The 72,089-nt window shown below is 31.4% G+C and overlaps 1 protein-coding gene and 2 long non-coding RNA genes across 3 annotated transcripts; 1 reads left to right on the top strand and 2 right to left on the bottom strand.

Moving 5' to 3' along the window:
- Positions 1-11,299: 11,299 nt before the first annotated feature.
- Positions 11,300-17,277, top strand: LOC139485448 (uncharacterized). Its single transcript, XR_011655323.1, has 3 exons — positions 11,300-11,501; positions 13,942-14,000; positions 16,996-17,277. It is a non-coding gene; the product is annotated as an uncharacterized lncRNA (long non-coding RNA).
- Positions 17,278-19,868: 2,591 nt separating this feature from the next.
- Positions 19,869-25,884, bottom strand: LOC139485447 (uncharacterized). Its single transcript, XR_011655322.1, has 3 exons — positions 25,781-25,884; positions 21,134-21,210; positions 19,869-20,032 (listed from the first exon to the last, which is right to left on the bottom strand). It is a non-coding gene; the product is annotated as an uncharacterized lncRNA (long non-coding RNA).
- A 5,763-nt stretch (positions 25,885-31,647) lies between these two features.
- On the bottom strand, positions 31,648-64,903 carry LOC139484058 (uncharacterized). The gene is made up of 4 exons (XM_071267781.1): positions 64,888-64,903; positions 63,740-64,246; positions 34,719-35,225; positions 31,648-31,658 (listed from the first exon to the last, which is right to left on the bottom strand). Exons 1-4 carry the CDS (start codon positions 64,901-64,903, stop codon positions 31,648-31,650), a joined length of 1,041 nt encoding a protein of 346 aa, XP_071123882.1.
- Positions 64,904-72,089: the final 7,186 nt, after the last annotated feature.

The following is a 72,089-nucleotide window of genomic DNA, read 5'->3' as shown; positions in this document are numbered from 1 at the left end:
TCATGTCAACACAGAAATGTTGACTACGGGTCAGTGATACACTTGGGGAATAAAAACTCCATCAGCAGTGTCACCGACCGAGTGGTTGTAAATAAACTCAAAATATAAACCAGGATTGAAATTTTATATTTGCGCCAGACACTTTTTTTTTATTTGCTAAAGACTCATCAGTGACGCTCGAAACAAAACAGTTAACAATATCACATAAAGTACAAAGTTGAAGTTGATGTTATTTTTATAGGTGTTTGCTGATTTTGGTCATAAGTTGAAATGCAAAACAATACAGAAACAGGTCCGCAATGAATGGTGCACAATTAGTCCCCTTGTATTAGATAACATGATGACATACAGAATCACCGAAGCAAAAACAAATGTTATCAAGAAAAAAATCGTGGTGAGTTATCGTATCAAAGCAGGTCCAAGTGACATATTTCTTTTGTTTGTTATTACTAAAACATTACCTAAAAGAGTTCGAACATATATATTTGCATTCAGATGTTTAAATGCGCATTAAGTTTAGTGTGTGATTTTTGTCTTAAATTCATATGAAACGAGTGACTGGTGATAAATAGTTTTATCTAATTCTTGAACCAATTGAATGCATGCATATTTAATAACTTGGTCTTCTATAAACGATTTTATTTTTTTTACGCATTCATATCATGTTATCATCAAAAAGTTTTTCTCTCAGTCTGTTTATTTATGATGTGGAAATATGACAGCTAATCGATTGTTGTATTTTGAGGCCGTAGCTTACCTAGTGTCATCTAGGTAAACAATCAACAAAGACTCGTGGATATTGAGCACGAGAATTACATGTACAATCAAATAATAGTTTATTTCTATGCCAGTCCATGCGTATTTCGATCACCGAATTTTATTGAAAAAAGTCACGCTGAGTGCAATGCATACGGAAAACATTTCGGCGAATTGTTTACTGGAAGCAAACAATTAAAAAAAGGTAAATTTCTTCTTAATGTGGACAAATTATAAAATTTTCTTCAGAAAAAAATTAATGAACGTACGTTTAATAATAAAAACTAGCCATTCAGTCATAAAAAAACATATGCATATTTTTTCAAAATTGATATTGATTCACTCATTAGGTCTTTGAATCGAAATACACATATGCATCATAGGACTTGGTGTTGGCTTGATTTGTTATCTGTTCTATCTGGAATAGATCATCTACTCAATTAATTAGTTATGTGTGTTTGTATAATTCCACACTATCCAAAGATATAGTGGAGAGTTTAAGTTTCATAAAACATATCTAACCCCGCCGCATGTTTGTTTTGCGCCTCTTCAAAGCCAGGAACGTCTAGCATTTTTAGTTTTGAATAAAGTTGAGAATAGAAATGGGCAACATGTCAAAGACAACAACCTGATCACCAAAAGGTAGATAACAGCCGAAGGCCCCCAATGGGTCTTTAATACAGCGAGAAAATCAGGCACCCACAGGTGGACCGCAGCTGGGCCCTAAAAAAATGTGTACTGAAAATAGACGTTATACTAAACTCCAACATATATAAATGAACTAACATATAAAACAACCCAACAGACAGCTCTAGCACAGGTCAGAGGCTCCTGACTTAGAACCGGTGCAAAATGCAGCTAGAAGAAACATGTTTTGTGAAATCTCTTCCCTCCCCTTTACCTCTAGTCAGTGTATATTAAAGAAACACAAAGCTATACGAACAATAAAACTCAGTTTTAATAGTCCGAATACGTTGTTTTTAATATTTGGTTTAATTGTAATTTTTTGTAGTTTAGTGTTGTGTCCATTTCGCAAACCTAACAAACATACTTTTTAAGGGCTATCTGAAACCCGGTTTCTGTGCAGGAATGTGTCATTCCTTTGAAGACCAAATGGTCGCCTTGTGATGTTTTCTGCTCTTTTGTCGGGTTGTTGTCTCTATTCTATGTTAAATTTTCATTAATCATTTCCTTTATTTTTTATTAAAAATATATAAAGCTGCTGGCCGCAATACCGATGCGACCTTGTTAAGAAATATCGTACCTTTGTAGGTCCTTTAAAAAAAGTGTTATCATGTTTATGAAATCCAATCAAATCAACAGCTAGGAAATTGTTCTTGGGAATTTTTAAATATTGACAATTAAAGCTAACACAGATTGATTGTCTCTTAATGACCATTGAAAATATCATGTAAATCTATCCCTGTATTTGCTTTAGTTTAAATTGTCTCTCTACTTTATAACGAATTGAGGTTCAAAATACATAATCATGCCATAAACGGGACACAATATGAAAAGTTAGTGTTCAACAAACAAATGGAAGTTTTTAACGACCTTGACTGACTAAACAGCACGGTCGGTAAATAAGTGTTCGCTCTATAGAAATGACTTATATAAGCCAATTTTAATGTTCTTCAAATTAAAATCTTTAAGACATGATCATTTCTAACAAGAAATGGAGCAAATCAAAGATTAGGGAGGTATGTGTTAGAGACAGTAACTATAACATGTATAATCAGCAAACAACTGTTTAAAATGTACCAAACACTTTAAAAACAAACATAATCAATGAAATGGAATCTGGACTTAAGTATGAGGAAGATATATATTCTTTAATTCAAAATGATTGATTGTCTCTTATTGACCATTTAAATAGTTATCATGTAAATCTAGCTCTATATTTGCTTCAGTTTAAAGAGCCTCTCTACTTTATAACAAATTGAGGTTCAAAATACATAATCGTGCTATAAATGGGACATAACATGAAAATTAAGTGTTCAACAAACAAATGACGACCTTGACTGGCTATACAGCCCTTGAATGGTCGGTAAGTAAGTGTTTGCTCTATAGAGATGACTTATATAAGCCAATTTGAATGTTCTTCAAATTTAAATCTTTTAGACATGATCATTTCTAACAAGAAATAGAGCAAATCAAAGATTAGGGAGGTATGTGTTAGAGACAGTAACTATAGTCACTAAACAACTGGTATCCTAATAATTTTACCAAACACTTTAAGAATGAATAGCCAATGAATTGGAATCCGATGAGGGAGATACACCAGAAAGCGCCCTTTTTCGAGGAAGCTTACCAGTAGATGTCATGCTCAAACTTGCTTCATCAGCAATGTTATCATCACTTGATTCACTCACCATTGTTTCTGGTTCTAACTCAATGGTTTGTTCATTGGTGTCTGCTAAATCAGGACCATTATTTTTCAGTGTTTGTTTCAGTAATAACGTCCGTCTCTGATATTGTTTTGTCAGTTTCAATTCAGTGTCCTTATTATGATCTGTCTTGGTCAAAGGTCTTCGCTATCAGTATTATTGGATACAGAACTTGCTTCAAATATTTTTTTACGTCTTCTTCTGTTTGAATACCAGGTGAGAATACCGAATGTTTATTGACTTCAGTGTATTTTAAAAACCTTTAAGGTACATTTACTAAGTAATCACAAAAACTATTAAACTGGTCATTGACTTTATCAAAAAAGTATCACGCTAACATGAATGGACAATAACAAAAAATGATGAAAATGTTATTGAGGTTAATGGCATGTGTTGTGATAATAGAAACATATTTTCATTTTCAAATATTGTACAAGTTAAAACCATTTTTAAACAATATTTTGTACATGTAATAACATGTATGAGGTACTTTTGTACATTTTATAACTTGTACTTTTGCATTGTACAAATTATAACATTTAAAAACAAGAATGTGTCCCCAGTACACAAATGCCCCACTCGCACTATCACTTTCTATGTTCAGTGGACCGTGAAATTGGGGTAAACCCTCTAATTTGGCATTAAAATTAAAAAGATCATATCATAGCGAACATGTATACTAAGTTTGAAGTTGATTGGACTTCAACATCATCAAAAACTACCTTGACCAAAAACTTTAACCTGAAGCGGGACAGACGGACGGACGGACGGACGGACGAACGAACGGACGGACGAACGAACGGACGCACAGACCAGAAAGCATAATGCCCCTCTACTATCGTAGGTGGGGCATAAAAATTTTGTACATGTAATAACATGTATGAGGTACTTTTGTACATTTTATAACTTGTACTTTTGCATTGTACAAATTATTACATGTAAAAAAAATTGGTACATGTTATAACCTGTACAAAATCGTTACTTGTACACGACATATACATTGCTCAATTCAATAACACAATACACGTTGTTTTCATGTAAAAACAGAAAAAAACTGCAAAAAAATTAGTTATAACATTACCAGTACAAACGTTCTGCACCAGATGCGCATTTCGCAGTGTCTCAACTTACAAACACTAAACACTCTTGAGTCAGCAAATGACAAACAGGTCTGATTTTCATCTGAAAGTTATAGTTACATTGCAAATTTTACAATATCTTAACAACAATTCTGTGAAAGCGGAATATTGGATGACAAGAATACAGACATTTTCTTTCTTTCTTTCTTTCTTTCTTTCTTTCTTTCGTTCATGAATAAATAAATAAATAAAGTAATGAATAATGTTTCATTTATTTCATATATATACAACTTCACGTATCAACCAAATAGCAACATTTCAGACGCCACTTTCAACAGAGTATAAAAGAACTGTTCTACTGGATGACTACCTTATAGTCCATCACGGTAGCTTTTACGAACAGTATTGTAATATAAACAAAAGAATAAAGTGCAACGAGAATGCAACACATAATTATTCTATTTACATAGCATTAATAACCTTAACTCATTATTTTTTTCAAATGTCTGGTTGTGCGAATTGTATTGTATTCTAATTATGTAATTACATATGTTATATATGTATATTGATATGTAAACACACGTATAATGATCAAATCATTTATATGAATATTAAGCCCTATAAATGCAAACATAAAAGTGAAGTGTCAAAACATGTAAAAGACAGCATTTAATTATTGACATGAAGTTATTCAGAACCATAGTACTTGTTGTGTCGTTGATTTTGGCCTCAATCACAACTCCAGTTGGTAAGTAGAAAACACAACTATTGTTAAATTGCTACGTTTTCTATTTTCTCGATGTATTGGTAATTTTCGACATTTAGATTTTCACAGATATAATAACTTTCAAATGTATACTTTTCAGGCAAAATATCATGTTATTAAACAGTCCAATATCATACTCAAATATTTAAATTATTGTTATCACAATCCCGTTGTTTTTAATGTGCCACTGAGTTTGACGTCGCAGATATTGTTCTTTAAATGCAAAATACGACGGATGCCACACATGGAGCAAACTCTGCTTATTTTTCAGATTATCTTATATCATTCCCAGCTTTTGTCTGGTCCTGTTGTTTATTTTTTATTTTTTCTATGTTGTTTTTTGTTGACCGTTTAGTATTTATTTCGTTAATGTCTTCGCCTTTCTTTTACATCTACAGCTCATAAATTGTTCCATCTAGTTACCTATGGAACTCTTTTCAGCTCATATGTGTTTTTAACGTAATATTTGAAAGATTTTGGTCGCAGGTTTAGCTTGGCTTTTTTTTTGTCAATTTGTTGTAAAATGCTGTTTGTTTGCTGACCCACCCCCTTTTTGTGGAAAAGTGTTATATACCTATCGACGTATGATTGTGTAGTTCTTCTCCTTTTCTAAAATGTACAAATTTGACAAATTCATTTTTGTTCCTTAATAAAACAACCGTAGCGCGTGTTTAGTCAATGAACACAAAGCTGGGATAATAATATCTAGTGTGTGTCTGACATCAGAACATATTAAATCAAACAAGTAATTAGAAATTCAATAGTAAAGCAAGAATGTCTTTTTTTTAAATTTCAGTTAATTTATATATTTGTTTTGAAGTTAAGTATGACGTCCATTTTCACTGAACTATACTAGTACACATGTTTGTTTAGGGGCCAGCTCAAGCCTGCTACTTTGTGAAAGAATCTCCCGATGCGTTGAAGACACATTGGTGGCCTTGGGCTGGTGTCTGTTCTTAAGACGGGTTGTTAACGATGTCTCTTTTATGCGTTCCCAATTTCCCTTCTCATTTTTAAACATAAATGGTCAAACATATATTTTTTTTTTGACAAAATAAATTATAATTTTTCGTTGTTTAAACTTGTTTGATGTACTTAAGCATTATTATGTGCCCAAAATTTTTTCAAATGCATTTTTTTAATATAGTAAATGTATTTCCAAAAAACTCAACAACTGGACTTATTGATTCCCCTTTCGACAACATATCTTACTGTCATGAAAATAATTATTTGAGCAAATGCACAATGTCCCCTTTGTTAATATTAAATTAAATTGAACTCAAAAAGCAAGCGATGGAGTTATCGTATAGTAACAAAAGTTATCAACCAGGAATTTAACTTAATACGCCAGACGCACGTTTTGTCTTCATAAGACTCACCGGTGACGCTCAGATCCAAAATGTTATAAAGCCAAACAAGTACAAAATTGAAGAGCATTGAGGACCCTAAACTCCAAAAAGTTGATCAGAAAATTCTTAGTTTTTCGAAAAATTTTGGCAAACACAAATTTATTAAAATAACTATATGATTAATATTCATGTCATTGGAAGTGCTGACTACTAGACTGGTGATACCTTCGGGGACAAAACATCCACCTGGATGATTAAATTAGACTCATTTATCAATATGATGTTACTTACAGAAGCCAATGCAGGATTTCCCTTTAGAAGAGGATATATAAAGGCAACAGTAGTATACCGCTGTAAATCCATGGATAAATACACATAGTGACTAAAAGATCTTATGGCAGAGGGGTAAGTATGCTTTGTTTGTATCTTTAAGGTCAGGATTGAAGAAAACTGTTCTTTCGTGTTAATTAATTTTGTATATATATCAGCTTATTTAGACAGGAAATTGCCTTTTCTGTTAAGAGACACAAGCATTTAACATAATCTTAATTTTTAGAAAGAACTAATATCTTGTTGGAAATATTAAAACAATATTAAAAAGCTGGTGAAATATAACAAGTGACAGACCAAAACTATTATTCTTGAAAACAAACCGAACCTGTTCTGTGTTCTCATGTTATTAATTGCATTGGATTAGTTATTAAGATAAGACTTTTCCAACAAAGTAATTACGACATAATGTAAAAGTAAAATATTTGTTTGTATATCATATTGATACAGTTAATATAGGAGATATGTTTTTTTTTTAGAACGGTACATTAATTTTATATCGAAATCGTAAAAATAATTAGAAATAGACTAATAACTGATGTTAAGTTTCAGAGTGGTCATATATTATTTTTAGAAACAATTAAAGATACATAACAAACATTATCATTCTGCAAGTATATTCACAGGAAATATATTCTTACATGAAAAGGCTATCATAAACATATTCATTTAAAAGTTTGTTATATAGTAATGTATCGCTACAAGGCTATTTCAATACAAAATGTACGTCAAGTAATTTAACAACATTGTATTTAGAGGAGGCAACAGGAGAATCTCTTTATATAAATCTTCTACATAAAGGTGTAAACGTGAATCGATGATAGCCTCAGCCAATCAAATTGATCTTAAAAATATTTCTTTTTATTTCGACCAATCAATAATAACCCTTACGTTATTACTAGAATAACGAAAAGTATGTATGAGCTTAATCATCTAATTATGGTATCTCAAAAAGTCGATAAATGTGGCTTCAAGGTTAGGCATCATACATTAGTATTTGCCTGATTAAAGAAGGGTTGGCTAAACATAGAATTGTAGATACATAGAAATTTAATTTCCTGAAATAGACAATGGGAAATTGTCGAATAGAAACTTGAAATAAATATGACCGAATGAAACTTGTAAAATGTATAACTAAAATACATAAATAACTTTATAAGACATTTAAAAATGATCAATTCATCTATTTCAATCAATAGACATTTCTACAAACAACTTTTATTTATTTTTTTCAGGGTAAAAATTACGGTTATCTTGAAGGAGGTTACGTAGGTAGATCTGGATGATATTTAGAAAACATGGAACAATTTCTGAAATATTTGAAATAAATAAACTAATTTAGTTACTGAATTCATATACACAGCTTATATTTGGTAGATTTGCATTATGAAAAAAAAAAGGTTTTTGGTTACTTAAAACAGGCTTAGAGTTGAAAAGAAAAAGTTTTTAGCAATAATATTTCTTAAAATACAACAAAAGATCTCTTTTTTATCCCAAATATTTCTACTGTCGAAAATACAATATTTAAATTATAAGTTTTAATGACTTGAAAACCTAAATAAATTAGAAAATCATTCTTCCGATGCAATGGACATACTAAGATGTGGTATGAGTTCCAATAAGGCAAATCTGCATCCATTGCACAATTTGTAAAAGTAAACCATTATAGGTCAAATTATGGTCGTTAACACGTAGCATTGGCACACACCAAACAGCAAGCTATAAAGGGTCCCAAAAATGGCTAGTGTATAACCATTCAAACATGACAACTAAAGATTCTATTCCATACAAAAAAACATAGAAACACTTATGAACCGCAACAACAAAAAAATATCTCAAACAGGGATAAAATCAATAAAAATAATCACCGTTACAATTATCATGTAAATAGATGATAAACTTTTGTATGTTCATTACATAGAGTACATTTCTTTCTAACCAAAATTTTGTAAACGTTGTGTGGCGTCTGTTGTTGTTTTCTAAACGCTACACAAGTAAAAACAAATACATCATTGTTTACTGACCCTGTTTGAACTTTCAATAATGCATGCACCTGTTGTTGGTTAACAGGCTTTTTGCAAACGTTGAAACAAATGCATTGTTTAATCAGGTTGAAGTTAAAGACAATGAAGCATTTGTATTACTAAACGATGAACGACAAACTCTAGACGCATTTTTAGCGAGTGCATAGTTTGTCAAAGTTTATGTTAGAAACAAATAATCAAAACATGTGCGCGCTTAGTCGTTTGCATCGTAGGTGTTAGAAAGAAATGCATTCTAATTCATTGTTGCATAGGTTACATGTTTCTATCTGCAGGTTTCATTTACAAGTTATCATCCATGTTATGTGTGATTCACTGCCCCAGATTGACAATTATATTTTCACTTAAAATTACCCAAATTATACTTTCGCTTACCTACACATAATTGTTAACATGTGGTTGGTTAAGTTATTAAGTTGAATTCAGTTTGACGTCACATACTCTTGCAATATAAGGAAGTTCATTGGTTAATTGATAGAACAAAAAGACTTGATATTAAGAACACTTTTATTTTCTTAAAATAAAATATGATTAAAAAATGAAACGGTAAAAGTCTTTCATTTTAAGTTATAATTACAAAACGCTATGTGCACGGTAAAAACAAAATGCATCCACGGACTCAAGACGTCAACAAAATGTTTGCCTTTATAGGTGATGTAGGTGAAAACTACTCAAAAATGTTCTGAAGGCAAATCTCAGCAACATTGGTACCAAAATATAAATAAATAGTCGTAAAAATCTAAGAACGATTTCCATCATTGCCTGCATACGGAGTGTTATATATCTCCAAATAGATACGATATTCACAAACCTGTATTTCCGACCATTATGTCCTTTATAGAAGGTTGCTGCTCACAACAGTGCTATTAAACCAAGAGTTTTAAACGGTGATGTTGAGATAATTCCTTTACTTTAATGGATGCCATCGAGAGTTTGTTGACGTTAGATATTTCGATAATGCATAATTAATTGGTTGAGACAATCCCACGTGTCATATTCCCCTCTTTAATGGCGGGACAAAATAGTGCGACATTACCAATGGCTAATTTATATAACGTTTAGGGCGTCACTAGTAGGTCTTGTGTGGACCAAATGCACTTCTGGCGTATTAAAATTCTAAACATGTTGCCTTTTGTTAGCTATTATTCGTGTGTTTCCTTGTCAATTGTGTTCTCCTATTTATTTATATTGTAGTCCTGTAATGTTGTGTTGTCATTTTAATGTTATATTTCACATGGCCATATAAGAGGGAGGTTTGACATGCCACAAAACCAGGTTCAACCCACCATTTTTTCCTTTAAAAATGTCCTGTACCAAGTCAGGAATATGGCCATTGATATATTATAGTTCTTTTCTGTATGTGTTACAATTTAACGTTGTGTCGTTTGTTTTCTCTTATTTTTGAGTGTGAATTCACATTACTATAAGACGTGTCACGGTACTTATCTATCCAAAATTCATGTATTTGGTTATGATGTTATATTTATTATTCTCATAGGATTTTGTTTAATGCTTAGTCCGTTTCTGTGTGTGTTACATTTAAATGTTGTGTCGTTGTTCTCCTCTTATATTTAATGCGTTTCCCTCGATTTTGGTTTGTTGCCCCGATTTTGTTTTTTGTCCATGGATTTATGAGTTTTTAACAGCGATATACTACTGTTGCCTTTATTTGAATTTCATAAATAGCGATAGCAGAAAAACTATTATCGTGTTCAAATCTATTTCAGACTTTGAAGCAAAAAGACTAAAAGTTAACTTTTGATTCGTTCTGTTTATCAATGTGTATGTTATGTTTTGTTTATAAACCATGTGGATTAGAAAAAAACGTATGCAAACTAATATTTTATGTACAGGTAGTAAACACAGCATATGTCGATGGAATAAAAAAAATCATTTCCCTTGGCTTCGGGAGATATGAAGATTTTCTCACCCGGGAAAAATCATATTTTCCTCTTTCAGAGCCCTCGTGAAATATAAATTTTTCTTGAGTGAACAAATCGTCCTATCTCCTTCAGGCACGGGACATTAATGTATAATGTTTCTGATATTTTAATGCCATTTACAAAGTCTTAATAGATATAGGAAGATGTGGTGTGAGTACCAATGAGGCAACTCTCCATCCAAATAAAAATTTAAAAAAGTAAACCATTATAGGTCAATGTGCAGCCTTGCCGATCCTTGGCTCACACCGAACAACAAGCTATAAAGGGCCATAAAATTACTAGTGTAAAACCATCCAAACGGGAAAAGCAACGGTCTAATCTATATAAAAAAAACGAGAAACGAGAAACATGTTTAACCAAAATGGAAACATCACATAAGCAACTATCAACAGAGTATCATGAATTGGGGTACTGAAATACTACCTATTATAAAACAAAAGTTCATTTGCATACTTTACTTAAACCTGTATTGAATTGCCCAACGAATGATATATAGAATACAAGCAGATGTGGAAAAGCAATAACAATGTGACAAACTATTATAACTTGTCTATTCACGTAGCATAAAATGCATTTAACGTATTGTTTATAAATGTAAGATTGCGTGAATAGGAAATAATTAAATGTATAATGTGTAGTGACAAATGTTACATAATTAATTAACATTTATAAGTAAACTAACATATGAGGAACTAAATCTGTATTATAACATAAATATAAAGTTTAGACTCGACAAGTATACATGAAATAGTGAAGTGAAAATAAAAAGACGACATACAGATATGAAGTTATTCGGAATTATAGTCCTTGTTGCTCTGTTGATTTTTTCATCAGTTACAATACCAGCCGGTAAGTAAATAAAGCACCTAAATTGATAAAAATGCTAAGCTTCGATTTTTCGTGATTTGTTTTTTATCATTTTAGTTTCTTTTGTCATTTATTAACTATTACATCATTTATGTATCAAGTGTATACTTGTCAGAAAAATAACCACGATTAAACATCAGTTTCACAGATGAAAGGGATATTTTCTTATAGTCGATTATGAAATTGTCAAATTAGACGTATCAATGAATTGTTTGCGTAAATTAACAATAACACGGAAGCCACAGCTGGAGCAGGTTTTGTTTTCCTACCGGAACACATAAAATCTTCCCTGGCTCTTAAAAGCCACAGCTGGAGCAGGTTTTGTTTACCTACCGGAGCATATAAAATCTACCCTGGCTCTTGGAAGCCACAGCTGGAGCAGGTTTTGTTTACCTATCGGAACACATAAAATCTTCCATGGCTCTTGGAAGCCACAGCTGAAGCAGGTTTTGTTTACCTACCGGAGCACATAAAATCTTCCCTGGCTTTTGGAAGTCACAGCTGGAGCAGGTTTTTTTTACCTACTGGAGCACATAAAATCTTCACTGGCTCTTGGACGCCACAGCTGGAGCAGGTTTTGTTTACCTACCGGAGCACATAAAATCTTTCCTGGCTCTTGGAAGCCACAGCTGGAGCAGGTTTTGTTTACCTACCGGAGCACATAAAACCTTCCCTGATTTTTGGGAGCCACAGCTGGAGCAGGTTTTGTTTACCTACCGGAGCACATAAAATCTTCCATGGCTCTTGGAAGTCACAGCTGGAGCAAGTTTTGTTTACCTACCGGAGCACCTGAAATCTTCCCTGTCTCTTGGAAGCCACAGCTGGAGCAGGTTTTGTTTACCTACCGGAGCACATAAAATCTACACTGGCTCTTGGAAGCCACAGCTGGAGCAAGTTTTGTTTATCTACCGGAGCACATAAAATCTTCCCTGGCACTTGGAAGCCACAGCTGGAGCAGGTTTTGTTAACCTACCGGAGCACATAAAATCTTCCCTGGTTCTTGGGAGCCACAGCTGGAGCAGGTTTTGTTTACCTACTGGAACACATAAAATCTTCCATGGCTCTTGGAAGCCACAGCTGGAGAAGGTTTTGTTTACCTACAGGAGCACATAAAATCTTCCCTGGCTCTTAAAAGCCACAGCTGGAGCAGGTTTTGTTTACCTACCGGAGCACATAAAATCTTCCCTGGCTCTTGGAAGCCACAGCTGGAGCAGGTTTTGTTTACCTACCGGAGCACATAAAATCTTCCCTGGCTCTTGGAAGCCACAGCTGGAGCAGGTTTTGTTTACCTACCGGAGCACATAAAATCTTTCCTGGCTCTTGGAAGCCACAGCTGGAGTAGGTTTTGTTTACCTACCGGAGCACATAAAACCTTCCCTGATTCTTGGGAGCCACAGCTGGAGCAGGTTTTGTTTACCTACCGGAGGACATAAAATCTTCCCTGGCTCTTGGAAGCCACAGCTGGAGCAGGTTTTGTTTACCTACCGGAGGACATAAAATCTTCCCTAGCTCATGGAAGCCACAGGTGGAACAGGTTTTGTTTACCTACCGGAGCACATAAAATCTTCCCTAGCTCATGGAAGCCACAGGTGGAACAGGTTTTGTTTACCTACCGGAGCACATAAAATCTTCCCTGGCTCTTGGAAGCCACAGCTGGAGCAGGTTTTGTTTACCTACCGGAGGACATAAAATCGTCCCTAGCTCATGGAAGCCACAGGTGGAACAGGTTTTGTTTACCTATCGGAGCACATAAAATCTTCCCTAGCTCTCGGTCAGGTTAGTATTTCTCACATTCATCAAGTTACTTATAGTATTTGTAGTAAACGATACTCTCTTTAGATTCATATGAGTTATTGTAGTAATGTTATATAGATTTTGGTTACAGTTTTATGTTTTTTTTTCGATTTGCTCAATATGTTGTTAAATATGTTATATTTTATAGACCAATTTTTGTGAGTTCACTGTCCTTCTTTCTGTAAAAGTTTTATCTTTCCACCATTCACGTATAATTTTGTAATTGATGAAATGTAAATATATTTGAATTTGTTCGTTTTGTTCATTAATATAAATTGAACAAAATAGTAACCAGCGATGTCTTTACAAAAGTGCGTTCCTTGTTAGTCAGTATAAAAATACAAAACTGGGAAAATATTATCCAATGCAAGTCTGAAATAAGAACACATAAAATAAAACAAGCAATTGGACATTCAATACTACAGTAGGTTTTCATATTGTAAAACCCCCTCCCACCCCTCCCACCCCTCCCCCTGTAATAAATAAAGCAAATTTTCAGAAAATAAATGTTTTTACTGTTTGGGCTAAATGGAATTGGACTCAAAAATAGAATGTTTATTTTTTCTTTATTGCATCGACTTTGATGATAAATATATATATTCATTGATTAATTTAATGACAATTACAGCTGCTTATGGAAGATATAACCAAGGACATACGGGGTATAGAAGACATTCGGTTAGAAGGGTGAGTGGAAAGATTTTCTTATTCTCCTGGTATAAACCACCCATCAATGTAGCCATAAAACCAATACTTGCACCAAATAACCAAGTATAATCAATACTTGTACCAAATATCCAAGTATAGCCAATACTTGTACCAAATATCCAGGTATACATATACACTCTGAATATACATGCCATAAAAGGCTATAATAAATACCAAAGACTTTGTAAAGTGGATAGTCGCACGACAACGCCGATGCTCTATATTTAATAAGAAATAAACACAATTCATACATATATATCTACATATAAAATATATAATTCAAACATCAGTAGCAAACAAAAAACTCTCCAAATAAAAAGCTTAATAAATTTTAACCAGAATTAAAATTTACCAAGAAAATTCGACTGCTCAGATTGACGATGTCGTGCTCAATGATTACATAGGCAATAAAATTCCGCGAGAATAATTTTTAAGCGGAAAAACATTACGCCCTCTATGCTACATATGATGAAACACCCAGGAGAAATTAATTTCATTCTAATGCACTGCCCGTTTAAACGAATGAAATTATAATTATCTTAATTGGTTCAGGTTTAAAGAAAATAGTGGAGTTTGTTTAAAATTGTAATGGATTGTTTGTTGTACGTCCATTACTCATATTCAGTCGTAATATATGACTGAATACATTACCAATATATTTGAAACTAAATAAATATTATTTGATATAATCAGGTTTCATGTTTTCAAGATGAGCTTTTCATTACTCAATATATGTACTGATTTATATTCGTGCTTATGACAGCAGTAAAACGACAAACGTGTACGGCACACTCTCCAATTGTTTATACTACTAGTATTTCGCCTTCTAAATCTCGAAAAATTGTCAACAGACTAAATATATTCATACAGATATCTTTAAATGAACATGAATCAAACATTAATACATATTCAATAAACAAAAACAACAGTAACCCTGAATTTTACAAATTCTTGTTTTTATTAACGTATCAATAAAATCCAAATATTCTTGTTATAAAGTGCTGAAAGACTGGTTAACAAATAGAGTACATGACAATTCGGCTTTGTTATGATTCTTTTGACCTCAATGTAAACAAAAAGTCATATCATCATATTTTGAATTCATGATCATATTGCTTTAATATAAGTAAATTTGGAATTTGATATCATATTAAGTCCGGAAAATGATGTTTCTAATAAGACACACAAGCCTATTACAGAATCATAATTTGTGTCAGAATGCATTAGTTTATTGCTTAACATATAAGTTTTTTTTTGGAAAAAAAGTGGGTAAAATATTAAAAAAAACCTACAAATCAAACATTTTGTTATTTTTGTTGAATCGACAAAGATAAAACGAACTCATCCAGTGTTTATTTGCAAAAATGCAAATACCTGTGGCTTCAGATACGTTTAACATGATAAATATTTTTTTTAAATTAATAACATTGGCTAAATATTTTAAGATCAGATCTTACAAATAATTAGAATAAATATGTGTTTTTAGAACGAGACATTGAATAAAGAAAAAGACAGACAAATGAACAACAAGTTTTCAATGTTTCGTTTCACAGTTGTCATTTATGTCTTTTTAAATTAAAGACAATTAAAGTGACATAACACAATTTATCGTTATGACATAATCTACGCAGTAAATATTTTTAAAAGGTAAACAAGGATAAATAAGCATAAACAAAATTAGTTTAAGGAAGTACTCGACACCTTCCCCAAAATTAATTTGGCTCGTTTAATTTTCATAAAATTTTGACAAAGTATTTACTTTGACCCTTTGACAAAAATATAAAAAAAATCAAAGAATTTGAACCAACCATTTTATCAGAAAAATTACACTGATTATATAACAGTTTGACAAACACTAATTTTGATCATTGAGAAGCTTCATATTCCCTTAAAAATGCAACGTGATTAAAACGTTTAGCTGATTTTTCAGAGTTATCTCCCTGTAGTGTTAGGTACCACCTTAAGAATTCGTTATGTTTAGCTAAAAGAGCAATAACTATAAACACAAAATATACTAGTAGTTAAACTATTCGAAGTAAGAAACAATTGAAGTGTCCTTATATAAAAGAGGGGCGAAAATACCAGAGGGATTTAAACTCATTGATCGAAAATAAACTGACAACGCCATGGCTTAAAAGAAAAATACAAACAGTACACAAAGCACAACTTAGAAAACTAAAGACTATATAAATTCGTGTCCTGAAAGGAGCAAAGGTTTCTGAACAGTTACTAAATCCAATCTAAGTTACTGACTTTTCGTAAAAATGACTAGTTTAAAAAACAATCAAAAGTTTAAGCGTCGAAAATGGACAATAATTGCCTCCTGATTAAAACCGTAATGTTTTAACATAAAATACCAGTTACATAGCGAATTCATTTTTCAAATAACAGAAACCTCATTCCGACTTATACATATAGATTCCTGCACTGCAACAAGTGTATTACGCTATTTCTCCACTCGAGACAGTTAAATTTTATTATTTAAAGCGCGAGGCTTGCCGCGCATTTTAAAAATAATTAAATTTAACTGTCGAGAGTGGAGAAATATCGTGATACATGCGTTATAGTGTCGTAATCTGTTTCTCTGATGACTTCAATCATTCTTTTCTAAAGATTTTCAGAAACTTGTGTTCTTCATATGCGACGTCATCAGGCAAGGTCGCCTTTTTCATGACGTCACAATAGGAAAATTTAGAAGAAAACAAAACATTTTGACGTCATAATTAAATTTCGACTAATCATTTGCCGAGAACAGATTTTTCACTAGTGAGGAGAAATATTTTTCTCACACCAGTCAGGAAATGTGAAAATAGCACAAAAAATAGAGAAATTGAATTAATCGCAAAAACCGTATACATGAAACGTATAACAAATATGTAAACCACTAACAAATCTACTCGCACACTACAATACGATTACTCAATATGTTTTACACAATGGACGATTTCTCAAACAACCTTAATTTATTTTGCAGCCTAGTGGTGGTGGATTTGGTGGTGGTGGTGGTGGTGGTGACTATTACGGTTATCGTGGGAGACATGGTGGAAATTACTGATATAGAGGACGATACTTTGATAAAAGATATAGCTTCTGAATATTTTAAATATTTTTAAGTTTTGCTATAAAATATATCTTTAAAACTGTTTAATACAATTCCGAAATACTGATTTGAGATTACCATAGTCATACGTGTGTGAGTTTGATAGAATTTACGGTTGAAATATAATGTGGCTAATACAAATCTTGACATCATAAATAGTTTTAAATATTTTTTATACCATACTGACACATTCATCAAATGTCAACTTTTTTATTTATTATTTTATGTTTTGTTTAAAGTTTTCTGTCAAGTTTCTTCTTAAAACAATACACAGATAAAGACAGCAGTTGTTTATCACTGTCTGATAGACCTTGCACGATCAAGCAAAACCAAATCAGGATAACGAGGGAAATACATCAACAATAAGAGGGAAACAACAGAACAACAGAAACATTGAACTAAAACACAACCAATTACCAACGTACAATATGACATGATGTGAAATGTCAAAAATTTATTGCAATTATTGGAAAGAACACAAATATGGAAAACAGCAGTACAAACTTCAATATACAACAAAATACTATTCTATATCATACACTGATCAAAGTAACTTAAGTACTTAGCTAACTGGTAAGGAAACACCCATTCTGAAACTCTTTTTCAAAACATCTCAGACGACTTGTACATACAGCTAGGACATAAGTAATAAGCGGAGAAACAATGATATGCAGTATTAAAAATATGTTCTACAGACTATTGAAATGCAAAAAATACACAACGAATGCAACGTTTTTGGTATTGCTTCATATTTCTTTTTTTCTTTTCTTTTTTTTTTTTATAAATTAACAGTTTGCCAAAGTATGAAGTATTCGAAACCACCAAGGGATTTATTCGATTACCTTAGCCGTATTTGGCACATCTTTTTGAAATGTTGGAACCTCAATGTTCTTCAACAGTATATTGGACATACAAAAATATACTTATCAATGGATTTCTAGTTACATTATAAGCTCAACAGATGCCATATGTAGATCAGGATCTGCTTACCAATCCGGAGCACCTACGACAATCCAAGGTTTTTCGTGCTGCTCTGTGTTTAGGTTTCTATGTTGCGTTTTGTGCACTTTTTATTGTATTCTCCGATGTCGTTGTCACTTTTGTTCTTTGTCCCACCTTTTTCCCTTTGAATATTTTATCCCATGTTATCTTAAGCGAAGATTAATTATTAAAACTGTATTAAACATGTTAAGTAAATTATGATTCAAGATAAACACAAATTCTGAGGGAATCGCATGAACTCTTATGAAAACCAAATTAAGTGCGTTAATAGAATAGTCTTCTCATTGGTAAATAGGTGACGACTGATATAAACATGTAGGTTCCAATTTCGTGATCTTGATCTCGTCCACTTTTCACCATAAATGACCTACCAAATTAGACTCATCGTCAAGTATGTATCTACATGAATATTACGGCGGATGACACCAGTGGAACAAGATCTGATATCCTTCCAGAGCAAATGAGATGACTCCTAGTTTGATTCGTGCTTCTATGTTGTATGTTGATTACTGTCTATTGTCTTTTTTGTTGTTTTTCTCTTTTATTGGCTTGGCATGTTTTATTGGAAATTTCGACTCTGTTAAATATGTACACATTACGTTGAAATAACTCTTTTATTACAAATTAAAGTTATATGTTTTTGAGCCTTTGATTTAAAAGGGACTTTCAGTTTTGAATCTGCCTTTGGGTTCGAATTTTTTGTTATTTTACTTTTTAAAGCTCATTAAATTAAAAATGGAAATGGGAAATGTGTCAAAGATACAACAACCCGACCAAAGCGAAGAAAACAGCCGAAGGCCACAATAGGGCCATTAAAACAGATAGAAAATCCCTCACCCGGGGGCGTGCTTCAGCTTGCCCCTTAACAAAAATGTGTAGTATAATGATTTACTTTTATAAATTGTTAAGTTGATGGAGAGTTGTCTCATTGACACTCACATAACATCTTCCTATTACTAGTTCAGTAATAATGGACATCATACTAATCTCAGAAATATATAAATGAACTAAAATTTAAAATCAAACAAGACGAAAAAAGACCAGAGACTCCTGACATGGGACAGGCGCAAAAATGTAGAAGGTGTTGAACATCTTTTTCTCCTATTCCTCCAGCCAATATAGAAAAACAAACTCACTGTTAATGTCTGTGTCATTTTGGTCTTTTGTGGATAGTTGTCTCATTGGCAATCATACCACATCTTTTTTTATATTCACAGCAATACGCTATTTAAAAGAAGCCAAGTCCGATGTCAGAATAGGTAACAAAAGAAACTTTGCAACATTGCAATGATACATAAATGAATAAAGTTACTAATATGCCCGCTCCAGACCTCAATTAAACTAATTGAAAGATTATGTCTTCATCAAATGTATATCTACACAACCCCTTCCGTTAGGGGTTTAGTATCATATCATCATAAAATATATGAGAAGAACACAACTCGTATCATGCCAAAAACTGGTTTAAAAACATATGTGTTTATTTCCGATGCAAAGACGCGGCCTATAATTGAATCAATATTAAAGCCAAAATATAACACTTTTAATGAAAGGAAGGCAAAAGATACAGAGAAAAAGAGGGACAGTCAACTATATCCCTTCTTAATAAGTCTGTTTAAAAGGTTTTGTTCGCTTTTTAGGTGAATGCTGACACTATGTGTTTTGTAAAAATAATTTTAAACAGTAACATCATTATTTAATATCAATTTCCACAATAGAAAACACCTTATCTAGAATATAAAAAAGTGTGTGATATAAGAACTGCATTAATAAATAAGAAAACATAATTCATCATTTTATTTATTGTAAATACTCAGGAATGATTACTGTGTTTAATTTATCATCCCCTATATCTGTAACTTCCACCACTCTTAGGATAACCGTGATATTTACTACCATGACCACTGTTCTGTAAAAATAAATGAAACCTATTTGAAGAAATATGAGTTGTAGTCAATGTTTTTTTGATGCTGCTATGTTGATAATATTGAGCGAGGAAATTCGACAATTGCCGTAAAAAGTCTGATGATAAAACCACTGAACTAGTCAAAACAAGATTCTTGTCTGTATTCAAAGAAATGATTCTTCTTTATATATGTGTATGGTTGTAAAATAAAAAAAAAGACTTTTAAGTGGCGAACTTTCTGTAAAAAAACCTTTGTTTTTTGTTCTTTTGATTCAAATACGCTAAAAAAAATATACGTTTACCTTGCCTTCACATACATGTGAGATTGTTGTTGTTCCAGCAGAATTTAATTGAATATTTTTGGGTCATAATAAATATACCAAAAATATAATTTACCCCTTATACTTATAATGATATGACTGGTCATTGTTAATCAATCTGATCGGATGTAGTTTTTTTTTTTTATCTTAACATGTAAATCTGATACATGTTAAGCGGGATATGTTTATGTTTATGTTTTCATGGACAGAAATGGCAACTCGAAAGTTACATAAAATAATTTCAGAAATGGTCGAATGTCTTTGTAGTTGATAAACACTTATTGATAGGATTTGATGTTTTCGTCTCTCTCCCAAAGAAATATATAAGTTATATACATGTACTAATTTGTTTACCGTATCAACATGATACAGAAAATGATATTTTTCTTATTGTGGCATGATATATAAAGTTACATATCTGTATTATATATTTTTAAAATTTGTTCTCAAATTTCTCCTATTTCAAAAATAAACAGGCTGTCTACTGTGCTCTCGCATGGCTATTATATTGTTTATGTTCAACGGTCTCATTCATGGGTACTATGCATTGTATTGGAACGCAATTATTAACGGATGAAATGATCGATCTCGATTAAAATATTTTTATATCAAGACATAAACAGGAAGTCGAAATATTTTATGAATATTTTAAAAATCAAAAAGTCAAGGATAACAAACGTATATGCTTTTTTTTTGTTATATAATATACGAAGATTCATTCCGACTGATGAGTCGAATGCAGTTTTCGTAAATCATTAGCTAAGTCAATAAACTTCAAACTTACCCCTCCTCCACAATGTCCTCCACTAGAATGACTACCTTTATAACCTCTATGACCCTTCCTATATCTTCCAGAGGCAGCTGTCATTATCATAATATTAATAAATGAATACATGTCCATCTTCTGAGTTGATACTTACAATAGATATAAACATAAATAGAGATACAAATAGAGAGCTTACTCGTGCAATTTGATTTTTCTAGGTCTCTTTATTTCTGATATAGGTTATATGAAAAAAACTATATGTCATTCATTGTTAGTATCTGTATTAGATTTTTTTGTGGATCGAATTTCTTGCATCAGTTAATTAATTGAATTACCTTTTTTCACTGTCAATGTTGACATTCTTTTCCTGAAAATGACCGTACATGTACATGTGTTATCCATCTCTAGCTAAGAGGTTTAATTGAGGTTTACATACACACGGACACACAGAGGTCGAATTAATCAGTTGCAAGTGAATAATCTTTCATCAATGTTTCTTAGCTTAATTTGACAAAATTGAACCATACTGGCGGCTAAAAGCGAATTATTATTTCACTATTTCATGTTCATTAATGTTTGAATAAAAAAAAAACATCATACTTTAGATTTTTTGTATACACGTAACTAGTGCTCCTTTAAAAACACTTTTTATCCAAATTTTATTGATAAGGTAACTTCAGAACATACCTGTCTGTGTTTTAGAATTAATGTTAACAACGAGAAAGAGACAATTAGGCATGTAGATGATTTCTTTTTATTAACTAAATCTTTATTTCTCATCATTAAAAGACTCTATATTCTAGAGAATTTGTCGAATAGGTTTGTGATTGATATGAGTCATGCCAATGTTTGTAATACAAAACCTTAGTGTATGAAGTGACAAAGGAAAAACAAACATAACTAATAGACTACTATTAATGATAATTTAAAAGTAAAAGGATACACAAGAGACATTATAATATATTTGTTGTTCAAAAGCAATAATGCCGGTGAATATTGAAAGCTGTTCTGCATGTTATTATGCACTTTTTTATGACCCTTTTATTTAAATTGCATATTAAATGATTTCATGTTCAAAATACCCGATGTATTATCAACGTATGCAGCGAAACCATAGTACACCAGAAACATATTATAGTTGGCGACTTTAGTATGATTTCTATCAATTTTTGTGTTAAAAAAGAGGGACGATAGATACCAAAGGGACAGTCAAACTCATAAAAGGTAAACTGACAACGCCATGGCTAAAAATGAAAAAGACAGACAAACAATAGTACACATGACACAACATAGAAAACTGAGGAATAAACAACACGAACCCCACCAAAAACTAGGGGTGATCTTAGGTGCTCCGAAAGGGTAAACAGATACTGTTCCACGTGTTGCTTATGTGATAACAAATCCGGTAAATAGTCTAATTCGGTAGGTCACATTCATGAAAGGGAAGGGCATTGTAGTTACGACTTATGGAACATAGCCGATATCATTTGTGAAACCGTTATTCCATAACGGTCAACCAACTCGTGATGGCGTCCGTAAAATTTACGAAGGGATGATTTCAACTTCACCATTGGAACTCTTGGTTTAATAGCTTCCTTGTGAGAAGCAACCCTCTATCAAGAAAATCATGATAGGAAATGCAAGCACGGGAATATCGTATTAATTGACCTCATAGTTCTAGGAAAAAAGAATTTTTATATTAAATTAAATCTACACTACCCTTCATATTCGGAAACATAGTTCCAATGAAGTGCTAAGTTGGACAAATGGTGAACACGTTATCAATTTTTAAGGAAGATGACATACTTTGACTATTTCAACCTTATCAAAATATAAAGGAATGTATGTTTGCACATTTTAAATTATTTCAATCTGAGTAGTAAAAACTCTCAAGAGTGATATCTGCCAGCATGTTACTCAATGGGCCAATAGACTAACTTAAGTTGTTATCTTTAAATGTCAATAACCCTCCCCTAACCATGGACAGTGCTGTTACAGTACAACAGAAGAAAACAATGGAAACAGAAACAAGTTACAGATCGTTTGGAATTAGAAAAGATTAAACAGAGGAACCGGTCTTTCAAACATTTCCCAAGGATTTACCAGGAGAAGAAAACAATTAATGATTAAACACGTTCTTTTAGTTTTTTTTTTTATTTTCCTTTCTTTTTTTAGTGTGGCAAGTTCTACTGGTATTGGTGACTTGGGTTTAATTGTTAACATTTCTACATAACGCAACAGAAAAAGTTCCACATGCGATAACCTCATTATACGGTTTCCTACTGACCCTCTACGAACCATACAATGTGAATAAAATACATAGGAGATTAGGACTTCGGGCTAGCCCCCTATGTGTGTACTACCCTTCTATGAATCCGTAGGGTGTCTGTAGCGAACAATTTTACTTATATTGTCATTCTGTTTAAAGAACTGCTTATACATGTAGGACATATACGCATTACCAAATGCGACTATAATTTACAGTTACAAGCATGTGTTGCAGGTTCTAAATATTGCCAACTTGAACTCGTCATATAAAGGTTACAAATATATTGTCAATCAAGCATCTTAATGAAAGTGATTCTCAAAACATTTGATTTGTTAAAAGACGGTTACATCGATTATATCGGGATAGGGCAGTAATCAGTTTACAACATTGAATGTCATTCATGCTAGATATAGATAATCACGAAACAAACAAAATATGTAATAACATTAGTTTCTTTCAAAACTTAAGCAGTTCCCTCAACAATAATTGTTATTGCTCATCACACTCACAATAGTTATCAAAGGTACCAGGATTATAATTTAGTACGCCAGACGCGCGTTTCGTCTACATAAGACTCATCAGTGACGCTCAAATCAAAAATATTTATAAACCCAAACTAGTACAAAGTTGAAGAGCATTGAGGATCCAAAATTCCAAAAAGTTGTGCCAAATACGGCTAAGGTAATCTATGCCTGGGATAAGAAAATCCTTAGTTTTTCAAAAAGTTCAAAGTTTTTTATACGGGAAATTTATAAAAATGACCACATTATTGATATTCATGTCAACAAATCTGGTATCAACATCATCAGATTTTTTAAAATGAAAATAAACTTCGTAATTAGCTTTTAATTACATAATAAAATATGAAAACACATTCCAAAAGGGGAAGTCTACAACAACTGACAAAGAAACTCCACCAATCATCGAAACAAAAAACACAACTGTAAACCAAAACTTAATATCATCTATGAAATAATAAGGATGTGACTTTAATTAATTAAAATCGTGTCCACCGCTCGACATTTACATTTATTATGATGTTAGAAACACATTTAAATCGTTCAAGGTTGGTAAACATATTTATATTTACGTGTCATTTCATAACTAGTTCGTCATGTTTTATATAAGTCATTGAAGAAAATAAGGTAAATCTATGTAATGTTGTGTAAGTAGACTAATCTTATGTTGTATTCTTAATGCACTAGGCCAGCTGGTTATATGCATAGTGTATACTATTACAAAACAAACCAATAAAAAAAACAAATAGTTCTTATCGTCAGAAAGTGTGTTTCTATATTTCTCAACTCAAATCAGTTAAATTTCAATATTTAAAGCGCGAGACTTGCCGAGCTTTTTAAATAATTAAACCTTAACTGTTGAGAGTGGGGAGATATAGTGGTAGAATATGTTTCCAAAATAATTTTAATCCTTCATTTTCAATTATTTTCAGAAAGCTTTGTTCTCTTTTTTTACGTATATGTTCTAAATGTATAGGCATGGTCGTCTTTTTTCATGACTTCACAATAGGAAATTCAGAAGAAACAAAGAAAATGTGACGTCATAATTAAATTTCGAACAATCATATGCCGATAACATATATTTCACTAGTGAAGAGAAATATTTGTCTCGCACCGATTAAGAATTTTGAAAATAGCCCGGAAATTAGAGGAAATTGTAGAAAAGTATGAACATGACATCAAGTTTTGTAAACAAATATATGAAGTTAAACAAACTCATAGTTTTTGTTGTTCTCTTGATGTTGATTTTAGTTGATATGCCGGTTGGTAAGTATATGCAAAGTGGAAATAATTTATTTATTGAGGAAATAACTAGATTCAGTTTACGTAGTGTATCAAAGTGTATTATGTTTTTCTTCTTCAAATAACAAACAAGAGGGAATCTGACAAAAATTGGGTTAGAATATATTATATACTTAGTATATAGATTCCGCCTGAATTATTGATGTAAGAATTTCACATACTTTCAGTTATGTCATTATCAACATAAATATATGACGATTTCTATTGAGTAGTTTCTCCACAAAAGACCACACGATTGGGAAGTAAGCAACAGTAGGACATCGTATGGCCTTCAGAAATGATCGCAACCAATATTGCCTAGCAATAATAAAATTGATAATGGAAATGGGGATTGTGTCAAAGAGACAACACTTCGACTTAAGAGCAAAAACAGCTTAAAACCACCAATGTGTCTTCAATACAGTGAAAAAAACACGTTACCTTAACAAAATTGTGTACTAGTTCAATGATAATGAACGTCATACCAAAATATGTAAATGAATCAAATCAAAAATCATACAAGACTACCAAAGGCCAGAGGATCTTGACTTGGGATAGGCACAAACATGCGAAAAAAAAATACATATCAACCCTTACCTTATACATCTGGCCAATATAGTAAAACAAACACATAGCAATACGCACAGTAAAATTCTGTTGAAAAGATTCCGAGTCCAATGTCAAAATAGGTAACAAAGAAAATAAACAATATGACAATGATACATACATTAACAAAATACTACTACCAGTTACTGACATGCAAGTTCAAGACCTCAATTAAACTGACATGCCAGCTCTAGACCTAAATTAAACTGATTGAAGGATTATGTCTTCATCATATGAATAACAAGCACACTCACCCCGATAGGATTTTAGTATCAATCAATCATGAACAATATGAGAAGAACACACCTGTTCTAAGTCAGGAATCTGATGTAAAGTAGTTGTCGTTTGTTTATTTAATTTAAACGTGTTTCTTGTTTCTCGTTTTTTTATATGGAATAGACCGTTGGTTTTCCCGTTTGAATGGTTTTACACTAGTAATTTTGGGGCCTTTTATAGCGTATTGTTCGGTGTGAACCAAGGCTCAGTGTTGAAGGCCGTACATTGACCTTAACCAGTTTACTTTTATAAATTGTTATTTGGATGGAGAGTTGTCTCATTGGCACTCACCCCACATCTTCCTATATCTATAACCCGTATTATGTCAACAACCTGTTTTAGAATAAATGTGTTAATTTCAATGTCCCTATAAGTGAACCAATGTTTAAGTCAAGATGTTCCATCCTAATGACTTGACAACAGTATTGTAACTACATCTCGTCTTAATTCATATGTTAAAAGGTTTTGTTAGCTTTTTAGGTGAACCCCGACATTTTTGTGCTTTATAAATAATATTACCACAAAAGACTGGTTGTGAAATATGTGACGTATAAGATGATTTCGTGTTGGTTTATATTAACGAATGATGTCCTTGTACCGATGATAAAATTTACTAAATGTTTTGACTTATCTATGATATCAAAAACCCTGATGTAATATTTTTTCTGTAAAACATAAAATTCTTTCGCTAAAATCTAATACGTTGTTACATTCAAAAGCGAATTGTACCAGTTCAGATATATAAATACCATAAGATAGTGACAATATAGCCAATATATCATTTAAACATCTGAAAGTATTATTGATTTTTTGTTTAAGATGTTATTATGATGGTTCTTTGCTGGTTGAAGTCATACATTGTAACTCATAACAACACAGAAACAGGTCCGCATAAATGATGTACAGTTAGTTCCTAACAAGCATACTATAAAAGTACCCCAAAATGACAAATATGAAAGAAAAAAAACCCAAAAATAACTAAAGAAAAACGAAAGGTCTTATTTATGTACAAGGCAATAAAAGAAAACACATAGGATTTAAATACTCATCAAGTAGATGATAAACGAATCGTTGAAAGAATATTTAGTTGCTGATGCATTACTTAAAAGTAATTACTGTAAATCTGAATAAAAAAAAAAGAAAGAAAGGTTTGATTATTTAATTTTAATATAGCATGATATTTTCAAAAAGATCCTTTGACAAAAAAAAAAGAGTTTCAGTTACAAAGGCTAAGTATACTGACTTGTGACAGGCACAAAAATGCGGCGGGGTTAAACATGTTTTTTGAGATCTCAACCCTCCCCTATACCTCTAGCTACTGAAGAAAAAACAAGACGCAGAACAATATATACGCACAGTAAAACTCAGTTTAAGAGAAGTCCGAGTCTGATATAGAATAGGTAACAAAAGAAAATCAACAAAATGACAAAAATACATACATAAGAAAAGACTACTAGCAGTTACTGACAAGCCAGCTCCAGACCTCAATAGCATGTTTAGTTTTGTGCTTCACGTCCAGATCACAATGAACTTGAAAAAAAAACTCAAGCAAGCACGGCTTGAAGACTGTTTGTAATGTTTATAGTGATTCATACCTTAGGTTCATGTTTCTCAAACTGTATTAATGCACTGCTGCATTATGGTGACAGTTTTTATAAGTTTTTCAGTGTCTCTTCCATAAGAGTTTAATGTCCAATTAGAAGCTTTTGTCTCGGTGTTAAACAGGAGCTCATAGAACTTATGAAATAACTTTCATAGAACACTGATGATTACAACATTTCTCAGTGGTGCTGGTTTTTAGTATTTTTTTTTCTTCTTCAAAAGGTGCAAGTCAAGTTATGTCTCTGTGTGATCAAACTTATCAACGTCGGTTCAAACATTATGACGTCGCTAATATGTATAGGTCGAAGTTAATTTGACGTCACAAAGCCGTGATATGGAATTTCATTTAAAGCTGGGCGGAGTGACATAGACAGTGTGACGACCGATAAGTGAGGCTTGATATAAAGACTTCGCTTTGGTGTTTTTTTGTATGGTGACAGTGAGCATGCTTCTATACTAAATTAAATATAAAATGTGATTGAACCAGCTAATTGGTACATATAAGTGATAGCAGAGAATTTATAGAGATTCAGCATGTTTTAAAAATAGTGTTTTCAAAATGTCTAAAACCGAAATCGAGCGAAACCTTATAATACGTATTGTACAACAAATTTGCATATAGCATGTTTGTAATTGTGTTAACTCATGATAACTGCTGATGTCGTGTTTCATAATTAATTGGATTTTGTATTCATACAAAAATGTGCTACCAGAACTTTTTCGGTTAGACAAAAAAAAATTTCCGATAAGACTTCGGAGGAAACGATTAACATCACAGAATCAAGAATTATGTACCATTTTGTTGTTTCAATGCTAATCATTTTATAGAAAATTCACAGCTTTTCCTCTTGTACTCTTATATGGGACCATTCTGTGCTTGATAGATATACATGTAGGATCATTGCATGCAGTGATACAAATGATTCCTTAGGACAAGTTTACAGATGTAAATATTGGTTAGAACAAATATAAATATGGACCAATTCAAGTACGCATTCTAGGGTGCATTTGACTTGAGTGACTCAGCATGAGTTTTTTTTTGTTTTAAATGTAAAGGTTGGTTAGGCCTTTAATCAATAACAAACGCTAGCACATCAAGGAAAAACGAGTAATGCGTTTACAGAACTTTTAACGAAAATCTCAAAGTCTACGGATTTTCTTAAAAAATCTTGATTATTTGAGCCACATTATCCCCATTATTCAATTTAATGCAACGAAACAATTAAGATTTGAACAGAGATTTCCCTTGGTAAATGTACAAAATGGCACAACTCTTCTTATTCAATTCTAACACAGGAATAGATTACCTAAGCTGTAATTGGCAAAACGTTTTGGAATTTTTGGTCCTCAATGCTCCTCATCTTCGTACTTTATTTGGCCTTTTAAACCTTTTTTATTCGAGCTTCACTGATGAGTCTTTTGAAGACGAACCGCGCGTCTGGGGCAAATACAAAACTTAATCATGGTATCTTTGATGAGTTTATTCACTATCTTTGCTCTTTAAAGTGTTGAACTTTGAAATTTTCGTAACAAAAATGGCGACAGAAGGGGTTATAGACATTTAGAGACGACAAAATTTCCTTTATTACCAAATATAACACCAAAAACATTTATGCACATTTACATATTTTTTAAGAAAAACATAAACTAGGACAAGAAATACAATAAGATGCTAAATAGTATACCGGTCAACTCATTAGAAATAATTCAATTATAAATAAATATACAAAGAAGTAAAAAAATTAAAATTCCTAACTCAACGTTAAAATTCAAAATGGAAAATTCTTAACCAATTGCAAATTTAAAAGTTCAAACACGGCAAACTAATGAATATCAACTGTCATATCCCTGAATTGGTACAGGCATTTTCTTATGTACTAAATGATGGATTTTTATAGGTTAACAATTTGTGTTAAAGATGCAAGATATGAAACAACTGGTTGATGTTGAAATATCACAAAAAATGTTTTGTTTGTTAAGGATACGATGTTCATACAATCTATCTTAAACTTTTTTATTCAATCAAAAGCTTATATTTTCGAATTTTTATCCAAATATCAAAAATAATCATAACATGGGAATTATTTTCATAACTTTACGGCCAACTATTTGTGATTAAGCTTAAGGTATCAAAACAAAAAAGACCAAGACCCTTGACAAATATTTGAATTGAATATTTCACAGTGCTGTTAAAAAAAAATGATATTTCCCAATGTAGGTAAAATTATAAAAGCTTTTTAATTTCACACAATATCATAAAAATTGTTTGTAGTTCAACATATGCAACGAGTGATTGTCGAAAAATTTTGTTTATCCAATTCTTCAACCAATGCATGTATATATCATAAACTTAGTATTCTGTGCACGATTTTATCATTTCTTAATCAAACATATCGTACAATCGTATTTTTTGGGGGTCTGTTTTGAGATGCAAAATTGCAGCTAAATTATTACCGTGTTTTGAAGCCGTAGTTTACCGATTGTCACCTTTGATAGTAAACAATTAACAAAGAAGCATAACATACACAATCAGATAAAATTTTATTTCAATGACAGATTCATACGTATTACTATCACTGGATTTTAAGGAGAAGGGTCACGTTAAGTTCACTTGCATACGGAAAGTATTTCGCCTAATTGCTTCCCAAAAGCAAGCAATTAAAAAAAGGTAAACTTACTCTAAATGTAAACATATTAAAGAATTTTCTTCAGAAAAAAAGTATTTGAACTATCTATTTAGTTTTAAAAAAACATTTGCATATTTTTTTTTTAATTTGCGGTTTCATATGACTTAAACATATAATGAAGTATTATATACAACTTAAAAATTGAAAACCATGAATACACAATAGGTTACAGAAACAACATAATTTAAAATATCAACTTATACCTCTAAATACTAGGACACAGTATAATAGAAAATTCACGACAATTTTACAAAGATTCTTAAATTATTATTCGACTTCTCCGATATTCTATCCATCAAACGTTAACGTAGCAAACAAGACTCGCATTTCCCGCCAAATGTTTTAATGTTCACACTATACGGACTTCATATGCAGGAGTGTGCTCCTAACGAAGAAACTGCTCTACCAAAGTTATTTGGATAATATATATTGTTTATGTAATTTCAAAAACAATTTTAATGGATTTTCTTTTGTTTAATAGCATTCTTCATTTTTATAAAAGCTACACATGCTTTTCCGTTCGAAGATTTGTTTTTCATTGTTTGAAGCTAAATCTAGACGACATGAATATATAAGTTTAATCTGCGTTTAATCTTCAAATGTTATGATGCATCATTTCAGTTACATATCCATATTCCATGATCATCTTAATAAGCTACAGTTAGGTATTGTCTCTCATAAGTACGCGTGAACTTTGCATCAATGATGATAGTCCTATTCAAAATTTGGATACTATCTTGATATTGACACGAAAAGATAACTTTGGAATTCGTTTTACAATATGATGATGCTGCTAACTAACCATTCCCCAGCAGTAACATACCCTACAATGCATCATATAATGATGTTGTGACATATTCATTTAAACTACGATGCGAGCATGCATATTCACATTATACAATGTTCCTTAAGAGGGTCATACTCTTGATGTAAAACCTTCTTCGGCAAATATTTGAGAAAATGAAGTAGCAGAAGGCTCTTACCCTGTCTGAGCACTCGATCTAGCTTTGTGTAGAGCTGATGTAATTCTTTAAAGCTTTCGTATATTTCCTAATTGGATTTATAAGATTCGGACATTGGTGATTTACAATTGTCCCTTTACTACCAAAAGTATAGTCGATTCATTATTATTAGTTGGAAACCATTATTTGTGAACTTTGTGGATACACAGTAACGACGGAATCAATGTCTAACGAATTTCAAATTTCTACAGGAATCAAATATCCACGAAAATGCAAGTTTTCCTCAACCACAAAAACTTTTATCTTAGAAAGTAAAGGAATCTACAGTACATCAATAAATATCTGAAAAATAAAAAAAAATCAAAAATCAAAAATCAAATGAGATCCTTATCAAAGACTGTTTTCTGTCTAAAAACACCCAAGGCAGGCAGTTTTCTTCTTGAGACATTGACTGTAAAATTTCCATCCGGCTTCAATGTGATGTGGTATGTCTGTCACGAAATCTGATCCAAAGGAGAGTAGTTCACATCTGAAATTAAATAAAAAATGACTGCTGAAATAATGAATACACATATAATTTGATTTTGGTGAAAAGTAAAATAACAAAACGAAAACGAACTCTAAGGGAAATTGGAATCAGAAAGTACGGTATCAAATAGCTAAATAAAACCTTAAACAAATGGACAAAAACTGTCACATTTCTGACTTGATGCTTGAATTTCCAAATGTAGTTAATGGTGGATAAATCTTTGTTATGAAGCCAGCTACATTTCTCACTTGTATGCTAGTCGCATAGATTTACGTTAAATTGACAACAACGAGTAAGCATTATGTAAATTTATTAACTTATTATGCATTCCCTAACAGAATTTATGTTTGGCATTGAGAACGGACCATGTCTTTCGAAAGTTTTCAGGACATGATTTTAAGTAATATATAAGTGAAGTTAGAGTATTTAATTGATTGTATTGTATGATTATTTTAATGCATTTGTACAAAAATGGAAGGAAAAGTTAGTTGATTGTTTTTTAAGACGAACCTGGTAATGGCACTGTTGAAATTGAACCCAATACAAGTCCTTGACATATCACAGCTCATTGCACACTCTAATTATGAACATGTCATGTCGTCGACTACAACCATATCAGACCTGGTATTATCCATACTACAGCTGTCAAAATATCCAGTTAATTTGTCTGAAACTATATAAAATGTGTTTAATACTTTTATACGAAAGCTTTATTCAAAACCCTATAGCATATGGAGAGATTTTATTTTCGAACGTGAATGATAACTTACAATTAGGGTGCTGTCTGGCTAATCATAAATTATTTTTAAACAAACATAAGTGCTAAGTTTTGCATGCGAAGATTCTTATTGCATCATAAAAATATTGCACCTGATCAAGGGCATGTGCGTTAAATAAACAATGTAACTGGTATTCCTTTAAAAGTTCTGATGTTGATATTTATTATTATTTATTTTGCTACAATATGAAATTGAGAATTGAAATGAGAAATGTGTAAGTAGTTTTTGACACTAACTTGTGTTGGCTTCATGCCTTTTAGGTTCTTTCTATCTATTGGTAATACGCAATATTTGGTAGTTTTTTTTTTCCACTTATTAGAATTGGAAAAAAAGCGTGTTCGTTTTGAATTGGAGATACTTGTACGAACATATGGTACTACAAACAGATATCAAGTCCATTGGAACATTCATGATTTGTTACAATCTAAAAATAATTTGAATTAAAAAACTAGATCAGCACAACAACAGGTTTACCTCCTCATCTCCTCCTACAAACAATATTCCAAGTTGACCTTTGTATTTAGTTCAATTAATGACTCTTTGTTTTAGCCCATACATAAATGAATTTTACCTTTTGTTGCTTTTGGTGCGAAAAAAAATTTAAATAAAATCAAACTGTATATTGCTTCTACTTGAAAGTGCATTGTGAATACATGTAATAAAAACACGGGATGAAATAATTTAAAAGAAAAATGTACATAAAAAAATGCACAGACTTTCGAAAAAATGTACGTAATAATTACTATATATCTTTTTTATGATTAAAGTCATATGAAACGAGTGACGGTGAAAACATGTTTTTTCCAATTATTGTACTAATGCATGTATATATCATAAAACTAGTCTGCTGTGCACGATTTTATCATTTTTGTATAATCGTAAATGTTCTCTCTCTCTCTCTGGTATGAAATGAAAATATGGCAGTTCATCAATTAACGTGTTTTGAAGTCGTAGATTATCGATTGTTACCATACAGTAAACAATCAACAAAGATCACGGATCTTGAGCACGTGTATAACATGTACAATCAGATAATAGTTTATTTCAGTGACAGATCCATGCGTATTTCGATCACCGGATTTTTACGAGAAGGGTCATGATAAGGTCACTTTGAATACGGAAAATATGTCGGCGAATCCCTTACTGCAAGCAATTAAAAAGAGTAAACTTCTACTTAATGTGGACAAATTAAAGACTTTTCTTCAGAAAAAAGTATATGAACATAAGTTTAATAATGACAACTATCCATTTTGTTATAAAAAATCATATGCATAACTTTTTTTTTGGTTTTGAGGTTTCATATGACTTTAAACATTACATACTCATCGAACATTTCATTTCGTACTATATGCACACAATTGCAATGTTTATACCCTAAAGGTGTATTTGGAATACGAAAATGGATACCTTGTCTTTTTCCTACCTGAAGTAAAACCCTTGCCAAAGTGGCTCGTCTGACTTGCTGTGTGGGATATACATGGAAACAGCAATGCACTGTCAGGATTTAGATATTAGATTCAATGCCTCGTGTAAAGTAGGTGTCACACTCTTTGCACGTTAGGAATCCATACGCAAATTTATTTGGGAATCGTATTTTTTATTCAATATACCCTCGTATTAAAATTTTAGTCCACATTTCCCAATTTTCACTCTATTACATGACCTGATTTATGTATGTATTTTGAAAATGATTTCATCCTGAATATTCAAGAAATAGTTGCCAATAGACGCAAATCAACCAAAAATCATTCAGTTATTAAAATTGTAAAATCAACATTATTTTGTGATATGTAAAAATGTATTAAAACTGTTTTTTTAGAAGAAATTATGAGACATAATCTTGAAAAATGAAACAAATGTGCAATATGATTTGGTTTCCATTTATTGAGCAGACATAGCTTAAAGATATGTATACTAGATTGATGCAGTTGTAATTGGAGAAAAACAATAATAAAAGTGGAGGTGGACAGAACCGTTATTAATTGTAAAGTGAAACATACGTAAACGTTTCTTGGAAAAAGACCAGATTTATTAATTTTATGAATTCAGAATAAAAACAAATTAATTGAAATCAAATGCAAATTTCAAAATTACCTTCAAAATATATTCTCCAATTCCCTAATCTACCATAGTCTGTTAATACTCCAATAGCTTTCACTTCAAAATGAGGTGAATTTGTCAAATATCCCAACACGTTTTTACCAACGACAATTCCAGTCCCTAATTTAATTTCTCCTTCTGCCCAACTAATCCAGAATGGTAGATACACTGTGCAGTCATATATATTAGGGGTCAGAAAATCAACATAATTCCTGCTTTCAGGATCTAACAAATCGTCAGAGCGATAGATAATGTACGTGCTATAATCTTTATTTCCAATATCAAACTCATACAGCGGTTTTGCGGAGTTTCTGACATCAGAACTTGACAGAAGGACATGTGCTCGACCACATCGCTTTAATTCGAACACTAACGATGTTATTCCACTAAGGTCCAGGTTATACTTATTTACGTCAATAGTGTAGTCCATGACATCAGCTGTACCCCATGACCCTACCTGATCGTTGACCTTGGTCGTTACAATGGTTGTTATATATACACCTTCAATATATAAACATATTCAATCAGGTATTAATCCTATATATATAATTATGGTTCTACTATCACCACAAACCATTAAAAGTCTGAAATGGCCTATATCTGTATTCGACTATTTTTTACTCGACCAGTCTGAATTGTCTAAATTTTACTCGAAATTACTCAACCCCAGACTTAACCGTACTTAACATTATTATTTGTACTGTGTCCTTATCTTTGCCATTGGAAATAGTCCCTATTTTATCAATCTTGACCATACTCGTCTGAAGGTATGAACAATAGTTGACCAGTCTCAACCATACTGTCAAACTAGTCTTTATTTTTTATTTTAATTCTAAATGTTAAAATAAATAATTTCCTAACTGATATGACAACATCGACAATTATAGATTTATCAAATACAGATCGTTAAGTCAAGTTATTTTAAATATTAATTTTAAAATTTGAACTTTAAAGTTTTCGATATTTGTTAACTTTTTTTCATTTTTTACCTAAAAAAAACATACATATACTGTATGCCTTATTAATGTGCTAATTATTTGGAATGTTTTGTTTTAATCTAAATTTTCCTACGTTCCTTAATACAATTACATAGGTTTCACGGTTACATACAATAGTTATATTATTTTCTTTTTAATAAGGTATTAACCGCCAACAAAATCATTTAAATTGTTTTACCTTATACAAGAAAGTAGCCATTATTATAATTTGGGATATATAACATGTACTTTTGTTATATATTTCATCAACGGATTAAACATTTAAAGAGATTAATAAAATTGTTCTTCTGATTAGTGGTGAAATATAAATTAATAACTCCTGCATAGGACAAACGCATTAAAAAGATCTCCCCTGGTCAGAGAATATAACATTATAAATAAGATTCATTCAAAATTCATCCTGTTTAACTTTTATAGCAAGCACTTTTGAATTCACTATATAGGTTATACACGAGGTTAAGAAACACAGGGCTTTCTTTTCACCTGTAAATACATAAAAAAGTCATGTACCTATGTACTTAAAAAGTATTAAAGTGATTCTTGTGTGCCATGTCTTTAATTTTAACATAACTTGTTTAAATTCAATTGGAATATATTTTTACTGTAACTTTCGGACATATTTCCTATTTCGAAAAATTGCGAAGGATTGCTATATAAGTTCTTTTATCATAATTTATATCAAATGCTTGGTTAAACAAAACAAAGTTTACATTTTTTTAAATTTATTGAGTTGCTTTTGATGTGTATTGTCATTTGATTTTGCCATGTGATTATGGACTTTCCGATTAGATTTTCCTCTGAGTTAAGTATTTTTGTGATTTTACTTTTGATACTATTTTATCATGTTTATTTTAATATGAAAAATTTTCACTGCATTATTAACTAAACTTAACTGACATCATCAATCTATACTTGACTTAAGTTAATGGTGAAACTTGTCCAATAATCATAAAATATATCTCAAACATACAAATTTTTAAATAACATAGGAAATATTAGTCACAATTCTGTTTTGAGATTATTTGATCAGCTTGTTTTATTTTCGATTTGAAATCCCCTGAGACCCGCGTAGTAATATTATACTCACACATTCAGCTGAAGACGGGTTCGCAAAAAAAGAAGCTCGAGTGGTCAACAATAATACATCGCTCAAGGTGAACAATTATCCATTTTAACATTACAACTAATTTCAACAGTAAAAACAAAAAACAAAACATTGTCCAATTTGAAACAGAAGTGTACAAGTTTTCCTACGCTTTAGACTTTAAATTTACTAAACATGCATGCTAAAATTGACATGGTTAATTTTGTTAAACAATTATGCACATTCAAGTTTTGAAATCGATAATTGTCATCGCAGAAAAGGACTGCTGTTCATGTGTGAATGTTATTAGAAAATTCGTGTAATTCTTATTGCTTTAAATAAATGTTCGAAAACAAAAAGAACGTACAAAAGTAATCGTTAATTCGCATAAGGTCAAACAATATGTCATTTTAATGCGACTGCAATATACGTTCTGAGGTCACACATGTTAATACAATACTCAGTCCGGCAGTGAGCGGAGCTTTAAAGCGATATATGTATAGTATACAGATATAGCCTAGCGATATCTATAGGGCTGTATCTGTATAGTAGGACGCCCAATTGCAGGATAAATAAATGTTAGTGTTGATGAATATGATTAATATGTTCGTTGTGATTTTGTTTCAATGTTATATTGGATACATTTTTAATTTCAAATTGTTGTTCAATTTATAGCCAGGGGAAGTAGCTGTAGTAAAAACAGTTCCTAAATTGATAAAATACAATAGATAGATACAAAACAAGTAGGTGCAGGTTGGTTAAGACTTAAAGGATATTACTGTCCCAGGTTAGGGGAGGGTTGGGATCCCGCTAACATGTTTAACCCAGCCACAGAATTTATGTATGTGTCTGTCCCAAGTCAGGAGCCTGTAATTCAGTGGTTGTCGTTTGTTAATGTGTTACATATTTGTTTTTCGTTCATTTATTTTTTATAAATAAGGCCTTTAGTTTTCTCGTTTGGATTGTTTTACATTGTCATTTCGGTCCTTTTATAGCTGACTATGCGGTATGGGCTTAGCTCATTGTTGAAGGCCGGACGATGACTTATAGTTGTTAATGTCGGTGTCATTTTGGTCTTTGGTGAACAGTTGTCATTGGCAATCATACCACATCGTCTTTTTTATATTAATGGAGTATGGTTTAGACTAGGTCAAGTATTGTTCAGACTATAGGTTGTGTATGGTTCAGACTAGGTCGATCATTGTTCAGTTTATGTCGAGAAATATTCAGACACGTATGCAATTGTAAGGTACTGGTCCAGTAAAGGTCGAGTACAAGTTAAGACTTAATAGATATAGGAAGATGTGGTGTGAGTGCCAAGTATAGTTCAGACTACAGTCGAGTTTATCAAGTAAGTTTGTAGTGTATGTGTTGTAACCACTAGCATAAAGACCAAAATAGACATTAAAGGATTTAAACTTTTGTTCAGAACGATTATAATTAGTGTTATCAATAAATATGTTGGTAATAGGACCAGGAGCTCATTAAATGGATTCAATCGATTTAAGGAATGACTGTAATATTTTTTCTGTCTATGAAGAAATAGCATAAAAAATTTGGTGCACACTAAATAACGCGCGTAGCGGGTTATTTAACAGTGTGCACCACATTTTTTAGTTTATTTCGAATAGACAGAAAAAATATTACAGTTATTTCTTATAATTTAATTCTAAATTCCATTTTAAACCGTAGAAAACCATGAAAAAACGTTAATGACGTGACGGTCACATGACTAAATTATGTCTATGGGCTCATAACAAAATAAAGTCAGCCAATCAGAAGACGCGTTACATCCAAAATTAAATTATACTTAGATAGTTTTTTTTGGTATTTAGAATGTTCGATCGAAATCTTTTATTTTGTGGATATTTTTCTTATTATTCCTTTGACTTATTATTTATTGTTACCCATTTAGTATAAAAATATTTGACTTTTCGAAAGCAAAATTTATGCCAAAAAAATTTCGGAGAATGTTTAGTTTATAATGCAAACACAACAGAGGAAAATCAAATATTACAGACAATAATATCAAATATATAACTACAGACTCCTTTTTTACGAACGGTGCACAATAACAAAGAATAATGTGGCGTAATTTAACATTTTGCGTCGGGGCATAACCATCAATCTGATCTAGGACAGTTGTGTTGCAGCATAGTATTATACCAACTTCCAAACTCTGTTGAAAAGATCATAACTCTTCAGAGTAGCGCAAGATTAAATTAACAAAAGGAAGGACAAACTACCGATCTTAGAATATCCGGTGTCACTAAAAGCTTTTTGAAAGCTTATTAACCAATCACATGAATCTTTTGTGCAATTTCAAAATTTATTGAGACAAGTTTGTTCTTTTGTGTGCTGTTACGCAAACACTTACACAATCTTCCATTTTTTTTCATGTGCTTGTAATAAAAAGGAGCATGCAATCAATGTTTCAAGTTGTTTGCATTCTGTAATCATTTTATTTTGTATTAGAGCTTACATTATCTTGACAAGGAGTTAATCTTTTAAAGTGTTTGACATTTTTTCATCTATTATTTGTGCATAGTGTTTTTAATAATCTGTAATATTCGTCAAAAATTTATACTTGGACCAGTACACATCTCGTCCAGTTATACATGGTGGATGTTTTCTCATTTAAGCATGTATACCATTCCACTTTTTCTTTATATCAATATAACTAAGTATAGTGTTAAGGAGAATACAGAAGCAACATTCATGAAGAAACTTTAAATTTCTGGAAAAAAAGAAGATTTACAATATCCAAAGACATGCACATTCAGTCGCGAAAAATACTCATTATCACAAAGAAAATACAAAAACAAATTGAAATTGTTATTACATCATTTCTTATATATATATATTATTCCTTGAATATTCATTAGTGCTCGTTGTTGTATCACTTTTTGAGTTTGCTGGACTATTAGTAGTTATTATTTTAGAAATAAATTGTATAAGAATAGCTTAAGGTGGTACCAAACACTTTCACTAAAATTAATTTGGCTCGTTTAATCTTCATTAAATTTTGACAAAGTATTTACTATGACCCTTCAACAAAAATATCAAAATTTTAAAAATTTTGAACCAACCGTTTTGTCAGAAAAAATTAAGCAGTTTGACAAACACCAATTTTGATCATTAAGAAGCTTAATATCCCCTATACAACACAACGTAATTAAAACGTTACTTACCGCCAGTTTTAAAAGTCAATACACAGAAAAGTAGAAATTTTAACAGATGACCTGTCTTGAGAACCATATTCACCATGTTCATAAGTCCCAGTAACTTTCTGTACATTTATGGCAACTTTATATCAAATTTTGTTCTTATAATCTGGATATTCATTTATCATTGATCATTTTTACTATAGTTTGTTTTAACGAACGTCAGTCTCATATTTTTCTTTTGCATGATTATTATACTAAACTTAAAATATTCATATTATTGTGTTACATTTGAAACCAGCGACTTGATGATGACGTTAGAAAGGATGACACTTGATCGGTGAAGATTGCCGAAATTATCGACAAAACGCTGTCAATGCGTTTTAACAAAATACCAATAGGTTTCTTGTTTAATTTCAGGTAGAAGTATTGACAATTTGAAATGTGAATTTCAGGGGATTTATATTTAGAAGTGATAAAGTTTACAGATATGTAAATATTGAGATGTCACCGATCTTTGTTTGTTTGTTCGTTGTTTTTATTAGACGATCAAAATCAGTGAAAAAAAACCATGAACATTTAATAGAAACCTAACGTCTTAACACTGCAAAAAATGCAATAGTTGCAATTCAATTTTTTCTCTGAAAATTACAATCAAGTAAAAAGATTTGAAATAAAATAAGGATTCATGAATAACTTTTACAATTTTCAAATGTATGTTTTCAAAGCTGATATAAATGGACAGCTTTCGAAATAGACCAACATGTCCAGACGTATGGCACAAAAAAATTAACAATAAAAACTAGAACATAATTTGTTAATCATGAATTTCAACAGTATATTTTAACGTATGGTATATACAACAATAATTAAGCATTTGATGAACAAATCGATATATCCTCATATGTTAATAGGTATTGTTGGTATGATTGATCCGTAAATATTATTTTTGTTTGGATGGTGTCACTTTTACAGTTCTTTTTTTTTTAAATATGTGACTAATATATTGCACACTATTGCTGTTAACAATTTTCTTAGTGTGCAGCATTGTACTAAGTTTCCTTTAGTATTAAATATAATTTATCGAAACTATTGTCTATCGAAACATTAAATAATGTAAGGTGTATACGTTGTTAGACACAATTAGGTAAATCATAATGATTAAATATAAACATATCTTAGAATTAATAGAAAGTATAGAATTTACGTTAATTTAAATTTTCATCACTTAATTTTTTCTTCTAATTTCCGTTCACAGACTTGTTTAAAGCTACGCATATTTTTGTCTTAATCATATGAAATTTTGTATGAATGACCGGTTTCATTAAACTGTCTAAATTACCAATTGTTAAGGTAGCACAATACAAAGATTTTATTACTCCAACTCTCAAGTTTTAAAAGGCTGTAACTTTCTTAATAATGCTTGAAAATTTATAAAAGTGGTAGTTTTGGATAGCTAACAGATTACTCTTTCAAATAAATGCAATTGTTAATAGTATGCAACAATTATGTAACCAATTATAATGTTAACTGTGTCTAAAATATTTTTCACCAAATTTCCACATTCAAATGAAATTAGCTTCTGCATATGTATCCCTAGAGGGTTGATTTTATTATATGTTGTTCCTATGGCCATTATCTACAAAAGGGTGTCTCAGATTTCAGATAGAATGTATAGAACAAATTTTACACTTAATTAAACATTATCTTCTTTTATGTGGTTAGGATGTTTACACTAATTAGAGATTTATGAGAGAATGGAATACAATAGAGACAATCTGAGACACCCTTTTGAAGCCCATGATGTGTTGATTAAGATTTTGTTTAAATTGTCTGTATAGTCAAAGAGATGATAGAGCTAAATTCATTCAAGTGAACTTACCCAGATTTTGCCACTAATTACATAATAATTGATTACATAATGATTGCATAATAAAAATATTGCAACCATTTAAAAGATTAATCTTTTATCTATCTATATATACCTCTTTTATTATTTTCTATGCATTCATAAGAAAGTTGCAGCATTTCAAAGGTTAGTGATTGGAAGTAAAAATATCTTTGTATTGTGCTACCTTAAGTGATGCTATTCTATGTAAAGCAATGTAATTTGAAGTACGCAATCGTTATGACGTTACACTTCATTCACATTAATTTCGTTCCCTGAATTTAAATAAGACTTTGAATTTTAAATCCGTACTCAATTTTTAAAATTTTGAAACCCTTTAAATTAAGTATACTTGCCTTAATCGGGTTTAAACTGTGCAGTAAATTGATTGTCAGATATTTTGTCGAGATTGGATAAGACATATTTTCATTACCTAAAGTCAATAAAACTCTACAATACAAATAATACCCTACAATCGAGTAGAAAACACGTATAATCATAGAATTGATATTTCAATATGATTTTGATTTTCAATGATGTACTAAAACGCGGTGTAATTATAACAATTACACGTACAACAGTCTTGAGAAAGAAAAAAACCATGAATTGTATATCAACTCATCATAGGTTAATGATAGATACATAATGTATCAAGCTTAATATGATTTAGTGTTGTTAAGCTGAACGAATAAAATAATCTGTTTCATATTCTTTTGTTGTTTCTAAATAAATATCTAAACTATCAATCTAAGAATGAAAAGATTATATAGAATTAATGTAAAAAGCAGGTGTTTCATAACAGGTTTTAAATTACCCTGAAATAGTTCAAAACTTTAATAATAATATGCTAAAAAATCAATTTTTGAAAGAAGTATCTGATCCTTGGAATGATTTTCAAAATATACAAGATAAATCTTAGAATGACATATACACTAGATTGGTAATAAATCAGTTGTATACAATGATTGGACTAAAGAAAAAGGGTTAGCTGATGAATGACTTATTAGATAAATGTGGAAATTGCATGACCTTTAATATATATAACTGTAAAATGTATATTATATAAAAAAAACAATTTCCTTTCATATCAAAGCTTAATTTCTACAATAAAAAAGTCTTTAAAAGAATATAATGTATGTCATAATGAATACGTTAGAAAAAACGGCCCAAATTTAATCTCACTTTTTATATTTTAAACCTCCGAGAGGTTCAACACGTACCAAGGTGGTATTGACAGTCTATTATATATGTGTACATGATTTACGAAAGTAGCATGAGTGTAATGACAAGCAACGTCACAAACTGATACATCGTTCATCTTTTTTGATTTGAATCAATAGCTTAGCCTTATTACTAATAGGTTGATTCCCTCCATAAAATATCTAGTATGCCTTCGGAATATACAAATACTATCAAGAATTTCAATAACGGCCAGGTCCAGTCGACGTCATTACTACTTATTACTGGGTTTTGACAGTCACAATTCGAACAGAAAGTTGACTTTAACAGTGCTTATTTGTTTTTAAGGGGGGGGGGGGGGTCGTCCAAACCCCCCTGGCTACGGGTATGCAAGTTAAACTGTCTGTCTCTTGTATAGAAATATGTTTTAATGCAAAAAATACTTTGATTATATCATATATTTTTCTTTTATAATTACAAGTTTTTGAAATCAATTTCAAACAATTAAAACAGAAAACCAACGATATAACCTATATGGAAACGGGAGAAAAGAAATTATGAACAACACAACGACAACCACTTAATAACAAGCTTCTGACTTAGTACATCTTTACATCTGGGATTTTGTTGTCAATAATGGAAGAATGTTTTATTAAGATATTTGAATACTATCTAATTGTTTGATAGTTCAGACTTTCGTTTTTGGCAATAACTTTTTTCAATTATAACTTTTTATATCAGAAATACGCAATTGTCCCAAGTCAGTAGGTTCGCAGCTTCAACAATTTGGCATTTCTGTGACTTTTATATCAAACAAAGCTATAAAGCTTAAGGTTGTGCTCGTTGTTGCCTCCTTCCACCTTATCATTAAAGCTACAATTAGTAGATTTATTCCAATTTTTGGAAGGCACGTGTAACTCAAACTTTAAAAATCGTTTCATTTCCAAGAAAATTGATCCAATTTGTTGTAAAAAATAATGTTTCATTTTTTATTAAACAATTATGTACAACAATATGATATCTAAGCTTTTTCTGGTCATTTAGCATTCGTACAGTTTAAATTTAACCTAAAAAATGAATTGTTTTATACTATTTGAGATTGAAATCAATGAAATATGTATATCATGCAAGGTTTAGGTGTTTAATATATATTTTGTTTCTAATATAAATTGATAAACAATTATATGACATTGGAATACTCATATGTTCATTACCTACAGTCAATAAAACTCTACAATACAAATAATACTGTACAAACGATTAGCAAAATCGTATAACCTTAAAACAGATCTAGATATTCAATAAGAGTATGATTTTCAACGATGTACCAAAACGCGGTGTACATTTAACAATTACACTTGCAACAGTTTTGATAGATATATATATATGTATCAAGCTGATGATTTCGTGTTATTAAGCTAAACGAATGGAATAAAATTTAGAATGGAAATGAGGAATGTGCCAAAGAGTCAACAACCCGACCATAGAAAAAAACAACAGCAGAAGGTCACCAACAGGTCTTCAATGTAGCGAGAAATTCCCGCACCCGGTGGCGTCCTTCAGCTGGCCCCTAAACAAATATATACTAGTTCAGTGATAATGAACGCCATACTAATTTCCAAATTGTACACAAGAAACTAAAATTAAAATAATACAAGACTAACAAAGACCAGAGGCTCCTGACTTGGGACAGGCGCAAAAATGCGGCGGGGTTAAACATGTTTGTGAGATCTCTTCCCTCCCCCTATACCTCTAGTCAATGTAGAAAAGTAAACGCCTAATAATACGCACATTAAAATACAGTCCAAGAGAAGTCCGATTCTGATTTCAGAAGATGTAACCAAAGAAAATAAACAAAATGACAATAATACATAAATAACAACAGACTACTAGCAGTTAACTGACATGCCAGCTCCAGACTTCAACTAAACTGACTGAAAGATTATGATTTCATTATATAAACATCAGGCACAATCCTTCCCGTTAGGGGTTTAGTATGATACCATCATAACATATATGAGAAGAACATCACCCGTGTCATGTCAACAACTGGTTTTTGAATAAATGTGTTTAGTTCCGATGCAAAGACCCTATAAGTGAATCAATATTAACGCCAAAATATGCAATCTTTAATGACCTGACAACAGTATCGTAACTATATCCCTTCTTAATAAGTCTATTCAAAGGTTTTGTTAGTTTTTGAGGTGAATACTGACACCTTTGTGCTTTATAAAGAATATTTCCATACAAAATTGGATGTGAAATACCTGAACGTATAAGAAGTCTGCATGTTGAGCTATATTTACGAATGATGTCCTTATACCGATGATAAAATTTAGTAAATGTTTTGACTAGTTTGTGATATCGAAAACCCTGGTGTAATAATTTTTCAGTAATACATAAATTTTTCTCGTTAAAATCTAAAACATTGTTACATACACGAGCGAGAAAAGTTGAGATATATAAACACCGTAAGATGGTGACAAGGGAACATCACCATCTAAAAATGGATAATTAACGATAGGAAATGAAAAATCATCTCTTTTATCATAAATTGTAGTATTCAGCTTTCCGTTAGTGATATAGATATCAAGATCGAGGAAAGGACAGCGGTCATTGTTAGTATTAGCTTTATTTAAAGTAAGTTCAGCAGGATAAATTTCTTTAATATACATACTGAAGTCGTCATTATTGAGAGCCAAAATATCATCCAAATATCTAAAAGTATTATTAAATTTGTTTATCAGATGTTGTTTCGATGGGTCTTGCTTATTTTTGTCATAAATTGTAATTGAATAAACTGTTTCATATTCTTTTGTTTTTTTCTGGATTATAATCTAAATTATAGATCTAAAAATGAAACAAATGTACAGCATTAATGTAAAAATCAGGTTTTTACCATAACAACTTTTAATTTATTGCGATCCCGAACACAATTTTGTCTAATGCTTTAGTTTTCTCGTTTGAATTGTTTTACACTTGTCATTTTTGGGAATTTTATTGATGACTATGTGATAAGGGCTTTACATCTTGTTGAAGGCCTTACGGTGACCAATGAATGTGTCATTTGGTCTGTTGTGAAAATTTGTCTCATTGCAAATCCTTTCCAATGTTTTTATACATATATACAGACTGTTTTTTATCAAGTGGTACTGCTTTGAGGATTTCAGTGATAACGCACCAAGGGAGTTTAAGTTTGGTAAAATGAAATACCAATCATAAAAAATAAAGAGCTGGAGTGAAGAGTTCACTTAAGCATGATGAATATATAAATAAAACAAGAATAACGAATACATTGTCCCCATTGGTGAAATTATACTTTCTAATATGATGTGAAAAAAAAAAGATTTTCCCAATCATATATACCCAGGAATGTGTTAAATCTGGCTTTTTATGAAAAGATTTGCAGGGTTTTTCTAGAAGATATTGTTGTGAAAATACTAGAAAAAATCATGATATTTTATTGTAAAGAGATCTACAGGAAAACGACATATCTGGTATTCACATCCTTATTGATTTTGAAAAGGCGTTTGACTCAAATTCTTGGAGTTTAATTAAAAGCGAATTGGATTTGTTTGTTTTAATTTTGGACCACCTTTACAAATTGGAAAATTATTTTTTTATACTAAAATTAAATCTGCAGTAACTAAAAGTTCTATTTCTTACATTTTGATTTAAAACAGAAAGCTTTCAACACGAGAATCTACTTTCACGATATATTTCTATTTGCTGTGAGTAGAGACACTTTAAACGAAATAATGACCCAATTTAAGGTATCAGTCTAAATGACTCAGAGTATCTCGTTTCAAAATATGCAGATGATACTACTTTTGTACTTGATGAATCCCCAGGATTCATCTCGCCTTACCCTAGATAATTATGCAAACCTATTTAGTTTTATTATAAATTTAGACAAGACAAACTTAAGGTTATATGGATATGGGAGAAGAATTTCATCAAAGAAATTATGTATGTTATGTAGGGATTAAATTGGGGTTCAAGCAGATTTACACATCTTGAGATAAGTTTAAATTCTCAAGAATGAAAAAATCGAAAAGATTATAAAACATCGGTAAAAAAAATACTTTACCCAATTGGAAAAATAACAGTGATGAAATCACTTATATTATCAAAATTGAACCATTTATACCTGTATATACCTACTCTAAATAGTACAAAATATATTCCTTTGCCTGGGAAAACAAACCAGATAAAATTAAAAGAGACACGTTTTTCAAACCACACTGTCCATGAGATCAAAAACTATCGGTTTTTGAAAACTACATAACAGCTTTTGAATTACCCTGAAAAATGTCAAAACTAAAATAATAATATGCCAATCAAATCAATTTTTGAAAGAAGTATCTGATCGTTGGAATGATTCTTAAAATATAGAAGATGAAGATTTACATATGCAAAAGACTGGTAGTGAATCAGTTATATATAAAGATTTGACTAAAGAAAAAGGAATTAGCTGATGATAAATAACATATTAGATAAATGTGGAAGTTACATGACCTTTAATATATATAACTGTTTAAATATATACAATATAAACAAAAAAATCCCTTCACATCAAAGCTTAATGTCTGTAATAAAATCAAGGATTAAAAAGAATATAATGTATGTCCTAATAACTAAGACGGTAAATTTTTTATTCCAGTTTTTAAAATGTATGTTTTTACCTCCGACAGGTTTCACACGATTCAAGGTGTTTTTTTTAGTCTAGTATGTGTAGCCCAGGACTACGTTCCAGATGGTATTGATATATATGTAGCATACTAAATATTGCAATCGGATGCATCGTCCACCTTTTTCTTGGTTTAGAACAATAGCTTAGTCTCATTAATTATTACTTGAACTGTCTGTCTTTTTATATTAAAATGTTTTAATACTTTGATTATATCATATATTTTACTTTTATAATTAAAAGTTTTACTAATTAATGTCAATCGATTTAAACAGAAAAACAAACGATATAACCTATGTAAAAACGAGAAACAAGAAACAATTATAAACCAAACCAACAAATGACAACCACTTAATAACGGGCTCCTGACTTAGGACATCTTTACATCTGCCATTTTTGTCAAAACTGGAAGAATATTTTGTCAAGATAGTTGAATAACATCTAATTGTTTGATAGTTCAGACTTTCGTTTTTGGCATTTTGCATTTATAACAAGATCAATGTTATGAAAAAACGATACGTGATTGTCCCAAGAAAGCAAGTTCACATCTTCAACAATTTGGTTGTTCTTTTATATCTAGATGAGATTGAACATGTTGAAATCAATGAAACAACTGGTAATAATTTAAAAACGTCTTATACATGTTATATTTATAATTACTATTATCCGTATGGTCTATTCTTTAAATAACTCATATGTTTCCATTCAGTGATACAGTGTCTCAAGAAATTAAGTAAAGCAGTAAGCAAACTACAAATTTTGGTGCAGTTATAAGTATACACTATAACAGGAATCTGATGTTCAGTAGTTGTTTTCTGTTTATGTGATTCATAAGACTTTGTGTTTCTCGTTTCTCGCTTTTATATATAGATTAGACCGTTGGTTTTTCCGTTTCAATTGTTTAACACTGATAATGTATGGGGCCCTTTAAAGCTTCTTGCTGTTCGGTGTGAGTCAAGGCTCCGTGTTGAAGGCCGTACCTTGACCTATAATGGTTTACCTTTTTAAATTGTTACTTGGACGGAGAGTTGTTTTATTGGCACTCATACCACATCTTCCTATATCTAATCCCTTATGCGGGCATGGTAAGAAAAAAACAAACACAAAATTCGTATTTATTGTAAACAAAATATATCCTTTGAACATCTGTAACTTTGTAAATAGGTAAAATATATGGCATACTTTAATGTCTTGAAATGAAATAAATAATTTTTTATTTGAACTGTAGTCAAAGTACGCATTATTGCTTAGAATTGCAGCATTTAACATAGAGGTAAATGTTTTTAGAGTTCTATAAGGATATATAAAACAGATATACAAATATAAGAAATTATTGTTTTTTCATTACCTGACGATATGTTTGTTCATGTGTAAAAATGAATATATTCAATCCCAAACTACCACAATAGGAAGGCGCAGAACATTTAGTATCGTTAATGTAATTACTACCACTAGATTGCCCCATCTGCTGGTGGGCTATAAGTTCACGAGAGTTTCACAAAGTCATAGCAAGTACTTTTGTACTGACCTTTACGGTTTTGACTTTTTTTCTGATAAATTTCTTATTTGTTTCTGATTAACAAATGTTTTTGCGTCGAGGATCCTTATATTGGCACTAATTGTCAAAACGCGCATCTTTGTCGATAAATGATACTTTTTATGTAGTTTTAAAATTCTTATTTGTAGTGCATTTACAGTTAATATTGTTTGTTGAAAAACGTTAATTGAATCATTTCACCATATTTTAACTATTTTACCTATTAGGTTGTTTTGTCCACGCATCGTGGTAAATATAACGGAATTTGATGCGACTGTCACACAAGTGAGAAGTATAGCGCTATAAAACCAGGTTCAATCCACCAAATTCTACATTTGAAAATGACTGTACCAAGTCAGGAATATGACGGTTGGTGTCCAGTCGTTTGATGCGTTTTATCATTTGATTTTGCCATTTGATTAGGGACTTTCCGTTTTGGATTTTCGTTGGAGTTAAGTATTTTTGTGATGTTACTTTTCACTTGATAATCATTTCTATTCATTATTCAAAGAGTTTTCGTTTAAATATGACAGCAACTAACTCTATATGTATATCCAGATTAATTTAATTTTATCCATTTGTATAATTTAAAGTGTAATTATGTTTTGTCGAAATTACACAACCAGCGCTCTATTGTGTTCGAGTCAATATATATACAAATCTAGATTAATTCTGATTTATTGATCGGCTGTTAAACTTTTAAAACAATTTTAAAGCATTCTATTTTCATTTGACAATATCAAAACGCTGAATGATCTTTTTTAAACTGAATACAGTTAACTCTTAGGAATCTAAAATTGATATATGTATTTTTTTTAAACATCGGCAGAAGACACTCAAACTTGATCTGAAACTTTTATGATATACTTGAGTATAAAAGTGTAGAAAATATGATTTTCTTCCAATTTTACATATAATTCAGCAATAATGCATATTTTCCATCAGGCGGAAATGTGAAATTAAAATCATAGTTTTTTCCCTTTGATAAATGCAACGAAATTTGCATGTTGGCGGCATAGTGTTTCTGAACAAAGATTTAGACGAAGTTTCCGGAATATCGTTTCAGCTGTATATTAAAAAGCTATACATAATTGATAATTTCTAGCAAGAAGTAGTTTTATTATCCTGTCATCTAACCTCATGTCAAAACATTATGTTATCAGTCTGATGGTCGTAAAACATTTTTGGCAGGACATTTTATACACTAATTAGTATACCGTTACAACTTGTGAATGTTTTGTTTCTTTTCAATGCTGTAATATTAAACTGAAAATTTCCATTGGGTTAGTCTAGGATTTATAAAAGTCGTTTTGTACAGGCTGTCAAGGTCAGCATGGTCATTTTGTGATTAGGGTCAATATTAGTTATAACTGGCTAATAATATTTTGATAAACCTATGAGGAGATCGTGCCTTAAATCAAGCCTCTCAAGTAGGTGCGAGGGACCGCCGTAAACTTGCTGTTAGATGGGTATTTTTTCGGTCCGTGTTAAAGGCCTCAATGTTACTTTGAGATGAAGCGATATTATCGCTGTTCCTGTGCTTTTGTGTGCGTGTGTTTTTTTTCATCTTTTTTTTTTTGATGAGCATGAATTGATTTTTTTATCATAGATTGATACCCCATATCCTTTTTTTTCTATTATAACACACAAGCGTCTTTTTGTGCTCGCATTCTCGCAATTGCAACGAATACTACCAGAGGCTACTTGTTTGTTTGGCCAGCCAAGTACAGATTATTACTTAGTATATACAAAAACTTTTCCTTGTTTCAAGGATTGAAATTTTGTATATGCGCCAGACGTGCATTTCGTCTACAAAGGTCTCGCTCGAATCATGAAAATTTAAAAAAAGCCAAATAAAGCTAAAAATGGAACAGCATTGAGGACCAAAAGTATATTGTTTGGGCGAATCTATGTTCAACGTACGTAAAGACGACATAAAGTGCATATACACGAATGAAAGATTTATAGAATAGAATGGAAAATCAGATAATAAAGTTAGAGATTATTATGGCACAAAAATAATAGCTGTTACCAAATTTCAGTTATGATAATTCAAACTATAACATATGTGTTATTGTTACTACTTGTCAAATATTTCTAAAAATGTCATTCTTGACCTTGATATAGACTTTTACGAAACATTGTTTTTTTTTCTTTTTGCATCACTCATTCTTTAAAGGGACTTTCCGTTTTGAATTTTTCTCGGAGTTCAGTATTTTTTTTATTTTACTATTTAGTTTGACTACTACACACGTTCCGTTGAACTCTACAGTTGATTACAGGTAAATTTCTAAACAATACTATAACAAATTAAAGGTAAACATGAAAATTGTTCAGACACAATCTAATCACGAGTAATAATAATATTATTTCAATTTGTAATCAAATTTATAATAATAAAAATAACAAATGTTCATTTTAAATAACGAATCACACCCAGTTTTTGGTGGAGGTTCGTGTTGCTTAGTCTTTAGTTTCTATGTTGAATCTTGTGTAATATTATTTGTCTCTTAGTGTTTGTTTTATAGCCAGGGCGTTGTCGGTTTATTTTCTATCTATGAGTTTGAATATCCCTCTGGTATTTTTCGCCACCTTTTAAAATCCACATTTATAAGAAATCCATCTCAGAATGATGCCACTTACTTTTGTTTTTTTATCGTTTTGATTTTCTGTCTTGCAATTTCTGCAGTTAATCATTTAGGTCTAGCAATTGAAATTATTTCTTTGTTTCACAATTTGTCGACTTCCTTGCTTTCGCTATTGGCTACATTTTCTTGTTGTGTTTCTGTTGTTTCGTAGTTCTCCTCTTATATTTGTTTATTTCTTCATCGATTTATGAATTTCGAATAGCGGTATACTACTGTTGCCTTTATTTTTAAAATCTTCAAGTTGATCTGTGTAAATTGTCTTTCATAAGTGCAACATATCCCACTTATGGTAGAAATGATGCCTGGAGTCTGCAACTGTTTATCTTGGTTTGTGTTTTCTATTAAACTAAGTAAGTATTCGATTTTCCATCAATTCCAGAACAATTCTAAGTTTCTGTCCTTTTTTACCAGCTTTTAATAACTTCTCCTTAGAACTTTCTTAAGGTGAATAAAAAACAACTTCTTAGTTTTAAAGTGATGTCTTCTCCTACATAAATCAGTGGTCTTGAATTTACAGCTTCAATTTCCTTGAGAATAGTTCTAGTCTTTTTTATTCGAGCGTCAATGATCAGTCTTTTAATTGAAGACAAAACGCGCGTCTGGCGGATATATAAAATTTCAATCCGGGTATCTATGATGAGTTTATTTCGATCACGCGATCGGTGTAACTGCTGGTGGAATTTTTATTATCCGAGCGTTTCACCAGCACAGTTGTCAGCACCTCTGTGTTGACATGAATTATTATTGCTATGGTCATAATTATAAATGAACTGTTTACAAAATTTATATTTTGTTTAAATATTTAGGCCTCTCTACCTCCGAAATAGATTACCTTAGCTTTATTTGTAAAATTTAGTCTTCAATGTCTTTCAACTTTGAACTTTATTTGGTCTTTTTTATTATTTTATATTGGATTGTCAATGATGCATTTCATTCCAGGTATCTATGATGATTTTGTTGTACATCAGTTATAAATCTTTTATTCAAGGATTTCCTAAGAGAAAGTTTCACAACTCCGATTAACATTTTATAAAAGCCTCCTATCCAAAGAAATAATTCTGTTATGAATTTGCATTATATTGCATTATTCGTGGTGAAATAGAAATTGAGCAGCATCACTCTTTAGCACATGATCCAATACTGACTTCAATGTTTTGCTTCTTAATTTGAATGGAGTTACTAGATAACTAGTATTAATGTATATAAGAATGCATCTGGAGTTATGTCACTGATAACCGCTAAATGTATTGCTCACGTTATTGAACACGTAAAAAGGCAAATTCATCTTTTGTTGTTTTCATCGTTCGACTTTGTAAACAAGAGTCCCAAATAACTTAAGTCAGTTAAAGGCAAATCAGTTGACTGTAAAACTCTTGATTTTAGAAACAGAGGCATATCAGACATTCGATAAGGTCCTCCTTCAAGCTTATTACAAACCAAACAGTGTCTCAGAACTTGTCTCACATGTGATTTGCTCTAGAGTATCCAAAATCCGTGTCTGAATTTCCTCAAAGTTTGCAACACATCACAATGAAGTTGTTCCGTATGATTTGTTTTCAATAGATAACTGCCGGAAGTTCTCCCACGGGGAAGAAATATAGGTAGTCTAGCAGATTCAAAATTGCTTGTTTCCTCCACAACACAGAATGTCATCTTGAGAAATGAGATTATTTCTTTTGGACTCATTTATTGCTTCAAAACACCTAAGTAAAGTTTCCTGTGAATAATGTTTATCCAATTCATTTCAATAATTCTTTGTATGTTAAAATTTTTTCCAGTACTGCATTTGTCTTTCTTCATCCTTAAACAAATCAATGATTTTGATTTTAACCATTTGATTAGGGACTTTCCGTTTTGAATCCTCCTCGAAGCTGAAGACGACAACTCTCTTTCTGCGTTTTATTTCAATACATCTTTTCACAGACAAATAATCTCGAAAAGAATCATTTTTCAATGTTTGTGTTTACATGTATAACTTAACCATTTAGCACATGACACCAAAGACCAGATTTATAGAGCTTATAAACTGTAGTTCCTCTTGTATCTACATCAACTGGAAACTGCTGATGTTGATCCATTTTGAAAGGTTTTCTGAACTCAGTTCATCGTCCAATCTCAAATTTCTTTTCAATAGATCTTGCAAAACAAAATTCCAAAAGAATCAAATATTTCTGCTAGTTTTTTTTGAAGCTCTACGTGATCTTACAAATTAATAGTCAATCCTATTCCATTAAGTTTTACATTTTGATCTTATGTAATACTGTGACACTACTCCATAGGTTCAGGGAAACCGAGTTTCATTACTTACAAATAACTATTTCAACCAAATGAAAACAAAAATGAAAAAACACAAAAAACAAGAAAGATTTATAAAGTTTTCATTTAATTCATAAGTATGGCGAGTTGGTAAACCTAAATGCAGTACAGTGGGGCAAAAAGATATAAAAAGAAAGGGGTGATTCTTTTTTTAGAAAGTGGGTCGATTGGTAACAATTTGAGCGGTTTGGTGTGTGTTTGTGTATGTGTGTCGGGGTGGGTGAGGGTGGGGGTGCGTGTGGGATGAACACCATTTGTAATCGAGGCCAAAATGACGTGTTCATGGTTTGAGAAAATATGTGTGCCCTGCCCTAGGCTACCAAATAAGTGCTTTATGCTATAATGGTAGGCATCACAGCTTCAGCAAGATGGGACCCATAGAATAGACTCTTTGTATAATATAGTGATCTTTTTCATTTGATATTCTGTTCATTTACTGATGGAACTCGAGGAATTAGTATTCGAATGTCAGATATTATTTGCAGTCTAGTTTCGTTTTGATCACGTGTGTATCATGCTTGCTAGCACTGAACTCATTTTTATCTTATAATATGAGTGTTGTGCCTTCTGATGCAAATGATTAACAAAACAAGCATTATACTGACTTCGTTTGGTGATATTTTCACGTAGAAATAACAAAACAAAAAATCCGACGCAAAGTGCATATTTTATTTATTGTGTCCACGTCCAGATTTTACATTGAATAGTATATTCTTGTTTTGAATTTAAAGAACGACATGAAGATATAATGTTCGTAACCAATTTGCATAATTGCATGAGATGAATTTGATAATCTGAAATTGATTATTTATGAAAGGGAGATACATGTTTATGCGTTAAACAAAGTTAGGGCATCAATGAAAGACAGATACCACCATGAATACAAAACGAGCTCAACCAACAAATGAGACTGAAATCTTTAAACGTTACTTAAAAACCATAAAACAAATATCAGGTCTGTTGATAATAGGTAGATTGAGGAGGATGGTGAAAAATGATGTCACAGTCAAGACATCTGCAATATCGACAATTTATACCTTAAATTTATTTTTGGTTATTTTTTGACTTACCAACTGACTAGTAATCAAGGCCATCAGTAAGAAGAGAAAACAAACCTGAGACTCCGAATGACTTCATGTGTGTGTGTCAAGGTTGATATAAACACTCATCGGTGACTGATTTCGGTATATTAACGATGAGCGTAGTGCAATACTAGTATTTATATCCAATGCAATGTGATTAATTGATTGATTGTTGGTTGTTAAACGTGCAATGGCAAATATTTCATGCATATTCAGGACGAGAACAAGTTCACAATAAATACAATAGGTAGGTCTTGCCATAAAAGAGGCCATAAGGGATTATGGTCGGGGAAATTTCGACTGCCACTGGAAAATGAGGTAATATTGGATAGGGACAGAAATTTTGCCTTACAACAGGCCACCTACGGGCCCTCAAAGAGTTGTTGTAAGGGTTCCTAACGTGCAAAGAGCGTGGCACTCTCCTTACACGAGACATCGGATTTAACGTCCCCATTCTGACCGGACGTGACTGCGAACTTAATACATCCCGCATAGCCAAACGGACGCCCAACTTCGGCAAGCGTTTTACTGCCGGTCGGGAGAAGACCAAGTGACCATATTTCTATTCCCCAGTCACCCTTGGGGGACAATGTGATTGAACAAGCTAATTGGTACATGCAAGAAATAACAGTGATTGTATATCGTTACAGCATGTTAAAAGTTTGTTCAAAAAACCAAAATGAAGGGAAACCTTATGATATGTAATGTAAAAGTATTTACATAAAACATGCTTTGAATTTTGTAAACTCACGATAGTTTGCTGATTGCGTGTTTTGAAATTATTTTGATTTGCATATATTATAAGTACAAAAAAATCTGTATTGCCAGTATTGGATGATGTGGTCGAATAGTTCTATTATACAGACTGACCATCCTGAATTACTGACTTAGTTTAATATTACGAATACAAATATGAAATACTGGCACTCTCAATTGAAGCGGACAAGATTTTGAAGTCATTGTTTTCCTTTCATTGTTTTACTTTCATTTGTATAATACAATCCATCCTAACTTAGAACAAACACTTCTGAATTATGATGCAGATATATAGATATATATTTAAGTGCAAAAATGGTCCGTTTTGGTTGATGCTGTCAAATGATTTTGTTGTAAAAGTCAGGTAACAAAACTACTGAAATTTTGTTACGAGACAATATTTTTACGAAGAGGACATGCTGGCTATCAAGATTTAAGTGGACAATTGTTTGTGGTCATTTTCTTTTTATTAAATTGCTGTCATTTGTATTATACAATCCATCCTGACATCAAAATATTTCTGATTTACTATGCGGCTTTACAGATTTACATAATACAGTGTAAATACATGTATGGTCGGTGATGGTTGATACTGTCGAATAATTGTGTTAGCCTGAGGTATTAAAACTACTGAAAATTTGTCGCAAGACAATATTTTGAATAAAAATAGGACATTCTGGCTAATTAGATTCATGGAGACAAAATTTTTCTGTCATTGTATTGCCATGTTGCTGTCATTTGTATAATAAAACCCATCTTGACATCAAAATATTATTGATTTCCTATGAAGCTATATAGATTTACATAATAAAGTGCAGATAGGTCAGTTTTGGTTGACGCATTTAAATAATTTTGTTACAGGAGTCAGCCTGAGGTATCAAAACTACTGTAATTTTGTTGCGAGACAATATTTTGAATAAAAATAGGACACGCCGGCAATCTAGATTATAGGTGACACATTATTGTTGTCATTGTGTTTCAATGTTGCTGTCCATTTTTTGTATTATACAATCGATCCGTAAAAAGATTTCCAAAGTATTTAGGCGGCTATATAATTAACCATATTGACACATTCCCAATTTTTCATAATGTTGTTGTATGAGTCAGGACGAGGTATCAAAATTACAGATTAAATAAATGTTCCTGTTACAGAGTAAAACATTGTTATATTGGAGCCAGTCTGAGGTGTGAAAACTACTGATTTTTGGTGATGATCAACTATTTGAATAAAAAAAAAACATGCTTGCACTATTGATTGGTGCGAAACAAGAAATATTTTAAAATTACGCCGGCCTTAAACTTGATTAATATAAGTAACTGAACGCCAATATTGCTATAAATTATCATAATTATTTTATATGATGTAATTTCTATTCGTTTTTTGCATTGTTTGTCGATTTTATCTGAAAACCAAGATTTACGCTACATTTTAAAAAGAATAGAACTTAACAATAGTTTTGTAACCAAAATCGTTCTCAATTTATAGAAAGGTAGATCACGGATAAATGTGTATGACATAAAAGTTTTATGCGTACTTTAGAAATAGATGTTTTGAATCTGTATTGTGTATATCACCATGAACACGGAACTTTTAAATGTATACATTAATTAACAATATTGTGATCAAAATTCGTTTTTTAAATAAATGAATAATTTTGAAGTCGCACACTTTCTTTGAAATTAAATTACATTATAGGTAATTTCGGATTGTGTAGATAGAATTGGGAATGGTGTATGGTGTAATGTGTAAGGTGTATGGTGCAAAGGTGTAATGGTTATGGTGTAATGGCACATGGTGTATAATTGTGTAATTGTGTATTGTGAATGTGAACCATCCTAGGACTGTATACGAACAATTCCTTATATTTTACCTATTCATTTCCGTGTGTACCGTTTCATCGTGTGATGAATTTTGTATCTCAATAAGACTTGGTGAAAATAATCAATTCAAGGGAAAATATGTTTTAAGAAAAAATGTCCTTTATTACCAACATGTTACATTAAAACATGTATGTACAATTAAATATTTAATGCACAAATGTAAAGCTCAGACTAACACACATAATAAGATGATAAGCAGTACACAATCATTTGAAATAATACATTTATATAAATACATATGTATACAAATAAATAAAAAAGAAAACATACCATACTCAGATTAAAATGAAAAGCGGAAAGACCCTAACCAAATGTCAAACTCAAAATAATGAACATATCAAAAGAATGAATAACAAATATAATTTTCTTGACTTGATACTTGAATTTGTTTATATGTAAAAATGGCAGTTTGAAACAAGTTTTAAGGAATTTATTCTCAGCTTTAATCTTGCATCAATTATATAACTGAATATGTAATTGATTAGAACAACCATGCAATAGTTTGCCACAAATAAAAGCAAATTTATACTACTAACCAACAAACAAATTTACCAACTAACAGTCAAACAAAAATCAACAAGGAAAATAAATACAAGGAAAACAATCAATAACAAAAAAGTATTCAAATTCGTTCTATAGTTTAAAATGTGATTGGTTGATTGATATTTCAACAAATGTTCATTATTACAATGGGTATCAAGTAGTCACCTAACTGGTCGACTTGTGTTTATGCTCATGTGAAGCAAAATAAAAATCAAAACCTTCTACAACATTAAGGAACACCATGATATATGGAAGTTATTCAATGACATATTGATCATGTTCTGTCTCTGAATAATATAAGCTACAGTTTATAATGGTCTTTCATAAATCAGTGTGAGCTTGAAGTAAAAATTGTTCTTCGATTCGAAGGAATAGATACGTACTTGATATTGCCAAAGAAGGACAACTTCAAAACTATCTATTAGATATATTGCAGCGTGATGATTCCAGCTAGAAACTGTAAACTTCACATTCCACAGCAGTAACCTACTTCCTTCTTTATCGTATAGAGTTGACATATCTCAATTTAGATATGATACCTGCATGCATTTACATTATACGACGTTTATCGTATAGAGTTGACATATCTCAATTTAGATATGATACCTGCATGCATTTACATAATACGACGTTTATCAATAGGTTCATGCTCTTGAAAAATCTTCCTCGGGAAAGATTTTAGAAAAGAGGAAGTAGCATAAGCCGCTTCCATGTCCAAGCACTCGATCTAGCTTTGTGTAGGGTTCATGTGATTTTGTAACTCTTTTTATTTCACCTTTTTTTTAAATTTCTAATTGGGTTCACGAGATTCGAGCATTGGTGATTAACAACTGTCCAAAAATTACCAATAGCTTAGTGGGTTCATACAAGGGAATTACGAATTTCAATGTCAAACGAATGAAACATTTAAAGTTGACTCTCGATAAACCACAAAATCAATTATCAACGAAAATGCAAGTTTCCTAAATCCACGAAAACTAGCATCCTCAAAAGTAAACGAATCTATAGTACATATCACTTAATATCTGTACTTAAAAAACAAACAACTAAAAGCAATATCTGTACTTAAAAAACAAACAACTAAAAGCTAATTTTTTTTTAAAATTATATCCAAATCGAAGACTGCTAACAGCTGTCTAAAAGTAACATCCAAGACAAACAGTTTCCACATTTAAACATTTGCCGTAGAATCTCCATCCGGCTTCAGTGTGAAGTTGTATGTCTGTCACAACATCTGGTCCAAACGAGAGAAGCTCACATCTAAAATGTATAAATGACTACTGTTTAAATTAATACACGTATAGTTTGTTGTTTGTGAAAAGTATAATAACATAAAACGAAGTCCTTGGACAATTTAAAACGGAAGGTTCGTTATAACAAAAAATGCCAACCCGAAACAAATGGAAAACACTGTTATATTACTGAATTCACACACGAACGCGCGATACATAGATAATGGTAGATGCAGCTGGGTTATAAATCTAGCTACAGTTCTCATGTATATGATTGTCACATTGATTTTTACTATACTGACAACAATGACGAAGCATTATAAACTTGAAAATTGAAATGAGGAATGTGCCAAAGAGACAGTAACCAGATTAAAAATTGGCAGAATGCCACCAATAGGTCGTTAATACAGCGAGAAAATCCCGCACCCAGAGAAAAATTGCTTTTGCTGGCGCTTTAACAAAAATATGTTTATGTATATTTAATTAACTTAATATGTGATAACTATGGTATTAACATAATAAATCTACAAACGCATGCCCACGTAATATTCAGAAAGTCTACATATGAATCCATATTTCATATGTGGACGTGGCGCGCGTCTGACGTATTAAAATTTTGAACCAGGTACCTGTTGTTGGCTATTAATCATTTGTTTCTCTGTCCTATATTTTCTCCCATTTATTTGTATTGTAGTCCTCTCATGTAATATTTTCATTGTTATGTTATAATTAACATTGCCTTTAAATTTGGAGGTTTGGCATGCAACAAAACCAGGTTCAACCCACCTTTGTTATCTTAAAATGCCATGTACCAAGTCAGGGAAATGACCATTGTATATTATAGTTCGTTTCTGTGTGTGATACATTTTAATGTTGTATTTCTGTTGTGTCGTAGTTCTCTTATATTTGATGCGTTTCCTTCAGTTTTAGTTTGTAACTCGGATTTGTTTTTTCTCTATAGATTTATGAATTTCGAACAGTGGTATACTACTGTTGCCTTTATTCATACTTGGACAACAAATAATTATGATGTGTACTGTTCCCTTTTAAAATTTTCGTTTTCAATTATGTAACAGAATTTACGTTTGGCATTTCGAACAGACCATGTTATTCAGCAATTATCATGACATGCCCGTATGTAATATGTAAATGAAGTTCGATTATTATATCAGCATATTTATTATTTCAACTACTTATGGTTATGTTGTTTTTTTTTAATTTTTTTTTTTATCTTTTTATCTGTTACAGTATTGCAGTTATTGTATTGTCAGATTATTCTAATGCATTTCTTTTTATGCACATGTAATTTCGAGTTCTGGAATCAAAAGTGTGTCTGATTACACTTTCGACTAGTTTTGACCCTTGGTAACAACATCTATTATAGTTTAAAATATACTTGCTTTCTCTAAATTATACAACATGACTGGTTAAAATTCATTGGAATCCGTAAATCGTTTTTGTTTTATTTATTGATTTCTGTCTCATTAAATGTGCTCCTAATTTTCTAAAGAGCGGTTTTCTAACTATTCAAATATCACAGTATCGTGCGTCAAGATATAAAAAAGAAAAGCAAATTCTAGATTCATGCACATGTGAAACCATACTTAACAATAATGTTCAATCATCAATCATAAAATACTTACGAAACGAAAACTACATTTTATCGAGCACATGCCTTGTTCCTTGTTTATTTTAGACGTTTAATAGTTTTAATAAGTGTTTTACATTATTAATATTCAAATATGAGAATATTGAGTTTGACAGCCAGTACCCCAGTTAAAAAGAAAATGTTTTTTTTTTTATATACAAACCTAGTCATGGCACTGTTGAAATTAATACCCATGCAAGTCCTTGACATAACACAGCTTACAGCACACACTGATTTTGAACATTTAATGTCGTTGACTACAACAATATCAGACTTGGTATTATCCATACTACAGCTGTCAAAATATCAAGCAAAGTTGTCTGAAACTATTTTAAACGTGTTTAATATATAAATACAAAAGCTTTATTCAAAACACTTTAGAATATGAAGAGATTTTATTTTCGAAAGTAAATGAGGATTTACGATAAGAGTGTTTTGGGCCTATCAAAAAATTATACGAAAAACAAATTGAAATGTAATGTACGACATGTGAAGTTTCATTTGCGTGATAAAACTGTTCATGTTTTTGCATGCGATGAAGCGAAAGTGCATAAAAAATAACTGGTAAGTCTTTTCTAAGTTCTAGTATTGCTACGTATTCAAACCAATTGTAACAGTCTAAAATTGAGAATGGAAATGGGGAGTGTGGCAGTAGTTTTGACACTAAAAAATGTAATGGTTATAGTAAAAAACTGGATCAAATTATGCAGGAGAGAAAAGAACATATGTTTTAGTTGAGTTTAGTAATTGATGCATGAGTTTTAATTATTAATTGTTTTTGGCTTTTAACTAGATGTCCGTAATTGCGAGTACTCTCAAATCGTACTTTCTTGTTCATTTGACCTGTTGATACTATTTGTAATGCTTAAATCTGTACAGGGAAGTTTTATACAGCTCTTATTTTATAGTTTTATTGTTGATATTCACCTCATATGTATCTTGTGTTAAATAAGGTATCTATATTACAGAACTTTCTTTTTTTTTTTTTTTTTTTTTTTTTTTCAACTGGTTCTCTCTTCAACATGTTTAATCTTTAGAAGCCATATTAGACTTAAAGTAACAACACTTTGCAAATATCATTACATTAAACTTCCTGCATTGATTGTTTTCGTCTCAATGCATGTGTTTTAAAGAGAAAAGCAAACGTTTTCAAAAGTTAAGTGAATCTTTTTTTTCTTTTTTTTTTTGACATAGATTTTTTCTAATTGTTATTCATACTACATATCTATGCATACTATACAATCGTTATACATATCATCTATATAATATTTTGTAGAAAGTCCATGCAACACTTCACACATGCATACTCTTACACATTACATCATTATCACTTAGTTTCTTTTTTTAAATTATTTTCTAATCTTTAAATTTAAAAAAAAAAAAATATATATAAAAAAAAAAACAAAAAAAAAAACAATCACTCATATTTATATTTCACAACATTTCTCTCAGTCACAACAAGTATCATAGCATGAAAACAAATATTGAATGTATGCAGATGGTTTTCCAATTCTGTCATACAATCAACTTTATTTTGACATTTTAGCCATTGTTAGTTGTTTACTCAAAAGACTTGTTAGTTGAAATATAGCAGAAAAAAAGTTTTCAAAATCATGGAATATTCAAAATTTAAAATTCATCTAAAATAAACATCAATCATTTCTTACAAACGAAAAGATCTTTGTCAAAGGCAAATTTAGCAATCAACAAAAGTTTATCGTTAGTATCATTCGGACGAAATCCATAAGTTCTTACATCTACAAAGTCATGTTCTACGTTTTTCTTATATATTTGATAATCAACATCATTTGGATTCACTTGTTCTACTTCATCAGATCCTCGATCTTATTTTATAATGTCCCCAGTCCCTTTCAATTTCGCAATAAATTTATCAGGGTACAGTCTACTTTTCTTTATCACCGTTTGAATGGTTTTACATTAGTAGTTTTGGGGCCCTTTATAGTTTGCTGTTCGGTCTGAGCCAAGGCTCCGTGTGAAAGGCCGTACATTGACCTATAATGGTTTACTTTTATAGATTGTTATTTGGATGAATAGTTGCATCGTTGGCACTCACACCACATCTTCCTTTATTTATGTTAAAGTACTGCACCGACTCCAGAAAATGTATGGACTAATTATATTATATCTTTTATTCGGATTAAACAATATATGCTCATCGTATATTTCTTTTTTTATTTTAAGATCACAATTGAAATTTTTATCCACCAAGAGTGTACACTATTTGTTTTCTTCGTACTGGAAGTTAAACCCCTGCCAAAGCGGACCGTCAATTAAGCTGTGTGAAATATACAAGTAAGAAGCAATGTACTGTAAGAATTTGGACAATAGAGTCAATGCCTCAAAATTACCTTCAAATTGTATTCTCCAACTTCCTAACATACCATAGGTTGTTAATACTCCAATAGCTTTCACTTCAAACTGAGGTGCATTTGTCAAATATCCCAATACGTTTTCATCAACAACAATCCCAGTTCCTAATTTAATTTCTCCATCTGCCCAACTAATCCAGAATGGTAGATACACAGTGCAGTTAAATATATTCGGTGTAAGAAATTTAGAAAAAATCCTGCTTCCAGAATCTAATGAATCGTCAGCGCGATAGATAATGTAGGTTTCATAAGTATCAAATCCAATATCAATCTCAAACATTGGTTCTGACGAGATTCTGACATCAGAACTTGACAGAAGGACATGTGCTCGACCACATCTCTTTAATTCAAATACTAACGACGTTATTCCACTAAGGTCCAGTTTATACTTATTTACGTCTATAGTGAAATCCATGACATCAGGTGTAAACCATGAACCTACTTTACCGTTGACCTGGGTTGATACAGTTGTTGTTATATGTACACCTTCAACAAAAAACGTATATCATAAAACATATATCGCAAATACATCGTATATATCTATGTGAAGTCAAGGTGATCAAGTGGTCTAGCGTGTCTAGTGAAGTCGATTTGTTGTCACGCTGTCTCAGTTGCATCTCTTTCGATCCCGGCGAAGGGGGATCAAAACAATTGCGAAAGCAAATTTACAGTAACATTGTTGGGCTGATGTTAAGACGAATTCTCTCTCTCTATATATATATACAGTCCGCCAAAGTTAAGCACCACCGAAATATAACTGGCAATATTTTTTTAACTATTGCAAAAAAACTATTAATGTTTGGTGTTATGAATTACCTTTAACATACATTAAAAAAATTCATTACGACCAAAAAGATTGCACTCCGATAAAGCAGTCAACCAACCTTTTATCAAAGGTCATATGTGCGTTTATAAATACACTGTTTCTCCAGGTGGTCGTGTAAGTGTTCGTACATTGGTCCGTCGACTTTAAAGAGGCAAACGAAGAGCACGTCATGGTGTATAGAGACCTGTACCTTCAAGCAGGCACTCTACCGTCAGGTTTAAATGGGATAATAAAAATCTATGCTTGAACATAAGAACCTGACAAAACACTCATTGGTCAGATGGGAGTCAGTTTCCTTTACTGCCAGAAGACGCCATAATACGAATTTCGCAGGGGTAAAAAACGGCCTATGACCAAAAACAATATTTGCACAAGGACTGCATGCATTGCTGGTTGTGTTCCAGTACGGGGTTGCTTCTTATACCGTTATAAGCTGGGTATGCATATTCTGCAGGGTAACATAAACGGACAGACATACAGAGATTTGGTGCCTTAACATATTGTAGTCCGTCATTTTAGTAATCCCCCACTTGCGTCAACATTGTCAAGACACTTGTACCTGAATGACAACGCTATACCACGCAGGGCAAGAATTTTAACCGAGTCCAAAGACCAACCAGCCATTTACACTAATTTTTGGCCTTCCTTGACTCCATGCATGAACCCTATCAAACATGTCTGAGATGCCATTGTCGAAAATCTCAATCGCAGAGATTCACCTTTACAAAAGTTTGTCGATTTAAAAGTGGCATTTGTTGTTTAATGCAACAGATTTCCTCAACTAAAGTTTTGAAGGCTTGTACCGAGAAAGATAGGTCGTGTTATGAAACTGTACCGGAAATGAGGTTGTTACACATGCTATTGACTCAAATATTGACATTAAATTTGCCAAACATACCAAAGATTATGTGTAGAAAATTTTAATGGTATTGGGTGATTAATTGTTGTAAAAAAATAAAATCACAGTGAAACTTAAATTCCATTTCTTAATTGTGTAATTTACACTTTTTCTATGAACGAAAAACCTATATGCATAGAACCTTCATAAGTGACCAAAATTATATTTGTGGTTTGTTTATGGTATACATTAGCAAAATTGCTATATGATTGTTTTCTATTTTTCGAGGAACAATTGATTTTTTAAATTTGAAAAAAAATCGATGCAATAAAAGTAGGTGGTGCTTAACTTTTGGCGGACTGTATATATATTTTTTTTCTTACTCCTATATATTTATAAAGATATGATTGATTAAAGGACTAAATGTCGTGACTACGTCTATTTTGTATAGGGTGCCCTAAAAATACATGGCTAGTTACCATATAGGGTTAGCCACCATATGGACCTATGAAGGAATTACTTCCCTTTCAAAACAATAAAGATGCCACAACCCTTTATTACATAAAAATAACACGGTGTTGAGGACAAATCTGATTCAACAGACGAAGAAATTGATGATGAAAGGTTGAATAAGTTCATAAAACATAATTAAAGCCAACAAGTTATTATTGTTGGCATATGGGAGTAACTTCCCTTTAAAAAAAAAAGAAAAAAGAAATTTGAAAGGATTTAACAAACGAAGAAATTGATACATATAATAAACGATTGAAATAAATTCATAAAACGAATATGAAGCTAAAAAGTTGTTTGCATTTGTTTTCTGTATAGACAAATGGAAGTAGGATTTACTAAGTAATGAAGGCTTGATCACTATGAGAGGTCGCTAGTCCAAATACCACATGTGAAGATAGTCGGTAAGATAAATTCTGTATACGGTGTGCTAGTGACCATTCCTTATGGAATTTACTGACCCCATATATATCGTATTAGGTCACTAAAAGAGGGACGAAAGATACCAAAGGGACAGTCAAACTCATAAATCTAAAACAAACTGACAACGCCATGGCTAAAAATGAAAAAGACAAACAGAAAAACAATAATACATGACACAACATAGAAAACGAAAGAATAAACAACACGAACTCCACCAAAAACTAGGGTTGATCTCAGGTGCTCCGGAAGGGTAAGCAGATCCTGCTCCACATGTGGCACCCGTCGTGTTGCTTATGTGATTACAAATCCGGTAAATAGTCTAATTCGGTAGGTCACATTCATGAAAGGGAAGAGGATTGTAGTTACGACGTACGGAACATATCCGATATCATTTGTGAAACGGTTATTCCATAACGATCAACCAACTCGTGATGGCGTCCGTAAAATTTACGAAGGGATGATTTCAACTTCACCATTTGAAACTCTTGGTTTAATAGCTTCCTTGTGAGCAGTAACCCTCTATCAAGAAAATCATGATAGACAATGCAAGCACGGGAATATCGTATCAATTGAAGACATATACCCCGTATCCAGGTGCTGCTGGAATGTTGCTACTTAGAAATGGAAAGTTCACAATTGGAAAGCTGAAATCATCTCTTTTGTCGTAAAGTTTTGTTTTCAACCGACCCTCATTGTCAATTTCTAGATGTAAGTCAAGATATGAAGCCGACTTAACTGTATCTGTAGTATCCTTTATCACCAATTCGATGGAATAGATGCGTTCCACATAGTCACCAAATTTTGATTTGTTTAGTGAAAGAACGTCATCTATATAGCGGAAAGTAGAGTTAAAGGATATTGCTAACTTCTTATCTTTCTTCCTAAGAAGTTCCTGCATGAAGTCAGCCTCATAATAATAAAGAAACAAGTCGGCAAGTAGAGGGGCACAGTTTGTTCCCATTGGGATGCCGACAGTCTGTTGAAAAACACGCCCACCGAACGTTACAAATATGTTGTCAATCAAGAAATCAAGCATCTTAATAATATCGGTTTCAGAGAATTTTTTGTTTGAATCAGAGTGATTCTTTACAAAGTATGATTTATCCCTCCCTAAGACAAGATACTTGTATCTACGTTGGCCATTCTTTTTATGAAGCAAAGTAATACCAACTCTTTCCGTTTGTCTTTTAGTTTGGAATGTGGAATACTTGTGTAAAGAGTAGAAAAGTCAAATGTTTTAATACTGTTACAAGATGACAGAGAGTTAGATTGTATGTACTCTAAAAGATCTTTGGAATGTTTAAGTATCCACATCTGATTCACGCCACCTCTAGAATAGGCAGTTTCACAATAACTTTGAAGCCCGTCTTGAGTTGCTGATAGAATAGATGTTAATAATTTAGAAAGAGGTTTCGTGGAGCACTGGGAAGACCCAGCAATATACCGTTGTTTGTAAGGACACTTATGTAGTTTAGGTATCCAATACAGTGATGGAAGATCCAGTTCTTCATCTTTGGTTGAAATACCAAAAGAACAAAGAACAGACCTATGATTATCCAGGATTTCCTCTTTGGTAAGTGTCGTAAGGGTATATGTTGAGTTTCCAAGTGAATTGTCTATACCTAATTCGTTTATCAAGCAATTAATGTAGTGACTTTTACAGACAAAAACGATGTTGTTTGGGGCTTTGTCACTAACACTCTATGTAATTAATAATATATATTTTGAAATATGTTGTTTGAGCTGTATTTAGGCCCTTCTACAACGAAATTTGTTTTACATGCACACGTATAAAATTGCGGTTTTTATCCAACGCAATCATAGGTTTGAACGTAGTTTTCAATTTAGACTTGTGTATATATCAGACGTACTTATAAATATAATTATTTTCTGTGACTGTATCTTGCATTAATTTGTAGGATCCTTTACTATAGATAATTGAGCTGATCTGTAACAATAACATCTCCATGCCTTATATATCATGTGCTGTATTACGACGCTAGATTAAAACTGAAGAGGAAAGGTAACACACGGCCACCGAAAGCTTTAGTTTTGTGAAGCCCAGGTGGTCGTGTGGTCTAGCGCACCGGATACAGTGCAGGCGATTTGGTGTCACGATATCTCAGTAGCATGGGTTCGAATCCCGGCGAAGGAAATACAAAAAATTTGCGAAAGCAAATTTACAGATCTAACATTGTTGGGTTGTTGTCAGAACAAAACGAAGGTCAAGAGAAAATTAACAATAGGACAGACAAAATACCGATATTAGGGTATCCGCTGTTACTGTAAACTAGAAAAAGCTAATAAAACAATTAAATAAATCATTTGTACAATATCAAAAGTTATCTATACATTTCATAAGGATTGTTACAGTAATTTCTTTTGTTGAACTGTTAAACCAACGCTCACACATATTTAATCCTGCCGTATTGATTATTTTAAAGATTCTTTTATAACGTGCTAAACAATTTGTAATTTGGTTTTTGATAAATTTCTACTTTGACATGTAGGTTTTTTTCAAATTATAAACTGATGGGTAGTTTCTTATTAAAGTAAACAAACCATATCCTAACTAAGTATTGCTTAGATGGATACATTAAGAAACTTAAAATTTACGAAAAAAAGAAGACCAAAAATATTCAACTTAAGCTACACCATGTACACCTTCAGTCGCGAAAAAAACACAACAAAAATATAAATGTAAATAACATTTAATTTATGACTATTCCTTGAATATAAGCTAGTGCTCACTAGCTTCAAACATTTTCAGACTATTAGTAGTTATTGTGTTAGAGATATAATTTTTGAAATAATTGCTTCGGTTATAAAATTAATTTGTGAACTGGCACTTAAACATGTTAAATGAAACTTGAGGAGTGAAATAAATATTTACAGAAAAATCAACTTACCACCAGCGTTTAGAGCCAATAAACAGAAAAGTAGTATTCTACACATCTGATCTGTGAAAATCATTTTCACCGTATTCATAAGTCCCAGTAAAATTATCTATCATTGATTATTTATTAACAATATTTGATTTTTAACATGTTTATAGGCTAGAGGGTGATCTTACATTGACACACCAAGTCCGAATGTAATAACTATTTTACATCCCAGATGTTTTAGATAAGACAAAAATCCATTTACAATTAATAAAATCTAGTTTAGAACGTCACACAACTATTATGATATACTTTATATATTACTATATAATATATACCCTTTATGACCCTCGATCATAAATATTTAGAATATAGCAAAATACTCTTGTCCAATTAAATTGTAGAATTTAATGGCTCTTAATTGTGAAGAATGAAGGTAAATCATTGTTATTTCTTAGTTAGAGATAATCCTAATATTTTGATCTATTTACAGTTCAAAACAAAGAGTTTCTATAATTGAGTTGCAACTGCACTGCATCACATAAATCAGATTGAAAGGATTTATCACAGTTATTGAACCTGACTAAAAGCAGTATTGAGAAAGAAACAAAGAAATCTAAAGTAATAAGTTTAAGTGTACTGGTGCAGTAAAATGTTCACCTCGAGTGTAAATATGAATAACTTCGAATTAATAAAACTATAAACATCAAAGCAATGCAAAATTAAAAAAATAACAACAAAAAAGTTTTAAAATGAAAATCAAAATAATCTTTAGCTTTCCAAAACTCTGATTACCAATATTTCGATAAAATAAAAGCAACAGGAATTGTAAATAGTTATTCAAATTTTTTAAACGCATTTTATTAGAACATTTCCCTCACTTTATGAAATAATATTTGATTTAAAAAGCCGGACTGTGAAATAAAATGAGTTGTAATTACAAATATTATTTTTTTAAAAGGGCCAATACATTTTGTTTAGCTGTCAAATTTATGATCACCGATTTTAATCAAATTCTTATGTTTGATTTATAACAATGTAAAACACATATCCAAAATCTTAAAAGTCTAAAATAAACAATTAACCGGGCACGGGCATAAATATACGTAGCTTCGTTTCGTGTGTATTTTAGTCTAGACGCCAACTTATTAATCATCGAGTTGACCTTTAAAGTCATCCGATGACCATCCGATGACCATATAAGTGATGTAAACATTAATATAGATATGCATAGATTAAGAAAACTCGTGCGGTTAGATTATTCTAGGTCTTTTTAATTTCATATTATAAATGAAAAATAAATGTTTATCATCGTTTTTACCTTATAAGAACGATTTTTTTGTGGATCGAATCAGTCAATTAAATGATTTACCTTTGTTTTACTTTCAATGTTGACATTCCTTACCTTTAAATAATTTTATATCCAATTCATGCGTTATCCATCTCACTCACCCCATATGGAATTAATGGACCCCATTTATATCGTATCAGGTCACTAACACACCATGTAACTATTAATATTATACAAAACAGTATTTGAACAAACTTTCAAACTCAGTTGGAATGATTTTTACTTATCAGAACAAAACGAAGCTGAAGAAAAAATTAACCAAAGGACAAACAAAATACCGATCTTAGGGTATCCAATGTCACTGTAAGCTAGAAAAAGCTGATAAACCAATTAAATAAATCATTTGTACAATATCAAAATGTATCGTGACATTTCATAAGATTATTATAGTTGTTTCTTTTTTTTTTTTTTTTTTTTAAATTATTCAAAGTTTTATTGCACTTTTGCTGTTAACAATTTACTCAATCTACAGCTTCAATTTAGTATCCCTTAAATAAGTTTTTGAATATTTAGGGAAAAGTATTCAATAAGTATATCTATAAAGTTAGTTATATTTATTACATATATTAGAGCAGTTCTACAGAGTACAATTGCATACCGGAATACGGTACGTTTCTTAACCTAAACTGTATTTGATTTATTTATTAAAGCTTCACTAAACCGTGCAATTGATGATGATCTTTGATACTGATAGCATGACTTTTCAGGCGACAGTAGAATTTCGAAATTTTATGTTAGTTTACTCCGTTGAATTGTGAAAAGGAGTCTTAAATGAATAGGTAAGACAGTTGTTTTTGTCACACATTATATGAACAACATAATTTTTTTTTAAGCAAATGGTATTTTTTTGCGATCAAACCGAAGATAAAAAAAATGATCGAAAATACACGTGGTCTAATTAACGATACATGAATGAAGTATCCAAGCATTGTATTGTGTAAACTAGTAACAATACTAATTCAGTGTAGCTATATTATATATGATAAATTATATATAAACATGACAAAAGAGTAAAATAGCGAATTTCATGTGATGCATATCACCTCACCGGACACATGTGCAGTCATGAATTAACGAGGTCCCAGCTTGAACATGCTTCACAATTATAGAAATTCGAAATATTCAAATGTTTTAAGTATGATTCTCTTATTGTTTTTTTTCTTCTAATTTTATTTATGTTAATTATGTCCCTCATTTCATTTTGGAATATTTAATGTTTTATTTCATGTGGTATTATCATACATGATGCAGTGTATGTTAGGTTTGGTAAAATTAAGGACTTTTACTACAGTAATTTTTCCTATTAATGTTAAGTTTCGTTTATTCCATCCTTGAATCAATTTTTCACATTTATTCATTTTTTTCTCTGTGTTTAATTTTTGACATTCTTGATAATTGTAACCAAAATATATTCCTAGACTTTTAATGTGGTCTTGTTTCCAGTTTATATTTTCAAATTTATCATTTGACTTTTTAAGTTTGCCAAGCCACAAGCCTTC

Source organism: Mytilus edulis, chromosome 8 (assembly GCF_963676685.1).
Source record: "Mytilus edulis chromosome 8, xbMytEdul2.2, whole genome shotgun sequence".
In the NCBI taxonomy this organism is placed as follows: Eukaryota; Metazoa; Mollusca; class Bivalvia; order Mytilida; family Mytilidae; genus Mytilus; species Mytilus edulis.
This window is presented reverse-complemented; position numbering and strand designations above follow the sequence as displayed.

Bases quoted from the DNA above. Each gene is read 5' to 3' on its own strand.
- LOC139484058 (XM_071267781.1), bottom strand. The intron at 35,226-63,739 runs GTAATTTTGAGG...TATATATTGAAG, and splicing joins TTGGAGAATACAATTTGAAG to GTGTATATATAACAACCATT.